Here is a 72,089-nt window from a genome sequence, read left to right as displayed (position 1 = left end):
AACCAGTGACAGCTCAGTGTAATAGATGTAGTGTTACAATCTAGGGACTGTAGAATGTCCCCCCATGAAAGGAACACCTGTTTTCCTCTCGCAGCAATTAATCTGCTTTGATTTTTGGAGTTTTGTAAAAACTTGGATTTAGTGTTTCAGCAGTGGTAAGGAATCAGTATTGTTAGGTATCTTTCCTGTGTATGTGTGTGCGTGTGTGTGTGTGTGGATTAGGTTAATATTACTTTGTGGGGGACATTCGAATGTAATAAAAACCTGTTATATTGACGTTGTCGGGACAATCTTTCAGTGAAGGCTATCAAAAAAGTCAAAATGCCATAAGTCTTGTATTTTGTTTGCTTACTTATGGTTAAGGTTATGGCTGGGTGGGGGTTAAGGTCGTCATGTTGTGATTAGAGTTCTCCCCAAAGAACTGAATGGAGAGTCCCCGCAAAGGTATCATTACAAATCTGTGTGTGTGTGTGTGTGTGTGTGTGTGTGTGTGTCTGTGTGTGTGTGTGTGCGCGAGCTGTTCTCTCCTGCCTGTCCACTGCTCCTCCATGTCAGTACCTCCTGCCTCCCCACCCCAGGCAGATATCACCTATAAATGGCACTGATGACGCAAGGCACCCTTGCCTCTCCCCCCCTGTTATGAAATCACAACGCTGTCAGAGGTGCAACATCGCCTTCTGCTGACTGCAGGACCCCTTGTTCTCAGTCAGCCCCCCTCCCCACATGACACATGCCAAAATCAGAACATCGATACAAACCAATCAGAGCTCTCCCTGTAAAATCCAGGAACCAGATGCAGAAGTTATTCTGCAATAAAGCTTGATACCAGGGAGCTGTATATTGATTGCAATTTTATTAAAAAATGTTTAAATATATTTAAACGCAAGTCAATAAGTCTGAAAAAGGTTCTGCCTCCGGTGATATATGCTGGTAATGGATTTTAACCGACCTCATGTATTTTCAATGCATTTTAAATAACAGCTCTTCTTGTGTTTATTAATCAAAGTTCTGCTCGCTTTTCTTCTTTCTTCTTCTACTGAATTTATCAGGTCCTTAGGTTGTATTAGTGCCAATTAATGCCTTTTTCCACACATGCACACATGCACTTTTTGGCATTTCGTACTCATCAACTTCTTTGTCTATCATATCACCTTCAGTTAATTGTATATTTCCACGATCCATTTAATGTACCAGTAAATGTTTGTATTTCGATGACATACACTGTCACTCTCTGTTGTGTTATGGGCTGACCCCAGACCGGGCCGTAACACTTACTTCAGTCAATTAGTTTTTGTTCCGCCAGATAAATTTTGGACCATTACTGTCAGCAGGAGACCATCTGAATTATAATGTATTTTCTGGACCATGGAGGCCCTACACAAAAAAAAAACTAAATGAGAGAAACAGACTTTATGTTGTTTTTCTCCTTTGTTGTGTTCAAAATGTACTTAGGGCAGAGGGATTGGCCTTGCCGCATTTAGGCAGCCTATTCTTTTGGGTGGAACACTGCGGCAATACGTGACAATGTGATTTGTCCATGTGCAGTATGTTCTATAAAGGAAATAGGTTTTGCGTTTTTGTTCTTTGAAACCTTTTTTTGAGGGAAGCTTACAAGACTTGGGAAAAGTAAGAGGGGAAAAAAAAGCATCTTGTTTGTTTGTTTTCTGCTTAATGTGTCAGGGGCGGTATTCTGTGGGGAAGAGGCAGCTTCTATACCGCATTCATCGCACTACAAAAGCACTTGGCATCGCAGAATGCTCTGTTTTTACAAAGTCCTGCCTTTGGCTGCTTTACTCACTCACTCTAAGTTTCCTTTTTTGCACTGTCATAAAAATGTCCATATTTTACAACTGACAAACACAAACATCATTAAATTAAAATGAATGCCATAGATCAGTCACATTTACACGGCTGACCACAGCAATGCGAAAAGACTGAATGATTTAAATAGACATTTACAGAGTAGCCATGGTTCAGTGTGTGTGTGTGTGTGTGTGTATGTGTGTGTGTGCGTGTCTGTGTGTGCGTGTGTGTGCATGTGTGTGTGTGCCTGTGTGCGTGTGCATGTGTGCGTGCATGTTTGTGTGTGCGTGTGTGTGCCTGTGTGCTTGTTTGTGTGTGTGTGCCTGTGTGTGTGTGTGTGTACCTGTGTGCTTGTCTTTGTTTGTGTGTGCTTGTGTGTGCGTGTGTGTGTGCGCGTGTGTGTGTCTGTGTGTGCATGTGTGTGTGTGTGCGTCATTGTGTGTGTGTTCATGTGTGTGTGTGTGTGCGTCTGTGTGTGTGTGTGCCTGTGTGTTTGTCTGTGTGTGTGCGTGTGCCTGTGTGTGTGTGCGTGTGTGTGCATGTATGTGTATGTGTGTTATTATGGGTACAACATGTTAATTTAGGCACAGGAAAGGTAATAAAATAGTAGTTTTCAAATTGTAATTTTCACGTCTGACATTTTACATTTGATACTGAGAGTCGGGAAACGCATTAGACATTATTCAGAATTTGTACCAGTCAGTGCTGACATTTTAACGGAAGATGTTTCACCTGTAAGACTGGTCTGCAAAGACCTCCAGACTCGGGGACTGATGAATGTGACCAGTGCGGCAGACAGAGGCCTTTGGATTGCAGCCCTATGGAGGCTCTGCTACAGACCACATTCATCAGGGGGCAATTAGGGTGAGAGAAAATGCTGGTTTACAGGAATGCAAAGTTTTGCCACTTTGTCCCCGCGACAAACACAAGGGGCTGTGCTCCACACCAGCCGCTAACGAGACAAATAGCTTCAGGGGACTGGCAGCAGCCGCCTTGACTGATGTGAAATGAATATGCTAATTCCCTATTGTTTAAGCTCATCTCCAGTGGTACAATACAGCAAATGCTGGGCGATCCGTAAGCTCGACTGTAACCTAATCAATTTGTCGTAACGAAAGCTCGCAGCGAGGGTGGGGTGACACATGAAATTGAGCTGAAATGGAATCTAAGTTAACAGAACAGAGAGTCACTGCCTTTTAATCCTTGTCCCACTGGTACAGGCATAAAGTCGGTGTTATTTTCGTTAGTTTACCATTGGCTTTGTAATACGCATCAGGGCCTACCCGAGACATTGCTTACATCTAGGCGTTAAATTCTCTAACGGTTTATACGGGCAAACCTTCAAATAAGCATTATTCGCTTATATCTGACATATTATACTTACGAGGATGCCATGTGTAGAGCCGTACGGGATGCGAACACTGACGCGTGCGCGTCTCCTGTGAGATCGATTTTCCAGAAGCAGCTGCAACATTGTTTCACCGCCGCCTCCGGAGCCACGCAAGGGCAGCGGGACAAGTTCATAGTCAGTGCTGCGATCGATATGTTTTCATCGATTTCGTTATTTTACAGATCCGCTCCAGCCGACCGGGCACTCGCGATGATCTTGGGGAGGGGGCAGAAGGGTTACCCCTCCCTGTATGATCCCTCTGCCCTAACACTGCCAGTAGGAGCTCAGCTCTTCCTGCCTTAAGCAATGCACGTGTGCAGGGAATTGTTTAAGCAAATACCAGCCTGTAGCCGTGGATGAAGTTCGGTATGTTCTGTATCTCTCTCCGACATTTATTCACTCAACAAATAAATATGGCGCATGGTGGCTTAGTGTGTTACACTGTAGCGTTGTGTCTTCAGCGGCGTAGGGTCGAGGTCCCGGCCCTGGATCTATGCATGTACCTGTATGTGGGTCAAATATTCCTACAATGAGATCAAAACCTGTTATTTTGATGTTGTGGGGCGCACCTTAATGGTCCCCATAAGGGAAAACTCAATTTTATAAAAATCCGTGAATGCAATCGAAAAACTAAAAGTGCCAAAAGTCTTGTATTGTGTTTGGTTGCTTATGGATAAGGTTAGGGCTGGGTGGGGGTTAAGGTTGTCATGTTGGGATTAGAGTTTTCCTATAGAAATGAATGGAGAGTCCCCACAAAGATACAAACCTGTATGTATGTGTGTGTGTGGGGGGGGGATTGCATATTCTGTCTATGCTGCACATGCATGAGTACTACAGCTCTGATTGTTATAGTGTTATATGATCAGCAGTGTCCTTATACATTAGTTCAGTGCTTGGCCCTTAAGGTACATATATGTTGAGTTTATAATCCTGTGAATTTCCATTCGCATACTTCCTTTGATCACCTTGGTGGACATATTTAGAGAGTCTTAACATTTTAAAAAATATAGAACAATGAAGTTAAGTCTATTCCATCCGTTTTCCAAACCGCTTATTCTTCTGGGTCACGGGGGGTCCGGAGCCTATCCCAGAAGCTATGGGCACAAGGCAGGGAACAACCCAGGATGGGGGGCCAGCCCATCGCAGGGCACACTCACACACCATGCACTCACACATGTACACCTACGGGCAATTTAGCAACTCCAATTAGCCTCAGCATGTTTTTGGACTGTGGAGGGAAACCGGAGTACCTGGAGGAAACCCCACAACGACATGGGGAGAACATGCAAACTCCACACACATGTGACTCAGGCGGAGCGAAGTTAAATCAAGATTAATCTGACATTATATTAAGGAAAGACATGGCACTGGAGGGGAATTACAGGGGGAGGCAGCGCAATGGGGAAAGATAGAGGAGGGATGGTAAGGACAAATTCTGACCGACCCCGAGGGTGTGCAGTGTGCCACAGGTAAAGCTCTTTGTCACAGACCCTGAGTCTTTTTAACACCCGCATCAGTGTATAAAACAGTGTTTCCCAATGTGGTCCTCAGGGACCTGCAGAGAGTCCATGTTTTTGTTACTAGTAGCTGGGAGGGAGCAAAATATGTGGACTGTCTGGCAGGGAGCCAGGAAAGAACAAAAACGTGGACCGTCTGTGGCTCCCAGAGGACTGGGTTGGGAAATGCTGGTATGAAATATCAATAAACTTTCTTAGTCCTAATATAGAGTATTGATCATCCTCGCCGGACTGAAAGAGAGAGAGATTCGGATTGGCTATCCCAGGCACTGGAAAATTACTGCAGCCAAAGAGTTCATCCAAGGGGCGGGACGGACAGGCCACCACCGTGAAGGAGCAGAAGACTGGAGCCCCCAGTTAGCCTAATTCAGGAAGCGTGACTGCGCTGGCTGCGGCCCTCTGCGATCTGTAAGCTGCGCAGCTCTTCTGCAGAATGCTCGGCCTGATGGGCTACGGCCATGGAAAGAGGAAGAGGAAAGAACCTGCTTAAATGTCAACACTTGGCACTATTTTAAAACACATGCTTACTTTTCAAACGCTAGCGTCCTGCTAATATTTCCAAAGACCTGGAAGATGGGCTGGCATCTCCAAACTGCCCATAGTGCGTTATCACTAGCACAGGTGTGTGTGCCCTCTGATGGACTGGTATCTTTGGGTTCATCTGTACCTTACGCTGTTTTGGATTGGCTCCAGTGGCCATGTGACCCTGACCGGGACAACTGGCTGAGAAACTAATAGAAGGTAAGCATCCAAAAGGCAGCATGGCCGCTCAGTCAGTGGCACTGCAGCCTCACCTCTCCTGGGCTGTGGGTTTGGCTCCTGCCCTGGCTATCTGTGTGTGGAGTTTGCATGCTATCTTCATAATACTATACTTTGATTCCACAGTTCAGTGACAAGTGATTTAGTACTGCTGTTCTAGATCCCTCATACTGCCATCCCATCAAAAGTGTCTCCACCATCATTCCCGGTGCTTCTCCAGATGGGCACCAGGATCACTGTGTTTCTGCATGGGACAAACAGTTATGGAAGGTGGTAAGATGGTGAAGGGTAGCCTCGCTGTTATTTTCAGGCCGATGTTATCAGGAAGTGCCCGTAACAGAATGTTGTCCTCCGCGATCTATTTGCAGAGTTGATGGCCATCTCCTGTTACCGCCTCCTCAAAGAAGAACTCATTTCAGTGTCCAAACCTGAGACCTCCATGACCTTGAAGTCTCCCTCCGGATGTATCCCATGCAAAAACGAAAGGCAAGGCCAGGTGGCCGTCCACATCTCCGACTGCATAAGTAGAAAACGTTGTGCCAGCCATGAGCAGAGTCTGTCTTCCCTCAGGCCTTGTCAACCCCCCCCCCCCTCCACTAACTCCGTCACGTGGATCCCTGTTAGCTTGGCTTGACGGATGGCTTCCAGCATTGGCAGCCTTAAGTAATAACAGTTTTCACATTACGGCGAGCTGCACCTCCAAGCCACAAATGTCACATTTTTAAAAGCTCAGTCAAGACATTCTGCACAGCTAATAGGCACCACACATGTCCTACTTCAGAAAAACATCATGTACACGTAGAATCATTCACCTGTCACATAATCTGAAATAAAAACTAAATGGAACTCACATCAAATGTCTTGAGTGGATTTGTGTGCATACATACGCGGTGTTTAGTGCTTTAATATCTGTACACCGCTCTGGGTCTGAACAGAGAGCAGCTTGTGTGCCATTAAACGGGCCAGTGCAATCAGCATGTCCCGTCACGCCGCTGAAACTTAAATAAGCACCTTCAGCAGTCGCCTGGCACCGTGAATGCTGGCTCCAGCACCCTGATAGGAATACCGCCACCTAGTGGTATCGGCTTCGCCCCGTGTGGGGGTGGATGGGGTGAACCCATGCCAGTTAAGTTCAATAGCTTAGTGAAGAAAGAAAATAATTTTTAGGGATTCATTTTAGTCACCTGAGACTGGTCACCTGATTGAGAGAGAGAGAGAGAGAGAGAGAGAGAACAGAAGTGAAATGGCTACAGTTGGACCAATAGCTAGTCACCTGCCTGGTCACCTGATTGAGAGAGAGATAGAGAGAGAGAGAGAGAGAGAGAGAGAGAGAGAGAGAGAGAGAAAACAGAAGTGAAATGGCTACAGTAGCCAATAGCTAGTCACCTGACTGGTCACCTGATTCTGCCTCAGGATGCCTATGCCTTCTGGTTTTCTTATCGATCTTATAGGTCTCACTATATGGTGTGGAAATTTGTTTGTCTAAAGTAACTCCACAGCTGCAGATCTGTAAAATATGTTTTCTTCCGGACAACAAACACATCGACATGATACAGTGATTGGGAGATGGACAGGGAGTTTAACAGCAGACGATACAGCCAGGAACCATAATAATTGGCAGCCCAGCTCCCTGACTACCGTGACACTCGCCACCAGAGAGGAATCAGCCACCTGTTGTTAAGGGTAAGTTATTCACTGGCAGGTAATTCTCCACCGTGGCAACTGCACTGATGCTACTTATTGGCTGGAGGAGTTCTGCAGCGAATGCAGCAGATGAAGGATGCAGATGGATCCAAAAAAACCAGCATCAAGAGTACTTATTAGTGGGAAAATGGGCAAGTTGGTGGTATATGTGTTGATGCAAGATAGCATCTCAGATAAGCAATGATTGTAGTCACATTTCTCCTTTCTAGTTATGTATGGGTGGCACTGTAGCCTTGGAGGTGACAGGCATTTTCACAGCACCTATCTCAGGTGGCTTCACTTCTGCGCTGCATGGATGCTTCTGATTCTTCATTAACTGAGCATATGACTGGGACCCAGTCATAAGGCGGCCCCATTGAGTTGATCACCCGAGTTATAATTTTCCATCTTTCTTCACCTCCCAGTTACTTGTATTGCCCGAATGCGGGTCGCCCTACTTGGACTGGACCCATTCTTTCTCGATCCAGACATGCTGTCCAAAATGCTGAATAAAAATGGGGAGCCAGTCAGATCGTCCCGACTGGAGGCCTGAAGTAAATACCCTGTGATTATTACCTGCCCAGAACCAAGCCTGGAACCAAAATGGCACACAGCTCCCTGCTTTTCTAAGGAAAATGTTGAAGTCTTCATCTTCCAAGCCAGCAACAGAAGCCATCTGAGCAGTGATGGGACCATTTTCCAGGCTCCCGTCTGGGGGGAGAGAGCACACACAGGCAGTGCTGCTGCTTCAGCAGGCCGCCACATTCCCCCCCCCCCCCCCCCCCACCACCATAATACACGGTCATTAGAGCGAATTACCCCAGCCCAGGTCCGTCTGCAGCCACGGGGACAGACAGTTCGGCCAGACTCTCTTCCTCATCCTTTGGGACAGTGACTGAACCAGCAAGGTTTTTCTCCTTCTTCATACGGGTGTGACATTTGGGCTAAGATTGTGTTATGAGCTGAGCAGTCTGGAGGAGCTCTGATGTCTAACTCGGGGGGTTTCTAATAAACTTTACCAAGATTATCATGTGACTGCCAGGTGTCTGTAAGCCCGTGTGCCGCCGAACCATAATCCTCATGCACATTCAACACGCTCATCTGTCGCTACTGTGTATCTGTTCTCCCAGAACCAAATTGGAAGGGGGTGTAAATCATGACTCTCAGGCTCGGGGCCGAATTTGAAACTGTCTCCTCAGACTGGTCAGCTTCTAAAAACTTCTTTATAGCAAATCTGCACATCAGCCCCCACCAAAGGTAGGATTCTGGGTTTTTTTTTTTTGCTGAAGGTGGCCCGGATTCTGTTTCCATCATCTGGTGGTTCCCTGGATCCGTGCGGCCCAGCGATGCCGATGTTAGAGCGACGGCCGCCGAGGAGCGAAGTTGATCCGCCCCTGACGAACCCCAGCTGCTCGCTGGAGCCGCTCTCACGGTCGTTACCGAGCGGCCGAGGAAGAGAAGTGCTGCTTCAGCAAGAGACGGCCATGTGTGGCAGATGGGACACAGGAAGCCCATCCGTTAGAGCCAGTTAAATGCGACCCGTTCTCAAGGGGTCACTGTGCGACTTTTGTTCTGTTTTGGTTCCATTAAGGAGCGGGAGCATGATAAATGGCTGTGTTAGCACTAGGCCGGAAAGCAGAAGGTGTTTATCAGCACGTGGCTCCCTGTGGACGGGCTGGGCACATTCTCGCTCTCTGAGGATCACCTCTCACGATGTTCCTAGCAGATGTCAGGGAGCCCCAGATGGGGTCCATTCTGCATACATCACTAAGCCACGTCAGTTACTTTACTTTCTGCATTATTTATCTGCTTAACAGATGCTTTTTTACAAATGTTTGAAATGGCTAATAGACAGTTCTCGCCTTTTATACAGATGGATATTTATACTGAAACAGCTCGTCGCGCATCTTGTTCCCAAGATTCGAACTGTTGACCATCTGGTGTCATGCACATTCAGGCCCAACTTGTCACTCAGCAACGGCAGAGAGGCAGCCACCTACGTCATTTTTTCACAGATGCCTGTCTTATGTTTGTGACAGATTCCATCTTAATCTGGCTTTTCCTGGTAATGGTTCTGGGACAGGAACGGGACCAAAAAATGCACTAACAATCCAAGCACAGCCAATCGGATGCACTGGTCTCCTTCACGTGACTGAGAACAACTGAGATCTTCGTTAATCCATCCCTTTTTCCTTAGCAACCTATACAGTACAGCGTTACCAATTAACCATTAACCAATTAACCTTTATATTGGATGGCAGTGGTCATACTGTTGCTTGATCTCCTTATCTTCTGAAGGTTCTCCAACAGAGACATTGCCCCTCAACATGGCTGTGTTTTCTCGTTTTTCAGGCTTAGGGCCGCACTCCATAACCTGGTCACGGTTTGTTGCATGCTTGCTTCTGCTGAGTCATGGCAAATCGTAACTTCGTGCAACATAATGTCCTCATTTGTTGTGCTTCAAATAATGTTGCACAGAAAAACCCTGGGGTTTGAACTGGGACGGGGGGGGGGGGGAGCACAGCTTACTGCAGACTCTGTGTCATTATTTATTGCAGTGTTTTCCCCATTGTTGTTAAATTGAATATAAAAATATAGATCACACTGAGGTGAAACGACATAAGAGCACTTCTTGTATTGTATTCAGCAGAATAGTTGCAAGTACTAAATATAATTGTACTAAAATGTAGGTTTCCAAACAACAACCCAGTTTTTAAAGATAAATGCTGCTTAGAGCAAAACTAGGGGGAATTAAGCGATTTAAGACTTAAAAAAAAAAAACGTGGCATTTATTTATCAAGCGATGTTGGGTCTGAATAGCTGCGAGTCAGCAAAAGGCAAACAGACTGAGGCTGATTCTATATTTCACCAGGATTGTGCTGACAGAAGCCTAGCTGGTCTTCATTAGACGGTTACACTGTCAGCCAAAAATAGGGTGAGCTGGGCGGATTTATGCAACATTCAGGAGTTATGGGAGTAACGCCCTGATTATATAGAGCTTTGGTGCGATTGAGTTATATCTTGGGTTTTGTATCATTTGGCTTTTAGACATCTTGTAGGTAGTTTCCATACCTGTCTGGTTTTTCAGCAATAAAAGCTTAATTTTCAGGAACCGAACCATCCCGTGCTGTTATTCCAACACTATGGCATGGCTCCAGGCCACCAACTGCCACAGATTCATTATCATACCTCTTGTGACTCTCATCTGCAGTTTTGATTTTAGAGACAGTGGCATTATGGGAAAATTCCGACATGATGTTTAAGGAGGTTGCTGGTTCAAGAACAGGGACCGGAATTGCACCCTTGAATGGGGCCACTTTAGCCACTTTTCTAAATAATGCCGCAAAAGTACATAGAGGACACCGCAGACATAATCGGCCATCTTCTAAATAATGTCGAACTTCCACAGGAGAGAGCTGGAGCATTTCCTGCGTTTAGCAGGCCTGGCATGTAACAGCCGCATAATTAAATCCTACTGCTACATCCTCCAAAAGCGAACGTGGCAGAGCATGGCGTTGAGAAGCACCTGCTGTACCCGCCGCCTATTGAGAGAGGCTGATCTGTAATGGAAAAAAAAACTGGCATTTGATTCAGTCCTTCCCTCATCAAAGTGGATGGCAAGCATGATAAAAGCTCCTTTAACTGTACTCAATATCTGGCCCAATCTGCATATAAACTTCAATTATTGGTATTTATATAACCTTCTATTGAAGTGGTTTGGTTTTTGGTAACAGACTTAGATATTACAAAATGTGATGATGCCAAGATCTGGTTATCTCTCAAGGTAGTAACCTCTGAGCATCTCCACATTCAGGACCTTGGGGAAAGGCTGGGATGTCCCAGTAAGTGATTATCAGAGACCAGGTCGTATTTAGAGACAACAGCTGGGAGTGCAAGGTAGTGCCTCAGTATAGGTTACATCATTTTTAAAAAAAGCCTCAAGTGTGGAATTTGACATAGAGGGAGTAGAAGGTGAAAATACGAGGAAGGTGGGGGACAGAGTGGAACAGGGGCCCATGAAGACAGGGGCTGCTGTGCTGGTGTGAGTGACAGGGTGGCTGAGGAGTGTGGTCTGCGTCTGACTGTGTTTGCGTCTGTTTATGTCTGTGTCTGCATGTGTCTGAGCCTGTGTGGGGGGGGCCTGGGTGTGTGTGGTCCGGACCTGGACCGGCACAAGCATCTTCTGTAAAAGTCACATATAGACACAAACAGAAAAATTGTTTCATTTCTCGTGGCGTGGGCAGCAATGTCTCTTATACACCTTCATCAAGCTCCTCCACCCCCTGCCGTCTGTTGTCCCGCCATCGGCTCCTGCATGGATCCAAGGCCTTCGCTGACTGAGACGTTCACGCTGGCAGGTGGCACCTCAAGTCACGTGCGTCACTAAGCCCAATTACGCCGGCTAAAAACCAAGACAGCCTCCAGCCACCCCAAAATCTAGCTCCTTTGAACCAAGCCAGAGGGAAGGCATCCATTTCGAGCTAAATGCTTGTGTTACTCATAATAAAATCCATTCTGGCGCTGATGATAACGACGCAGGCTGATTGCCATCATAAATCGCTGAATTCTGGCCGCCATTTTGCAGAGTGAGAGCTGATTGGGGCATTGTCATTGGCTGTGTAGTTAAAGGTCTCAGCTGACCTGCCCCTGCCTCCTTCTGACAGCACCGCTCTATGCACAGACCAAAAAGAGTGGTGACTAGTGCCTTTCATGTTCCCAGCGTGATCTGCCTCCAAAGGTCCGGTTTAGCATCTTTGCGCTTCCTACACAGTCTGAGTACTATCTTCCAGCCAACTGTGTGGGCAGCATCACCTCTCCCTCCCCCATATTCATACACCGCCCCCCCCGTCGAAGGCCCACCGCTGTCTTGGGGGACGCTTGAGGCACCATACACTGGTGTTGTCCGGCAACATGGCCGCCGAGGTGCAGGGAGGCTGGTCAGCGGGCAGCAAGGAAACCCAGGAGGCAGATGCTGAATGATGCAAGCTGGCCGTGGTGATCCGTGCCGGGAATGAGCAGAGAGAAACAGAGGATGACCGGAAGCACAACGTTTCGTTTACGGTGGCGATACTTGCTGTCTGAAATCCAAAACAAAAAAAACATCTGCGTCTTTCCTGGGGATTCTTTACCCAGGGCTCCTGCTGCCGGAACGAGGAAGAGTTCAGGAGACGGATATGAGCGCCGGTGAGCTCGTAATCCTATTTACACATGGATCTATTTGTAATCCAGCGCTGAGCTGCGGGTGATCTTCTCCAGCCTGAGGAGATAGAGTGAAATCAACTCAGCGCAGCAACAGAGCCGTGTCTCCATCCACACGCCCGGTCTGAATGTACCGCAAGCCGCTAAGCATTCTCATCAATTATTTTTTTCATTTCATAGCTAATTTCCCTCTGCCCATTCCCTTGGGGGGCTGGGTAGCATTTTTAAAGGAAATCAATCTTCGTATGTAATTTCTTTGAAAAGAAACTCTCCAAGCTCACATTTTCAGTGAGGAAATTTTTTCTTTTTTTTTTTTTTTTGCTGCGCGATCCGTGATCAGTAGCAATGACAGTGTAGGCTGTTCGAGGCTCAGTCTGACTTCTTTCTGGTTTAGGTGATATAATCTCAGAGGAAACAGGAACACCTAAAGGAAGCCCGTGCAGATGTGAGGAGGACAGGCAGGGAACTCCACACAGACACACAAACACACACACACACACACACAGCTGGAGTCAGGAGCCCAGAACTCATGGTGCCACCCAGCAGGCCAGCAATCATACACCAAAGAGTTTGCATCAAGTATCTTCCACTTATGGATGTTTGTTTGCCCTCATTTCGGGCCATAAGAGGGGTTCCTGCTCTTTCAAAGCACGTGCTTCCCTGTCCCGGCGCCTCACTTAGTCTACTTCCCATGAAGAACGGGCTAAAAAATCACTTATATATTTTCCACACATATTCAGAATGCGAAAGCTACCCTGTGTGAGGTCAATCATCACTCTGCCGCCCTCTTTGATTGCAGCCACTGTATCCTAAATGTGTTTCGCAGAAGGCGATTTAAAACCCCCTTTTCTCTTTTGGTGGCTTAAGCAACTGCTTATGATTAAGGCTGCTATTAGAGGTGCTCAGTTTGAGAGGTTACAACTAGGGCCACAAACGTGTGTACAGTCGACTTGTACACCACATCAATCATTACAAGAGCTTGTTTATGCCAGAAACTGTTACTCGGAAGCAGTTTCTGCGCGGCTGAAAGACGCGCATAATGTAATCTTTTCTGACCTTTACGCTAAATATTTGCGTCTCTAGAATTCTGCAAAACTTCGTCATCCCGGAGATCCAGACGGCACTTCAATTAAGCATTCACCATAAAGTCCTTGGCATTATCACGGCCAGGTCCCCCCTCCCCCCTTATCTCTGCATGCCAGTTTCCTCTATAAATATTTACTGTGGGTTTTAGGGAGGAAGCAGAATGCAAATGTTGAGCACGAGGGCCTTAGACATCAGGGAGGCGCTGCTAGCATGCGACCGAACATGGATTTATCAGGAGGAAATGAACTGCACTGCTGTTCTTATTCATTCTTATGTAATTCTGTAAATAAAGGATAAATATAAAATACATACAATTCTTAGTGGTAAATACCGTGAAAGAGCAGCAGATATTTTCTATCTCAGAAGAGAAACATTCCTACTCTTTCCCTCTCCACTTGAGGAGGAAGAGCCCAAATAAGAAGTGATGTTGGGTGCAGAATTGCATGGTTTTGTCAGGGATGGGATTTAAAGTCATAATTTGCCTCTGCCACATGCATGCGATGGGTGTAAATGGCTTCATTCTGAAAGACCTCATCGTTAAAAGAGTTGGACAAATGGTCTTAAAATGTACTTTAAATTGACAAAATAGGGTGGGGGGAGGCTTATACGCCTGTACTTTATAAAGACAGCTAGTATTAAAAGGCTTATCTTTTGTTTACTATACGATACAGACCGTGTGTGAATGTCCACTGAGTCATCAGCCTGCCAACTGCGATTGTTTAAATATACTTTGAGTAGTGTGATTGGGCATGATGTGAAAAATGATGTCATAGGAGGGACAAGTGCTTCCTGGGACGTGGATTCAGGCTTCATGCGGTCAGGGGCAGCTACACTGGAGCTGCATGCACCAAGATCATTCTGAGTAATGGGAATTATACAGGAACTTCAAGCTTACAAGGCCCAATGTTATGCTACTAATTGTCAACATTAAGAATATAGAAGTATTCAAAGCCTAACTGCTCATATTATTATGGATAAACTGCCATTGTCATTACATCATTTTTATTAGCTCTATTCATCAACATGTATAAATATCACTTTGTCTGGGAGGGAATTACTGTGTGAAAAGTATGCATTATGGAGCACGAACAGGACAAGGACGTGATGTTAATCCACATTTTCTTAAAGCAAATTAGCTTTTGACAGGTGGTGATGGTAATTAAATAATGTACAGGCATTTCTGTTATAATGAGACAGATTCTTTCCCATGAAATCTCACATTATGCAAAAGCTCGTAATAAAAGTAGCATGCTTTTGTATGGAAAGACAGGGTTAGTGAGAGACCTCTCAAAAACGCTCAAAACATTTTTTTATAACGAAAATCTTTCTTGAGTGTTAAAGCTTTACTTTTACGTTTCAGAACGGATATTTCACCTACACTTTGTAGATACTATCTTCTCTCTTTGTTCACTGATCTGAATGGCGATTTGTGAAAATAAGCACTAGTATTAGCTCAGCTGGCTGTTCATGAAATTCCGTCTGCTGGCCGGCGCGTTTTGGTGTTTTCACTTCACTTTTGGGAAGCTTCGGTTACCCAGCTGTCAGTTAGGGGTGCAAAACTTAATCTTGTCCATGAATTACATATAAGCTAATGTGACATGTCTTTTTAATTATATTATTCCCATGAAGAAGCAGCAGTTGTTCCCTTCCTCAGAAACACTTCTACCTTTTCCCTCTCCACTCACGGGAGGATTTGTTAGCCACCATATTTAAATTAAAGACATTTTTTTAAAAGCATAAGTTAAACTATAAATATCTGTAGTGTGACGTCACTATTAATGACCCGGTCAGGGTCATGGGGAAGCCTGGAGCCCATCCCAGGCAGCACCGGGCACCCAGCTGGCTACACCCAGAACACGACGGTGTCATGTGGTGTAAAATATATATGAGTATCCCTCTGATCTCAGTATGGGATGTTTGTACTGGGGGGAGAGGGGCTCCCCCACTGAGAGCACAGAGCCATGGTGGGCATCGAGCCCACAACCCTAAAGGTACAGCACTGTACGTTATGCAGACTCAACTCAATCAGCACATCTAAGAAACCAGCGCGACCAAGTCAGGCAACAGACGCGGCCAATCAGCCCCAGCTGCTTCTTTAAGGAAACGCCCAGCACGCCAACTACAATCAGGAGCCCCATGGCATCCGGCCCTGGGCTGGGTCCGAACGGGCCTCCGCTCTGGCCACCTTGTCTTAGCTGGACTCAAAATGAAAGATGGTAGCTGAAACAACAAGCATGAATTTGAAACCTGGTCTAGCTGCACTGCCTTACAGAGGTGAGTAGAGTGAACAGACTTTGCTTTGAGAGCAGACAGCCATAGTCATCCAGCACTTTGGGTACGTCACCAGCTGTGAATGACAGGTTTATTTTATTGTATTACTTCTACTCTCTGACTGAGTTTTGAGCTGAATAAAACATAAAACTAGCTCATTTTTTTATAGCACATTATCACATCAAAGAGACAACAAATGTTACAGAATTTTAAAGAAGAGGGCAATTCATTCAAACCCCTCCTACACTGATGCATGGAAGAGCTCTGAAGGTTTTTTATTACAAAGGTCATTATGTAATCCTTTTTAATTCATATTAGTGATTGTGACTGTAACATACTCTGCAGCGTTTTACTCCAACTAGAAGCCGCAATTAGGTTGCACTTCTCTTGATTGCCAAAGGATATGCTAAATGTTTATTTTTAAATGTTATATAATTCTCCCCCATTTTAAATATCTACACCCAATATCCTTTTGTCTATTTTCTTAGTGTCCTCTGCCTGTAAGCTGGGCTTCCACCAAGGTGATCAGGAAGGTCAGAGGGCAGCACTTTGCACCTCCGCCCATCTACACGCTTCCTTGAGTCTATATCTTGTTTAAAACCCACCCGACTCTGCCGCTGTTCTTCTCATGGCTTTTCAGAAAGTAATGTTTCCTATTCCAAGATTCCTTTGCCGATCTGACTCAGGTGCGAGAGAAAACCCACTTTAGCTTGACCGTTAAGACGATAAAACAACTAAAAACATCAGAAAATTCAAAACACGATGTGATCTAAGTAAATGGTAAATCAGAGTTGGTTTTCAGCACGTGCACAGTCCAGTGAAAAAGGCTAAATCATTTCACAGCAGCTCCTGCACTGGGCCCCCTCTGTCCCGGTTTCTGAGCGCCACTGTCTGACTGTCCCTCACTGCGCCACATCGCTTGTCAGGATGTGAGAGATCGCAACGCCATTCTGGGATTGGAAGAACAACTGAAAGGCCTGTGAGCTTCTCTAACTGTACTGCCACAGAAATCCCAGTCTAGCGGGTCTTTGCGGGGGCAGGGGGTTTTCACCACAGAGGCTCACTGGGGGGGGGGAAGGGGGCGTCATTTTACAGAGAGGTGCCTGTGTCAGTTACCAGGGGCCGGATCACCCATTTCACATCCCATGGGGCCCACGAGCTGAAACTGAGTGTGACTCGTAACTGTCCCCCCGGTGACACTTCCAGCAGGTATATAGTGGGCTGAAGCGTCAAAGCACTAATACTCCTGTTAAAAAGCACCATGCGTTTCGCCATCACATCCAGGATCTGCTGATACTACTTAACTACACTGTAAAAAGTGCTACACCCACAAAGTAGGTTTTATATATTTTAAATATTTGTAATCTAGTTTATTTTATTTGTTTTTTACTAAAAGGTCTCAATATACTTCCTCTTTACTTAAAATATATCAGTATTTTACATAACTATATATTGTAAATAAAACAATTGCAATTTATTCAGGTTAGTTATTTGTATGTGGTTGTTGTGTACAAGAAATGTTATAAAAGTGAGTTGACATACACATTTTATTAGAGCAGCTGCCGATGTGGCATTTGTGTTCATCAAACTTAAATATTTTAAAATTATTGTAAGTTGGCATTATCCTTTTTTCACTGGCGGGGACTTTCCCACGCAGGTGCAGCATTTTTCTCGGCTGTTGTTCGCTGCAGCGGATCTGGATTTCAGGGACTGGTTAACACGGTAAGTTGAGCAATTTAACCAAATGATTGGTGATGTAAAGTCACGCAAAATCGCTACTCCACTAAGGAGCTGAGGTTAAGTTTGCAAGTTGTACTGTATAGCTAGCTATCCTGCACACATCGCACGCTAAGTTGGCTGCACAGTGTAGAAGCAGTGTGGTCTTGTAGGCAAGGTGGTTGAGACCGTGTTGTTAATATGAAGTTAAATAAGTGCTGTAGTCATGTATACTATGTGTTTCAAGGCTACTTTGGTTTTAATTTTACCAATAATATCACTTTTAATCGTAAGTTAGCATTACTTTAAACTAGCGTAGAACTAATGTTAACCTGTTTTGTCTATGACGTTTGCCTTACAGTTTAATGTCAAATATTAGTTTAAGTTAACGTTAACTAAAGATTAAAAAATTAAATGAGCACATTCATACTACCCAGAGACTGATCATGAGACCCCCCCCACCTCTCATTCTTTAAAAGACAACTACATGTAAGGCATTGTTCTAAAGGTAGCATAGTTTAAGGGGATAGTTAGTCCCCACAGTGAGTTAACATGACCTTGCTATTATGATGATCTAGTGTGAAAATGTATGCCCAAACATTCAGTGAAGTTACACTTCCTCTGTGTACTCCACGACTGTTCTATTGGTTAATAGACATGTTGGCTGCATATGTATGTAATTGCATAAGTAATGCAATTCCCTTGTCACCATTTTCCAAGACTGTGCCTTGCTCCTAAGCAGTCTTTTTACACATGAAAGGTCCACTAAAACTTGTTTAAGAAAGCATTTGAGGTGAGAAATAGACAATGTACTAATAGAAGCTTGATTCATATTAATGAACACAGCCTACTTGGACAGTTAAATCTCAAATTTGTGAATTGTCCCCTTGACGTTTTTGAGTCACCAACATGCACATGCAATATGCTTTTTTGTTTTGTTTTTTTGAGATGCCGGTGCTAGTGTGAGATCTTGTAGTACAGAGCTATATGTATAGTAGGACCTTTAACAGCAATCTGACATCAGGCTGTGAATTTTGATCAGATTTTACTTTTTAACAGGACCCATCTGCCTCTGTGGAGAAAAGGAGAGAAGTGGTCCTGAGATGCCTGATTGAGTATGTGGGGGAGAGACAGGAAGACCTCATCAGTGTCCACCACGTATGTATCGTGCTTAGAGCTACTTGTCTATTTTTCTGTTTGTATGTATTCATATTGTGAGGTATACATATTTATCTCATTACTTGTTTGTCTGACCAAACTCTTGATTCTTTTTTGTCTCCACCAATAGAGTCATGATGAAACAGAGGTGCACGCTGAGCTTGGCAGTTGCCCACTGAAAATTTACATATGCCATCAGCCCGACATGATTGGGATCATCATAGAAGGACAGCCTGTGGTCAGAGGTGTGCCAAACCTGTCGAAAGCATGCTGCCTCCTGTTTGGACTTACCTATGCCCTCGACCTCAAGTATCCCTCAAAAATGGTGTATACCTTTGTATATATATATATATATATATGTATGTATATATATTATATCTCTTTGTGGGATTGGACCCCATGCGTCCTAAGCCATCATCCAAGTATGCAAATCTCCTTACCAAGTTGTCTTAGATTATTTCTCAGTGGCATCTGACATTTATTGGCTGTTTTGTAGTCCCTGTTAAAAGTGAAACTGGTTGACATTGAATAAATGTTATTGTTTTCAATCTATCTTCCCATCTTTTTCTTCTTCAATTTAATTTGTAACTGTTTTTGACAAAGCCTGTTTATGTACAGTTAATCACTTTAGTACTTAGACTATATAGCCATTTAGATTTTTTTCTGAGGTTATAGACAGGACTCAATTAAAATGTTTATTCACATTTGATTAGGTTAATTGTACTGAGAAAATAAAGTTAATAAAACCTAATTAAATGAGTACAGGTTACTTGTAGCAACCCATAAATAAGTTACCTGTACCAATAAAAGTAGGTTTATCTAACTGAGCAATACTAGTACTATTAGTTAACTCAACTTGATTTTGTTGTGTTTGTATTAAGTAATGTTACAGTGTTTATTACACTTAAAAAAGGCTGCAAGTTGACTCAACTTAAAACATCCAATGCAGCCACTTGCCTCACTTTTTATAAGTTAGATCTAGGTATTACTTTTTACAGTGTACTGGATAATACAGGTGGTACCAAAAGCCGATCAAGAACAGGTGCAGGGGGCTGTATAAGATTTAAATGATCTGAGTCAGACTGAGATGTTTGTTTTCAGGTTGAACAGTTTAATCTTCCTCACATGGGATTATTTGGATACACTTCAAAAATGTTCACGGATTTCCCTGAACAGCACTGTGTGTGCCTCACCCTCACCGGGCAGAACATATTACATGTCCGGGCTTACATTACATTGAATGACTTTTGTATGAAATGTTCTCGCATTTAATCAGTATCTTCCTATGGTTTGCATATAAGCTACAAAAACAAGATGATCCACCAGACCGTGAATCAACCTAGTTTGAGACATTTTCCTGAGCCTTCTTTGCTGATGAAATTCGCAGAATGCCGACACCTTGTACAGGTATGAAACGTCTTTCATTGTAGCTCCTTCCTGAAAATAAGGATAGTGTTAAAGAAGGGAGAAGCATAGAGAGGCGTCAGCACAGTCTGCAGAGCTTAACATGCTAGTTAATGCCCCACAAGGCCACTCAGGGGAAGAAGTCACAGGCTCAATTCATCAGCATCTCAATACGTCGCCTCAAGCAATGACACCCTCCGGCGGTCTCAGAGGAGATAATGACTCCAATAGCTACCGGCACCCCGCCTCTCCTCATCCTGCTCGATAAACCAGCACAATGGAGTCTGGGAATCAATCAGTGTTCTGGGGAACGGAACACGCTCTCGTCCAATCAGACGGGGCCTCCCAGCAACAGGTGATTATTCCCAGTCAGTGGATGTTTTAAACGTCCCCCGTCGAGTCTCCTGATCCATCCATCAACTGCCTTCGATTTATGGAGTTCGGGGAATCAAACCTCAGCTACTGCTTCTGTCCATTAGTTGCTTTTCCCGAGACACTTCCATTTAGATGTTGTCTAGATATTCCGCACTTTACGTGAATTGTTTTGGAAACACGCCGATGAGTTTATTTTCCTCTGCTCACCCCTTTTTCTGCCCATTTTTTCATAACTCTTTCCTGCTCAGCCAGTGATAACATCTGAAGCACGTTACAAGCCATCTGAGACTTTTAGAGAGCGAGCCAGACCATTTCAGAGCCCTTAATGAGAATTGCTTTCACTCCAATTATATATGTGAATGTCTTGCAGGATCGTTTGCTAGGAGCAATGATGGCCAACTGCATATCTCTAGGTGTGATAATTGCCTAATTTAAAGATGGGCACTTCACTAATTAAAATGCTGATTCGCCTCATAGCAAGAGCTAAAAACAGATCCCCTCTCTCCCCCGAACCACGCAACACGGCATGGACCGAGCTGCCTTAAGCAGTGGACACAAGCTGCACGGAAAGGAAGAGTGAAGCTTCTCATAGGCAGAAATCCATGCGTCATTTCAGACTCTTACTTCCTCAAGTTGGGACTTCACATTAAAGAACACTGAGAATAGAAGGGGTCCTTGCATAATAAAACAGAGTTAAACTTCATAAAAGGAGTTATTCCTATAGGTGATGAGGCTGAATCTATCCGCTCATCATCCGTAACTGCTTATGAAGTACAGGTTGGTGATGAGCCTGTCTGTTCCAGGCAGTTCAGACTAGGGGCGCCCTATTCTCTATGGCAGTCTATCACAGAGCACTATAAGAAATTCAGAGACTCTGATTCACATAGGATCTATAGGACTATGGGCTACAGGAGACAGCAATGGGAGCCAGAGAAAGTCTGCAGTGCCATAAGGAGAACAAGCGGCACATACACAGAGCAGGGGACAGGAACCAGACCCACAGCTGCACAGCTATGAGGCCGAACCTCCTATTCAGTGGAAGACGTGTCTTCTAGGGAAAAAAAAAGTCAGTGTAATGAAAAGCAGCAGAATAAATTCATATAAATCACCCATTCAGAGCCACTAAAGAGTGACTAAACTGAACTGAATAAGCAAAGGAGCAGAGCAGCAGATAAGCATCACAGATTCATCATTTTGATGAGATGTGCAGTTAATGAATTTAATGCTGCTGTTCAGCTCAAACTTTCCCTTTTTCAGACTAACAAAAGTGTGTTTTCTTGGATGTTTTTTTAACCAGTTGAAATGCAGGCAGAGAACAGGCAAATCAGTCTTTTTTAATGCACTTACAGGCCTCCCTCGGTGCTTAATCGAACAGAAAGTAAAAAAGAAAAATAGCAGCCATGGGAAGCTGAGTGAAGATCAGAAATATCGCTCAGGTGTGAAATGCGACACGGCGCAATTTTAAAGGATTGCAGGCCGGCAGGGCACTGGAAATGCACAGTGATGGCCAGTCCTTGGGGGGTGGAAACAGTACAGTGTCAACTGGTCTTGTGGGGTCGGTGGGTGGGTGATGCAGTGATGGCCAGTCGGGGGGTGGGGAGGTGGAGGATTGCACAGTGATAACCACTGGGTGTGGGAGGAGAGGGGGCAGGGCTGATGCAGTGACAGCCAGTCTGGGAGTGAAGGGCTGGGTGATGCAGTGAGGGCCAGTTGATATCTAGTCTGGGGGGTGGGGGAGGGGCTTCGTTTCTCCTGTCGGAGTTACGGTATGCAGAAGATGGCATGTGAGACAAAAAACATCCTGTTTGACAGCACTAGCAGGTCTCTGCTCTCCTAAAAATTCATCTGGGTGCCCACTGATGGGACTTAAGGCCAGCAAGGCCTCTTCACAGCTCACAGCATAGGGAATGCCTGCTTCAGTTTTTCTCTGCTTGTAAGAGGGAGGTGTACATGCTGAGGGATGTGTACCTGCTGAAGGAGGTGTGCCTGCTGAGGGATGTGTACATGCTGAAGGAGGTGTGTATGCTGAGGGAGGTGTACATGTTGAGGGAGGTGAGCATGCTGAGGGATGTGTACATACTGAGGGATGTGTACACGCTGAAGGAGGTGTGCATGAAGGGGAGGTGTGCCTGCTGAGGGAGGTGCGCATGCTGAAGGAGGTGTGCATGCTGAGGGATGTGTACATGCTGAAGGAGGTGTGCATGAAGAGGAGGTGTGCCTGCTGAGGGAGGTGTGCATGCTGAGGGATGTGTACGTACTGAAGGAGGTGTGCATGAAGGGGAGGTATGCCTGCTGAGGGATGTGTACATGCCAAATGAGGTGTGTATGCTGAGGGAGGTGTGCATGATGAGGGATGTGCACATGCTGGGTGTACATGCTGAGGGAGGTGTATGCTGAACCTTGTGAAAAAGTAAAAAAGTTAAATGTTTGTGCTATTCTCTACATTTTAGAATAATAATAAAGACATCAGAACTATAAAATAACATACAGTATACGGAATTATGCACTGACCCAAAAAAGTATTAAACTACTATCTGAGTTAAAGTTAAAATGAAAACGCAGCAGTGTGGACGTAACCTTAGGAAGTGTTGAACTGCATGTCAATCAATCAGGTACTAGAAGAGTTTTAATCAGAGTCTTCTCTCCACTTTGAAAATGAAGTAGTCATTTGTGTTATAGTGTCACCCGGTCTTGTGGGCTCGCTGGTATTATACCACAGCTGGAAAAAAAGCACGGAGGTAATGGAGAAATTCTAATTTGCTATTTACTATTTTTGTGTCAGAGTAGAAAGTGGCATGCTTATTAAAGACAAAGCTAAAGGAAACTTTACACTAATCACATCTCCTTAGCCTTACGGGCAAATAGCTGAGTAAGATGGTTGCAGCGATGGTCCTGCTTGTGTTTCTTCGATGTAACTAAATTTTGAGTGAGTTTGACTTGTTTATACACACACCTCAGCACAGCTAGAATGTGAGCATGACAGCTCTTTGTAACCTCAGAAAGAGAAGCTTGTGGTTGGTGAAGATGTACTTTTAGCATTAAAAGGTATGTGAGTTGCAGTTGCAGTGTTACTTCACTGTTAAAAGGTGCTTCGACAAAGTATACGTTTAAGGTTGTGTACATTTATGCAACCTGCTTATTGTACTTTTTTTTTTTTTTTTTTTTTCCCCTCTAATAGATTTGTTTGTTTTTCAATTGAATTGTACAGGTTATAGGTCACATTAAAGGTGGGAAAAGCTTTGAAATGATTGTTTGTGGTGTCATTTTTTACATCACAAAAGTCTGGCATTTTAATCAGGCTGTGTACACATTTCATATCCACTGTATTTGGACTGTGTTTGTTTTAATATAGTTGCCAAATGTGGTGAAAGCACAGAAAGATGTCTCACATCTCACTAGTTACTACAGTGACGTCCATCCTTCAGCTGTAGCATCAAAAGCAGCAGGAATGGTAACAACACACAAGTAGTTGAATTTAAGACATACATTTCCAGAGCACTAGATCAAACGGAAGTGACGCTGAGGCAGTCATAGATCACACCCGTATTCAGTCAGAATTTTATCGGTACTGTTTGGACAGGTTAGCCTTGCTGGAGAAATGAAAGTTCAAAAAAGAATGTTTGATTGTTTTAGCTGAAGAGTTGGATGTTTGGAAGAGAGACTTTGAAAAGGTCAATGCATGTTAAAGGAAAATACATGTTAAAAGAAAACTTTAGTACACACTTGAATTGTTTCCCATTGTCTAATAAATGTGCTTATCACGAGCTTGCTTATTTTTTTATTATTGATCAGTGAAATACTGCAGAAGTTATTGTCCATCCGAGTTAATTCATCCAGTTATTCATTATAAAAATTGTCAAGAAAATGGTTTGAAGTTATGGCTTAATTGCAATGTTCGGGTTTTCTTTTGTTAAGGAAATAAAGAGACACATGGCATGCTTAAATGATCGATCTATTTGTACTCTAGAAACCTTAAGATGCAGAAATACAGCAATATTACTCAGTAGTGGTTTTGAAAAAATAGATGCGAGCGATGGAAAACAACAATTAATTCTGAATTTATTTTTAATTTAGCTTGATATGTAATTTATGAGGGATAGTTTTTCTAAATTAATCAGTTCATAATAAAATCTTTTGGATTAGATCACTTGCTATAAAACTTTTACTGTAACTGACAGTTTTTATTTTTGAAAGTTATTGCTGATTGCTTCCGTACCAATTACCATTTCGTTTTGCAGACACAGTGGTAACACAATTTCCTGGTACATCTCCATCGGAAATCGGAACCATCTTAAGATGAAGATGCAACAATGAAGCCTACTATAAGAGACCAGAAGGAAGTGTATGAGAGAAGCCTGGTGCTGATACAGACACCTGATTGGCTGAGTGAGACAGTGAGTGACTGGACAAGAAAGGAGATCAGGCAGGGGTGACACACAGACATGGAATAAAAGATGAATAAGAAAACTGAGTCTAAGTGAAACAAGAATACAAACAGAAGCTTCTTGAAGGTCCGGAGAGGGAGTGTGTTAGTTAAATAGTTAGTTATATTAGTTCAGTGATCATTAATTCATGCTAATTCGTTATGCTCATTATACCCAGCAAAAATCTTACTGTTAAATTAACATCTACACTGTTTATTGGGCTGTTGGTTTGAAACTTGGTAGGTATTAATTAAACACTGGGGATTTTACTCTTATGTTTCATGCCAATTTTTTAAATTATTATTTTAATATTTTTTTTTACCTAAGATACTTCATTTACTGTTTGGGGCTGACAGATGGTTAACTTAAAAGTGCCCTTAAGTGACTGCTATATTGACACAGGTTTAAGATGCATTTAAACATATGTAAATATACTTGTTATTAATTGCCCCTTATGATGAGTAATAACATAGATCCACGTTTTCCCTCGCCTGGACACGGGTCACCGGGGCCCCTCCCTGGAACCAGGCCTGGGGGTGGGGCTCAATGGCCAGGCCTGCTTACCTCTCTGGTGGGGAAGGAGCCTGAGCTGGTGCACGAGTTTGTGAGGTTCCGACTAGACATAGTCAGGCTCACCTCGACGCACGCCTTGGGCTCTGGAACCAGTCTCCTTGAGAGGGGTTGGACCCTCTTCTACTCTGGAGTTGCTCATGGGGAGAGGTGCCGAGGGGGGCTGGGCATACTTATTCCCCCCTGGCTGGGCACCTGTACATTGGGGTTTACTGCGGTGGACAAGAGGGTAGCCTCCCTTCACCTTCAGGTGGGGGGACGGGTCCTAACTGTTGCTTGCGCGTATGCGCCAAGTGGCAGTTCAGAATACCCACCCTTTTTGGACTCCATGGAAGGGGTGTTGGAGAGCACTCCTCCTGGGGACTCTCTTGTTCTGCTGGGGGACTTCAATGCTCACGTGGGCAATGATAGTGAGACCTGGAGGGGCGCAATTGGGAGGAACGGCCCCCCCGATCTGAACCTGAGTGGTCTTTTGTTATTGGACTTCTGTACTTGTCATGGCTTGTCCATAATGAACACCATGTTCAAGCATAAGGGTGTCCATATGTGCACTTGGCACCAGGACACCCTAGGCCGGCAGTTCAATGATCGACTTTGTAGTCGTGTCATCGGACTTGTGGCCGCATGTATTGGACACTCGGGTGAGGAGAGGGGTGGACCTGTGAACTGATCACCACTTGGTGGTGGGTTGGCTCCGCTGGTGGGGGAGGAAGCCAGTCAGACCTGGCAGACCCAAGCGTATAGTGAGGGTCTGCTGGGAAAGTCTGGTGGAATCCCCTGTCAGAAGGAGCTTCAACTCCAACCTCCGGCAGAACTTCGCCCATGTCCCGGGGAGGCATTGGACATTGAGTCCAAATGAGCCATGTTCTGCAATCCCGGAACCCACTGGTGGACACTGGCGATGAGGGATGCCATCAAGGAGGGAGTTCTATTGGGCCTTTTTGGCCTGTGGGACTCCGGAGGCAGCTGACAAGTACTGGCGGGCCAAACGGAACATTGGCTTTGGCGGTTGCTGAGGCAAAAACTCGGGTATGGGAGGAGTTTGGCATGGCCATGGAGGTCATGTACATGCTGGTGGAGGTGTGCATGCTGAGGGAGGTGTGCATGCTGTGGAACATGTACATGCTGAAGCATTGCACATCTTTAAGCGTTTCGTCAGCTTAGCAGAGGGGGTGACTTTCAGGGGTGGGGATCATACTCACGTCGTGACCTTGCCCCTCTTTGGGCACCTTCCCATAATTAAGACAAATGACTTCGTGGGGGAGCGAAGCAGCACAAGGAAAATAGGGTGAGGGGGCCTGATCCATATACTGCGCATAGAACCCAAGCCCCCATCCTGGTCATGTAGGTCGTGTAACAAAAAATCCCACATTCACTGGGACTTAGCTCCCCACACACAGCCTGTATTACTGACTCGGGCTTCAGCTGGTACTCAGAGCCACTGATCCCAGCCAAAGCCCCACCAACAGTTGGCATTTAAATAGCAATGCACTGAAATTAGCCTGATTTCAGGACTGTGGGCAGACAAGCATGACTTACCTGAGGTGGCAGGACCAGCAGGCTCAATCTGTATGCAAACACATGAAAGCTGGACCAGCCATCTCCCTGAAAATCCACTGCCACTAATGGGACTCCATATTGGTATTGGCCATTTGCAGCTGAATGAAATATAGCAATGTTACTGTTATTGGATTTCTTAAAGGAGTGCTTTTGAGGAAAGTCTAGCGATCTTGTGCACAGCACTGCACTGAGGTCATGGTGGAATTGAATTGTTTCTGTTAAATTTAATTAATTCAGCGCAATCAGTGAGCGGCGAGACGTCACAGACGAATGAGCACTGTAATTGTACTAGAAAACAAAGGATTCCTAATCCTCCCTCTTTTTACCAAAGCAGCCCCTGCAAGCGGCAGACCAGTGAACGGCAAATGTGTTTCCGCCTGATTGGCCACCTTAAATATCACTGTGGCAGAAGGCAGCACAGTGGCTAACGATGTCGGCCAAAACTTTATCAGCCCTGCTTTCATAAAACTGAACAAGAGCCTTAAATCCATCACTTCAGAAAAGATCCTGCTGTATATTTAAATGAATCCATATCTGTTCATCCATCCATGTTCAACCACCTTTTATTCTAGGGCAGTTTCCCAATCCCATCCTGCAGGGTCAGTCTGTGACGCAGTTTGCATTTTTCCCTGCTCAAACACACCTACTAAACTTGGCAATTAGCTGCTAAGCTGAGTAAGGTGTGCTTGAGTGATCAATAAGGTGTTACAGACTGGCCCTCCAGGACCGGAACTGGGGAATCCTGTTCTAGGGTGACCATCCATCCTTTGTTGTCCTCTGTTTTGTTTCATGTGGACATCTGCTTTCTACAGTAAGAATACTTGCTGAATAAATGCATATTTTCACTGCTTTGACGCCTCTCTTTGCCTCCCCCCTGTAGTGTCTTTTTTGCAAAGCAAAACATGGCCACTGTATGTTATTCTGTACAGGCTGACAGTGAACATGGATACCATCCCTGTAACTACAGGACACCATGCACAGGATGCCAGGCAATGTCACACACTATGAACAACTCAAAGTTGGCAGATCGTCGGAGAGTCAGCTTTTGGACAGCAGGTGGAAACCTGGGAGTACCCGGGAGAACACGGCAGCTTCACACACACACACACACACACACACACACACACACACACACACACACACACACACAGACACACACACACGGAGGGTATACCTATCCTTATGGGGCCCACTCATTCACTTCTATGGGAAAAATGCTAATGCTAACTATGACAACTTTAGCCCCCACCCAGCCCTAACCATAACCATAAGTAACCAAACAAAATACAAGAGTTTTTTAGTTTTTTCATAGCAGTCACTGATTTTTATAAAATAGAGTTTTTTTCCCCATAAGGGAAAAAATGGATATTTATCACGTTATGGGGACATTGTGTCCCCATAAGGATAGGTATACCCGCTCGCACACACACACATGCACTCACACACATGCACACACACAGAGGTTTGTAATTATAACTTTGTGGGGACTCTCCGTTAATTTCTGTGGGGAAAACTCTAATCCCAACAATGTCAACCATAACCCCTACCCAGTTCTAACCTTAACCAAAAGTAACCAAACAAAATACAAGACATCCAGCTATTTTATTTTTTTGATTGCAGTCACAAATTTTTTTATAAATTTGAGTTTCCCCTTGTGGGCACAGAAGAAATGAACCAGCACACACAGTCAGGGGCAGGAATCAAACAGACAAACCTGAAGATGTGAGGCCATAGTATAACTCACTAAGCTTCCACACTCATCTAAGAGCAGCTGACAAACCAAAAGCTAATGTAAGACACGGTTACACTATCAGTGACACTAAACGGTCTGAATGTCACCTTGACCAATAGCAAAAAATCTGCCACTTACCAGTTTTGGATTCAGAATGCTAAGTTCAGAACAGCAAATGATACTTCAAGGCCAATTTACATTCCGTCTACAATCCACCTCAGATTCAGTTGCGGAAAGACAGATATGCTTCACTTTTATATTCTCAATTTTTTTTCCCCCTCGAATGTTTTGTTATCAGAAAATTAATACATCGTTGAACCAAAAGTCTTCAGCTGACTTGGACGCAGTTTGTCTCACTCTGAATTTCCATTAAGATTGAGAAATTCAATGAATTTGGAAGAACTGTGTCATCTTTAAGGGAAATTCAATCTATAGGCTATAACCAAAAGATAAGGCTTATAAAGGCAAGCTCCACAGTAATATTCCATATTATGATCAATCTTAATCTTACCATAAGTTTAATATGTAGCATAAAATGCATTGGGCTGCTTCAGTTTGTAATATCATAATTTTAATTTATTTGAACTTTTAATCAATGCAGAGAATATGCGGGTGTTTGGTGTCAGCAGTATTTGACATCTATCTAAACTTGTACAGTGCATGTATAAAAAACAGTGGTGTGTGTGTGTGTGTGCGTGAGAAAGAGAGAGAGAGAGAGAGGGATGACATCCACTCCAGTACATTTAACATGCGGTTCATGTTCAAACTTACAAGCTTGTTGTTTCGTGAATCTGATTTGTACCTTACGCACTTTTACGCACTTTCACTTCGTTCAGTCTGAAGGATTTTTTCCCCCCAATTCATTTTCATGCAAAAAACAGGAGCGACAGTGAATCACAGCTGCAAACCAGTTTTCCCATCCTAACTGGGTTTTACAATACTAAGCCAGTTTTACCATCCTAACCCAATTTAACCACCCTAACTGAGTAAAACTCTCCTAACCTAATTTTACTATCCTATCCAAGTTGTACCATCCTAAGCTAATTTTACCTTATTAACCCAGTTTTTCCCTCCTAAACGAGTTTTCTCTCCCTGTCAAGGGGCATGGGATGAGCATGGATACCCTATAATATGGTATTGCCCTGTAAAGCTGTACACCCCCAGGAAACATTATGCATCCACTCAGTAAATTCTACTACAGTGACTAGCGGCTTCTACGGTGGGGGACCCTCCCACCCCCCATTTGGAGGGCACAAGGGGACCTTTTGTCTGAGGCCTCAGACATTATAGCTAGGACCTTGACCAGATCTAACCCTAACCCTAACCCTAACCCCTTCTCGCCATTCTGTGCCACACGCTGCTGTCATGGGATCTGTGGTGGAAACCTCACAAATCACATTATGATAAAACAATTTTCTTCAAAGTATCCGTTTATGGAAAGAAGAAAATGTGTAGTAGAAAGAGCGACACATTATTGCTGTTGATGAAACAAAGGGAATATTATGGAGATAGATTTATGTCTGAAGCAATCACGTTTTAATGTCACAATGATATTGTCATTTCATGAAACGCAAATCCATATTCAGAGCTGCAAATGTATGTCTGTGCTTACTGCCTAAGTTTCATGAGTATAATCCTCATTTTACATTTAAAATCCTAATTTATTTAAGTTTATGATGTTCAGGTTGCAATTACGAATTTCAGTGTATGCATTTACAACCTCAGCATTAGATTTATGAATCTTTGAATTGTAAATACAAAATCACAGTAAGATTTTTTTTTGTTGGAAAAACCCATTGCCCATTGTCAACTAAACATTCCCCGCCTAACCAGTGATTTGTCAATGTAATACTGAAGTTGCAAATGCATCCACTGTGATTCATAACTGCAACTTGAACATAAACTCCTGAACTGTGATTTGTAATTGTAAAATGAGGATTGTACTGTAGGCAGCAGGCTCAGATACACATCTTGCAACCCTTAACATGGATCTGCGTTTCATAAAATTTCAGCTCCTGGCAGCTGGAAGGGAGCAAAAACATGAACTGCTGTGGGTCCCCGGGAACACTGAACTAACATAAATGAGGACGCCTGCATCATATATGTCAAGGCAAATAAGGAGCCCAAGGAGCCATTGTGAAGTGAACTTTTTATGCTTATTGCAGACCCAAATAGTATTATTCTAGTATAGTGCTGAAGAATGCATTTCCATTCTCCCTCAGATCTCATCACGAGTTCCCAGGCATCACAAACGACAGTATGGAAAACACGCCGCCATCATAATGGTCACCTTGGGTGTTTTTCATCAGCCCCCTTATCATCCTTATACTTGAAGAATGCTTGAGTTCACTTCTGTTTGTTTTTATATAACGCTCATCCCAACCATCTCATCGTAACAACGTTGAAAGTTAATTAAAAATGAAGACAATAGCTAATACTAAATGATACAAACAGGTAGGGGAGGAGCCAGGGACAGGTCCAGTTCCTTACATTCAGGGAGCTGGTCTGTAGCCTTACATTTCCTGGGTTGTGGGTTTGAATCCCATCTCCAGTTGTGTGTGGAGTGTATATGTCCTCCCTGTGTTTGATCAGAGGTCACTCTGATTATGTCCCACGGCCCAGGAATACATAGTTTATTTAGTGTTTCACATAATGTGTGAATATGTGCCCTGTGATGGACTGACATAGGGTGTCCCCTGCCTTGTGATGAACTGGCGTCCTGTCCAGGGTGTCCCCTGCCTTGTGCCCTGTGATGGACTGGCATCCCGTCCAGGGTGTCCCCTGCCTTGTGCCCTGTGATGGACTGGCATCCCGTCCAGGGTGTCCCCAACCTTGTGCCCTGTGATGGACTGGCATCCCGTCCAGGGTGTCCCCAGCCTCGTGCCCTGTGATGGACTGGTGTTCTGTCCAGGGCGTCCCCTGCCTTGTGCCCTGTGATGGACTAGCGTCCTGTCCAGAGTGTCCCCTGCCTTGTGCCCTGCGATGGACTGGCATCCCGTCCAGGGTGTCCCCTGCCTCGTGCCCTGTGATGGACTAGCGTCCCGTCCAGGGTGTCCCCAGCCTCGTGCCCTGTGATGGACTGGCATCCTGTCCAAAAACAATAATTGATAATTTTGTAGCACTGTTCAGAACCTAAAATTATTTTGGTTACTGGCTACAAGTAACCACCATCGATCATGTACTAATTACTGTCACGTCGAGATTTCCGAAAGGCCCATTACATTCACAGGGATGTACCGTAAAGCCATTAGTCAAATGTGTTTACGGCGCCAGAGCAAGTGAGTAATGTTAGCTTTGCCGCTGCAAGGCCTGATCTATGGCCCTGGTGTTTGGGCATCTGTAATTCAGCCATGAGGAGGCTGTGTGAAAACACGGCGGGCAGTGATGTAGCGGCCAGGCAGCCTGTATGTCTTAGCCCACGAAGATCTAGTAGGCATGCCTTCGCCAGCAGTTTGTCAGGGCGAGCCGGGGCATGGCAGCCAGCCTAGCACGCGTCAGCTAGGCAGTAGCATCGTTCTCAACTTATTGCCGTCAACTGAGTCGTGAGCAAGTTTAAATGGTTTGGTTTTCACAGGGTTGTTGCTGACATTCCTGAGTGCTTTTTCACTAAGCGTTAAGCTTCGTATGTCTCCCATTCACAGAGCGGGATTACGTCACATACCAAATTGGCCCCTTGTGGTGCGGGCTGAAAACGGGCTCTCCTTATTCACCCTCTCGCTGGCTATGGCATTGAGCTGTGCCACCTGCAAATACACAGGAGCCTGAAGAAAACGGCGAGTTCTGGAACCCACTAAGGCATAAGCATTGAAACAAAAGATTAAAATTTCAAGTGTTTATACTTGGTGCCAGCACTGTTTGGTAACCATAGAAACAAATTCACTTCTCGATTCACCAAACAACCCATAATTGCAAGGGTGCTGGTGGGCCGGTCTGGTTAGGGGACATGCGTTTTAGTCAGTGCTCAACTGTATGAGTCATACTATCAGAGGAAAAAATGGCGTGAAATTTCATTTTATCACAAAATTCCTCTGAAAGACGTGTGTGTGAAACAATGGATAATTTTTGGGGGAGTGACAGGACTGACAACAGAAAACAAACTTCTGTGGAAACCAAGGACTGAACGGGAGACCAATGGCTTGACAGTGACAGTCCTGTCACACAGGGGGAGGGACTCTGTAATGACATCAGGAGGGTTTCACACAGGTCATGTGACCTTTATCATAAGACAGCAAGTTCCAGTTCAACAAAGCAGAAATGCTTCTCTAAACTGGAAGCCATTTGCAGATTCCTGTGTCCGGAACACCCTGGGCCTGCTTCCCTTATTCTCCATGACATCTCTCCCTGCTTTGATCCGTCCATTTCCACTGTGACACATTTGTGCTACGGTATCCCTTGCTCCTAGAACCATAGACCTCAAAAGGCCTTTCTGAGATGCACCTGGAACCCCATACTGAATAAGCAGAATGGAACATAGATGGACAATCCATGCATCCATCTTGATTCTGTTTCTCCTGGTGAGGGCCACGGTCTCTGCACACCTAGCAAATCTAGGATCTGCAGAGCTATGTTGTGTGGAGCTTGAGCTTCTGGTAATGCCTTCCTTGGTAAACAGAGGTATGGGAATGAAACTACTATCAGACAAAGATACCCACAAAAGCCACTAATCAAAATCGGAGTATCCAGTATGGGCTCAGGCTGCCAGGAAAGACCTCTGGAGCTGGACCTAGGGTGGCACTGTTGGGTGAAGGCTTGGTGGTCAGGCCATCCAGATAACCAGCCAGGCTCAATCAGAATGGTCTTACGGGACCACCTTCTGATTAGGACAAACTGGGCTTTAGGTGCCAAAAACCAGTAAGCATAATAAGGAAGGACCCAGACTGAAGAGTATATTCCGTACACTCCTGAATTTCAGACCACGGCCATGCAGAGCATTTCTGCTCAAGTAAAGGTCAGTACAAGTGAATCCAGTAACTTCTTTACACATTAGCTGTTCATTTTAGTGCAATGGAACTAATCAGTTTCATATTTTGCACTTAATCGTGATCAATGACCTCTTGGCACAGGCTAAGCGATTCCCTGCTGTGTGAAAACTATTAGGTGGTGGACAGGTGATTCGATATGACTGAGGGTTTTTCTCAGATTTTTTGGTGGCAAGCAGTCCACACCATTCCACAGGAGGCAGTGTTCACAGCAGTCCCCAGGTCCCTCTTGTTACCTTCTACGGAGGACGGCTGTTAGGGGTGACTACAATCGCGGCATGTAAGGTTCCTCCATGAGTGAGCGAGGCATGTAACCTCTTTGCCGTGGCATTAAATAAATGTGGGGGGATCTCCAGGAGAGATGGGAAGCTCTATACACCCCCCCCCCTCCAGAAGCAGCATAAGCCCAGAGAAAGTGCTCAGTAACCTTCAGGACAAAATAGTATCATATCATTGGCTCACTCATGTGCTTTCGGGCTCTGATTGAACATCAGCTCTGCTACAGAGGCCACATCGTCCCCCACAGACCCCCCCCTGCTCTAGGCTCCTTGACTGGGGTCTCTTCTGAGCTGCTCCACACCAATGCATGTTGGTCCACCGTAAACCAGTGCAAACAGTCTCTAAGGTTTTTTTTTTTTTGCCATGTCATTGGATTTTGTTTGTGCATCTGAAGATATTTTTCCCCAATGCTTCCGTCTTTAAGCGTCAATAAAAAAAAAACAGACAAGAAAAATGCATTTTTAAGCGAAAATGAACAGTGTGAGTATTAAACCATGAAGTAAGCGACTGATGAATTTAAGAGCCAAACCGGCTTTGGGTTGTATGTCACACGTTGTGGGGAGCATTCAGGTAGGGGTGGTCATTTCACGCCAGACTGCCTGCCCTGGGCTATGTTGACCTCTACCCAAAGTTCCCCACAGTCCCTGTGATTTAAAAACCTGTTGGATTGTATCCTGTCCGCCACATGGAGTCCTCAAGATGTTCCTCCAGCCCTGCAGTGCATACGCATGAGGGCACACACACAAACAAACCCCAGGCTGCTTGGATCTCACCAGCACCACCTTGCCAGCTCAGGCGGGCCTGTAATCCTGATGGTAGAGCCCAATAAAAATGAAATTATCGGTCTCCACGGTGAGGCCTCCTTGCCCCGCCGCATGCCGAGGCAGATGACAGACCGTGTCCAGTACCCCACCGCCCTGTCTGCAGTTACATGCCAGGATTATGTTAGGCTTCCTTTGCTTTGCATATCGCCCAGAGGTGGGCACTTTTTACGGATCAGCTAAGATTGGGTTTCTGAACCCGGCCCCGGGGAGGCTGGGGGATGTGTAGTCAGGGGGGTTAGGGTCACTTTCAGGAGCTGCACTGATCACCGGATCCCATACAGGTAGCTGTCATAATCAGGCATTTGCGTTCCCTCCATCCATATCTACCCACTTGTTATTACCGGAAAGTTGCTTAATTACCTTTCTTCATGAGCCATAAGACGTCACCCTGCAGCCCGAGGTGGGTGGCCCATAAACACACACCCACAAGCACTCGGCGGACTGTTTCATCAAGAAGGTTGGGGGTGGTGTGCAAGGAGAAGATAACAGCCGCTGCTCCAGATAATTTACTGAATGATTCACCAATGGAAAAAGTAAAGTTTAGTTATAAATTAATTAACTGAGAAGCCACTGTGGAATTTGGTGGGGGGGGCAGCCTTCAGATGGCCTTTTGTGGCAAAAGTTACAGAAACAACTTTGAATGAGCAGAGGAGGTTCTGGGAGCCACATTTAAAGACATGCATCCATCATTAAGAAGCTCCATCCATCCAAATTAGCTTCTGCAGCAAAGGAACACTGTGGAATCCCAGAGCATGACATGGCGGAAACTCAGACATAGCATGATACAGAAAAAAACTGTTCACCTCACTTCTTGTCTAGATTGTAGGAGGAAAATCACAACATTGCATGGAAAATACACAAGATGCAGACACAGAAAGGCAGGACAGGAATCAAACCCACAACCAGAGGGGGGGGGGGGGGGGGAGGCCATTGCGCTGCCCACTGAGCCACAGCACCACCAAAATAACAAAGCAGCCATTTATACTAATTCTTTACAATACATATGGCAGAAATGCATTGTGGGTGCAATTATTGTGGGCTGTCCTCGGCCTGCTTTAACCCATTGGAAACAAAAGAAGTGACCGATTAAGCTGGTGATTAACAGTCAATGTATGATACTCCTTATCTCAGCTATTACTGCCTATGAACCTCTTCCTGGTAGCTGAATGGGGCGTTCAACAAACCCGCACAACAAGAGCGAACAGGACTCACAGCAGACAGATGTGCTTCCACTGGGCAGTGAGCGGCACTCGGAGAACAGCAGACCAGCATGCCATCATTCTCCTAAGGCAGCGGGTGTCGCCGCACAAGCTCGTGATTTACGGCACAGCATCCCTGCTGAGAGGCCCGGCTGGGAGAGAAGTCCACCAGCTGGTCGCTAAAGTGGGTCTAGCACTCTGTTGCCCAGAATTCCAAACATGAGCTGGTGTTGCACCGGGCCTGCTCAGTCACTACCGACATGGCTAAAATGTCCACGATGTGAAGGCCAAAGTGAAGAAGGGAGAGTGTGGTGGAAGAAAGAGTTTGGCGCACTGTGACGGGAGGCCTGGAGGACAGGCTGAGATCAGATCCCGGCAGCGTCGCCCCACCCGTAATCACACAATGTGACTGGGCATGCGCCCGGTGCGCTATAACCCCACTGCACTCGATACAAATCACGGTGCGACAGCTGAAATGGAGCATTTAAAAGTGGGGGAGGGGGGTGCTGCTGCAGGGACTGCAAGGGGAGGGTTCGAAAATTGATAGTGACACAAGCGGGAATAGATAGCAGGAGGACAGGAAGCGACTTGTGAGGTGATTATTCCTATCGTGGGTCTGTGATTTAAGACCCTCCGGCCATTTCATGTAATGCTAAGAAGTCATCAGAAGCAAGACTACAGTGGGAGCCAATTTATACTTTGATCCAAAATGATTTTCTTAGCGTGGGCTCCCGGAATGGAGACCATTCTGCAAAGTCGTTAATGGGGCCTCTCTGGAATGAGGGACTTTAAAAAAACAGACATAAAGTGTGTCTGAATTATAATTTACTGGGCCAGTGTGTGTTTGTAGGTCTGTGTGCACGTGTGAGTCATGAATATATTACATTCTATGGACCAAATGTTCCCACAATGTGATAAAAACTTGTTATTTTGACCTTGTTGGTACATTTTTTGGTCCCCACAAGGGAAGCAGGAGTTTTCCCCATAGAAATGAATGGAGAGTCCCCACAAAGTTTTAATTACAAACCTGCGTGTGTCTGTATGTGTGTCTCGGTGTGCTACCCTTCCAGGATGAAGCTGACGTACCCCCCCTCCCCCCAAAAAGAGCCAGCAAAAAGCGGCACACTTGTTACCAAGCAGATGTTTGGCGGCACTGCCTGTAAATCCTCCCATGTGTCTAATACACAGAGCGCCATAATTAACTGAAATGCTCCCCTATAAATTCACTTCACAGAAATTAAATCCTATCATATGACTGGTCATTGGTCAGAGGCTGTTTTAGCTCATGGATGCAGAATCATAGAATCATCTCACGATCACCAATGGTGGGGGGGGGGGGGGGGGGGGGGGGGCAACACTGCTCTGAAGTTTGTCTAGAGAACATCTGTCTGCCCATCCATTCTCCATAACTGCTGATCCAGGACAGGGTTAGGAAGCACAGGCTGGGGGGACATCATGGACGTGATGTCAGTGAGTTCACACTCACACATACCAGGCAAGGAGTACGGTCAGTTCGGAGTCACCAATTCACCACATGTACTGCGTAATGGGCAGCACTGCAGGCTAGCATTTATCCATTCTATCCCCATCTCACGGCTTTGTTTACCCTCCCCACCAAAGCAAGTATTACAGTCCAGTAATTCCCATCAGACAATACCTGCCTCACCATGTAACTGTCATCTATTTAGTAAACAAACCCATGAAATTCATTCTCTACGATCGAGGACCTGGGGACAGGCTCTGTTTCACAAGCTTTGCAAATTGATGCTAGTTTATCTCATATTTATTGAAGCCCTTTGGGTTAAGTGTGTAATTTACACGTATAGCAGAAGTGAACATGCAGGAGCACAAACAGCTTCCACATTCCGCATTGTGACACCGGAGCGCGATGCCTTGATGTCAGCTGCCCTTTGGCCTTTCATTTCCCACGGGATCATCTGGATCGCGCCGTCGTCAGGCCCGGCTCCTTTACAGGCTGCTTGACAGCTGCCGCTTTTATTTTGAGATCAATAAAAAGCAATTACCGGAGAAGTGCCGGCCACTCCGCCCTCACAGTGCTGGCTCGGCCACGCAGGCGAGACCTCTCATGTCCCACTTCCCATCTTACCGGCGCTCAACCGGCAACAGCAGAAAATAGATAGATATAATAGATGGTGCATGAGAAAAAAGATATTAATTATAGCTACTGAGTTGAGCAGTGGAAGGGCTAAAGCAGGGGTCTCCAACTCCGGTCCTGGAGGGCTACCGTCCAGTAGGTTTTCTATCCTACCTGGCTTCTGATGAGCCACACCTGTTCTCAGGTAAATACCAGGACCGGAGTTGGAGACCCCTGGGCTAAAGAATTTTAGGGGCGCAAGGTCACCAGCAGCACAGGCCAGGTCCTAGCCGGGATTCCAGCACGAAAATGGCCTCATTAGCATCACTAACCAAAAGGAACCTCCATCCTTTTTGAGAGCAACAGTGTCAGGTGGCCATGAACAGCCGTGAGGGGGAGGGGCTATCACTCATGACTCCGAACACCCTAAGACACCTAACAGGGGAGGTGCAATTGCCCATCATCACGATAACAAACAGCATCTCCGGCTCTGGAGTCCGGAGATTTTTGCTATTCTGCTTTTCTCAGTCACTGCTGTGAGCTTTCAAACCGAAGACTTCACATCAGGAAAGATATAGATGACCATCCAGAACAAAGAAAACATACGTTCCATCTCTTCCGCCCTGGAGCACAGCAAGCCCAGAATGCACTTGCTCTGCCAGTTTCCTGCACTTGCTTCTTTCTAGCCGGCAGTCATAGTACTTTGTGAAAGATCTGCCCATCTGCAGACGGTCTCCATGTGACTGAGGTGAGCATGAACACCCAGCCCAGGGCTGCATTAATAGTGATTGTCACTTCCAGGGAGCAAAATGAGAAGGAGGGAGCTTTTTATGATAGCAACAGGTTCTGTAAATGACCTCCTGCATACAGCACCCCCCCCCCCCCCCCCCCGTCCGCTGGATTCGAATTAGAACCAATTTAAATGCCCCCCTGTGCACTAGGACCCTGTGCCTATGAATCACTCGGAAAGGTGCACAATGAAGTAATCCTACCACCTCCCCCCAAAGCCTGTCCTGAAAAATATCATAAACCCACCATCATGTACTGAATAGAAAGCCTTCAAATCTCCAATAACAAGCCCATTCTTCAGGCAGCAGGGCTCCTGGCCTTCTTACATCCTGAAGCACTCGGAAAAAAACAGCACAGCCCGCTATCCGACTCACGGAGCACATCCAGATGGGCTGAAGGGAAAAAAAATAATAAGTGGCAATTCAATTTTCCATTTTGCTTCTCTGGCTACCATAGGCTCTCCTCTGCCTCCCATGTAATGCAATGGAGCCATTCGAGAAATTACAGATCAAAATAAATTAGCCAGATAAGAGAAAAACCCATCAGGGTTTTATAGCCTCCCTCCAACCCCCATAGCCCCCACCCTTTGCCAGTTCTGAGAGGGCCCCCACAACCCCACCCAGAGGGAAAAAGCAGGGAAGGAACAAAATGGCATCATGGGAAGGTAGGATGGAGCCGGTCAGGTAGTGACAGGAGAAATGAGGTTTTGGGCGCAGTGGTCGTCAGGATTGCTGCACACTGTCAATCAGGAGCATAAACCACTTCCAACTGGCTTCAGACCAGGCAGTGAGTGACAGTGTGACACAGTAATCCTGGCCACCGTAGGCTTCAACCCGTCATTTCTCTGACTCCTACTCCTCTGGAAGCTGACCTTGCATTCACAAAAGGACCGTGGGGTGGGGGGTGCTTGTCAGCTGGACAGACCCATTCGACCGCCCCCTACTCCATCCACAGAGGACTAGAGGGTCGTGTCCTTCTGTGATGTTGCTGAGACTTAAAGTATTTTCACCAGGGCAAAATTTTCATCTGGTATCTTTTAAAAAGCAATGAAGACTCCCAAGGAAATCCATTTAAAGGGAACGTTGTTTGGTGTTTATTTCTTAAAATAATCTCCGTTAAAGGGAAGGTCAGTCGCTAGCCCACTAAAAGGAGAAATCAATGCCCAGATGAAGGCATTTCATCAGGTCAATAACCTCTGTTCGTTATTCACGTTTTATTATTTTATTAATATTTGCATGGTATAAACATGTCACCTCATTTTGATGCCTTTTCCAGTCCTTCAAACCATTTCACTGCACAAATTTCCCTTATTATAACCAATAGACCTAATGCAAAATAATAATTATTTAATTCAGGTGTTTCAGTCAATACAAGCTTATAACCTCGTATGGTTTGTCCCATTTCTAGCCAATTAGTCTAGAAAGAGGGAAACTAACATATCAGGCCTATGCGAGGTTTGAAAGCTACAACCCTTAATTGTCAAATCATGTAAGAAAAAAACCTTTTAAAATCCCCGATGGTTGTTTGCTTTTACAAGGCTGACATCTAGTGGTTTCTTGTGTAACCTACATGCCTGGTATGTAAAGGCAGCTTAAATAAGTGAGTAAATCACTTAGTCATCTTTTTGTTAAATTAATTTACTGAATTTCATTTCCTCCGTTTTATCAATGCTTAGCGTTTAATTTCGTAGGGCAATACCAGCGTTGTGGCTTGGTGGAAGAAATGTCACTGCAGTTAATTCAACCTTTTACGATATATAGGGGTAAACATTCGCTACCTAGAATTGTAAGGTGGATGGATATTAATGCAAACATGCCAACGTTAATTCAGCGCAGGTCGAAGGCGATGTAGCGCTAGTAAACTCGATTAAAAGCTTGGGCTTTTTTCTTACCTTCAGTTCTGTATACGGTTATCATCTCGCTAAAACAGTTTTACTCTGTCGTAGAAAAAAACAACCTTAGCTGGCTTAGCAATTTTATTTATTGTTCCTTTTATCTAACATAGATTTAGATCTAATATATGTTTAAAAATCAGTAGAAACCTCCGCTGCTTTTGCATGAGCGCTGTATGTGTTCTCAGAGACAATCATAATCAATTTCGTCCTTGCTGTTTAAATCACTCCTAGACGAGTTTATGAGAAATGTATAAACTCATTTTTGCTTTATACCCGGCTAGCATTGGTTCGTTGGGCCGACGTCGGCTGTTGGTCGTTATGTCGATGGTCAAAAGCGGATCTGGCCAACATAATGGTCTACATAATGAAAATAAGATTTTTGGATATTATTTTTGTTAGATACACTAACTGCCTCTTAATAGGCTAATTTCCTTTCTTTCTGAATCTATGAAATACATTTGATGTCGTCCAAATTTTTCGTCGGCGTAACGTCTGGCAGACGTCTCATAGACCTTTACTCTATGTCCAAGATCGAATTTATACAGATTTCTTTTCAGATCAAGGTGAACTGTACAACCTATACCTCCACAGAAAAAGTTTAAAGGATTCCATAACAATCCCTTTTCTTCGTTGGCTTCATGTCCTGACAGCGTCGGGTATTGACCAACTCATCGTCAGTCCCGGACGTTGTCCAGACGTGCAGCCAACGTCCAGAATGTACAGTATACCACAACCATGACAGCTTCCCAGCTAACATTTAACGTTGGCCCAACGTTGGTAGAACGGTTGAGTTGACGTAACCCAGACATTGAAAGTAGGTTGGCACATGGTCCCCATAATGTCTGTGGGACGTTGGTTTTACGTTGGCCACAGGGAATTACACACATTTGTTTATCACTACTTGGTTTACTGCACGTTTGGACAACGTGCATTTGACGTTCGCCGCAGATGTTGAGTTGACGTAAACCCGATGTGCAGATGCACGTCCGGCCAACGTCTGCTAATGACGTTGGGCCGACGTTATGTCTGACGTTCTACCAACGTTGGGCCAACGTTAAATGTTAGCTGGGTAAATACCCCAGTACTTATTACAATAAACTCACATCGCATATAGTAAGCCTATTTTTTTATTATTATTTCTTATCATGCATCTTTTTGTTGTATCTGTTCTTCCAACCAGAATTATTTGTTTTACTTAGTTTATCATTGTTTTCTGAGTTCGTAGTTTTTTTTTTCAAGATTGCGTTTGTACTGTGTTTAAGAGGCAGGCTATTTGCATAACCAATCGACCATGGGCGCTTGTCCACTGCAACAGGTACGGTACTTTGGTATGGTACTTTTAGTACTTTTGCTTTTCCATTAACTTCCGGTCGTGGAGTACCAAAGGTTTCAAGCAAGTGGAAAAACCTCACCCTTATGTTGGCTTGGTCGGCGGTTTGCTAAAGCTGCACTTCATCAGTAGATGGCGCTCTAAGCGTTTCTCTTAATTACCTCAGTCATTAATAGTTTATGATAGGGTCAATCTCTCTGAGACAGACCCCGTCTCTTTTAACCTTGGTACTTGAAGAAGAACGCAGAAGAATTGTATTCGCTGACGTGAAGTTTTTTCGTTGCAATGAACAATACTGGATTTCGCCATATGGTGGCAGCATCCCAATTCCTACCAAAGCCAGCGAATTCGTTCCACGTTTCCTCAAGTTGCATTGTTTCTCCTTCCACACGATGGAGCCTGATTCCACACGGAGGAGCCTATCTAGCTGGGTGTAACTACCAACGAGATGTTCAGTGTTGGTCATATTAATATCAAAAGCTGTTTCGACATGTTACTATTGATAATTGTATTCTTTGCATATATGTGTTGCCATTTAAGACAATAAAATATATGTTGATTACATTTTAACATATTAAATGATGCTGAATTAAATGGATTTAATAGTTTAGAGGTTGCATTCTAAATAATTACTTTTAGGATCATCTGCGTTGTGTAGGATGTCGTTTCACATTCATTACCGTTGTCTATCTATCCATCCGTCTTCCAGCTCTTCATCCTGGCAAGGGTTAGGAGGAGGCTGGGAGCCTATTCCAGAAGCACTGGGTATACTCAGGTATACAATTTTTGTACTGAACGTTATATTGTTAGTATTCTTCAGATAAGCCATAAGTATTTACCTTAGAGCTAAAACACCAAAGGAACCAGGACAAATTAACTTCGTTCGTTTATTTGCTTAAATACCACATTACATCAACTTACAAACAAGTCAGGCTTTTCTTTGTTAGATTTCTTTTGTAGGCATCATTCGTACAAGTGCTTCTTCAGAACATACTCATCATATCTAGGGCCCAGCCTGATATGTCAGACCCTGCTGGTGCCAACACTGCCCTGGGGCACATGCAGTAGCCAACCATGAGAGAGTCATAACAGCCGGCTGGCTTGATTGGTCTGATTCCTCTCTAAGCAGCTTCAGTTCCCAATTTCCCTCCAGGAACCTCATCTTTCTGCTCTCGTCTCTCAGGGCTCTCGAGTCTCTCATGTGATCCCCTTGTTCCTGTGCTGACCAGATCCCCCTGCTGTGACCTATTACCTCCCCTATGCCACTTTCCTTTCCTTAATTCTGTAACTGATCCCGTTTCTATTTGATCTTTAGCACTAAGTTCATGTTTAGATTGCGACCTAATTTCCTCCCTCCATGCAAACTTCTATGTCTACTATCTCTCAATAGAACTGTCTGCTCTTACACCTAAATCCTAAATTTGTGCTGTGTTCATGCTTGTCAATGGGCTGTTACAGCAGTCACATCAGCAGCAAAATGGCACCCATGTTGGCATCCTCTAGCTTTGAAATTCCATAAATCCGCACCTTACAAATTTAAGGCCTTATTTCATATTCAGACAATATAAATATAACACCAATACTGAACATATTAATAAACTCAGTTGTACATGGTCAGAATATTAGAATTTGTGTGCATCACTAAAAATGAGAATTATTAGTCATAGCATTTATGAACATACAATATAAATACAAGACCATGGCAATTTGGATAAGTGCAAGAGGTTTACAAAACATTGGCTCTTGCCATTATTGGTTATCACGTTGAAATTTTTCACATGCGTTTTTTTCTGAGAAAAAGTATTTCCACCAAAAAAATCATTTCCTTCAGGTGAATCACTTCTGATGGAGCCACTATATTGCTCATGTCTGCCGTTCTCAGTGCATAATCCAGAAAAAACATAAGCATCTCCTAATTATTCTTGTCTCTCTGACATCATCTTCAGTAACAGCACATTATGACATCATCAAATGATCCTCCAAAACGCAGCCTAATTTTTCTGTGCCCACTGATGGGAGACTGCTATGTGGCACTGGGGTGAAATAAGAACTCTATTAATCAAAGGACCCTCTTGGAGAAAACCCTTGAGTCCTTGAATAGATACTCTATAGTAGTGATGGGCAAATGAAGCTTCATGAACCATATCTTGTATTTTTTTACTTCACTAGATGGTGCTCTTGGCTTGCTTTGAGGCATGCTTTGAGCCTTTTTTTGAAGAGAAAGCACCATCTAGTGGAGTCAGAAAATATAGCAAGTGGTTCATGAAGCTTCATTTGCCCATCACTACTCTATAGGTACATCAGACAGACTAATGCCAGAAGTAGAATAAACGGTCATGCGGTTCGGTCCCTGACAGCCCCTCAGTCTCACCCACACACAAATACAGGTGCATGACGTGGCTTCAAAGACATCATACTGAGTAAAGTGCTGAGTGGCACTTTAACCGAAAATATCCACCTTCCTGGACTATGCACAAAGGCATTGCCGAAGTGGAATGGCCAAGGGCACAACCCTTCAGACACAAAAGGAACCTTGTTCCAAAGGCAAACAGACACAATGGCAATCTAGGGCAGTTAAAGTCCATCTGGTACTAAAAAAAAGTGAACAAACTGTGCGCAGAATAATATCAGGCCAAGCTGGGGGCAGCTACAATCTCGTCATAAAAAAAAAATCATGTGGTTAGTTTTGTTATTCCTAATACACCTGGGAGACAATTTATATTGTATGTAATTTGGTTATAAGAGAATAATGTTTTAATGCTAAAGAATGTTTTGAAGACTGAAACACCACCAAGGGAACTGATTTTTATTTCAAAAGGATGTAACCTAGTGATACATTTAACGGTCTCCATAGTGATTCTGCAGCTCACACTCAGTTACTGGCAATTACTTCCCACCTCCCTGGCTGCAGTAATCGGGCTTCTAGGCTGTGGCATGTAAGTCTGTTATGGTAGCTCAGTTGAAACCTGACCTATTCTGCATTTTGAAGGTCAAAGGTCATGCTTACTACCAAATATCCATGAATGTGACGTATTTACAATCCAAATCAAGCGTCTCTAAATCTAGTCTTGGTAAGCAACAGTGTATATACACAACTGTAGAATGCTACCATCCTTAGTACTGACAAAGTAGACTAAATTAGTTAAATCAGGAACATAATTCAGACAAGCACTAGAACATAAACCAGTGCATACACTGTCCCATTGGGACCAGGACTGGTAATCCGTTCTTAAAATTATGGCATCTTTCAGACAGAAATTGTAGGTGTGAAAGCCTGCCGAATCTCTGTAAGCTGCAGAACCGCCTGTTCCTGATTAAGGTCCAGGGGGTCTAGCAGTCCTTGACGGTCTTTCTCAACAACAGTGAACAGAGAGATTAGGCAGTTCCGGGACAAGTCGCTTTCACATAACTTGACCTCCTTAGTCTCAGTTGTGTCCATCTCCAGAGAAAGCAGAGAGGACCATGCTTTCAGCTGGGCAAACATACACTGAGCTTTCTGCTAAGCCTATGACACGAGCCTCCCATAGCTCAGATTCTATTCAAAACCATTACTTCAGCTTTGTCCCCACCTACTGGCCAAATTCATTTTTTTTAATGGAAACCATTTTTAACAGTGAACTTGTTTAACTTGTTTAACAGAAAATACTGTACTTGACTTTGCTTATTTCAGGGATTGCCTACACACCAAAAGACAGCTGAGGGTCTGGGCAGTTATTGAGGGAACCCCATCTCTCGTAAAAGGCATTCATCACAATTCACAAGACTTGGTGAGAATTCAAAAGATATTCCTCCTTTCAGAGGTCTGGCTACTACAGAGTTTTGTCAGACCAGGTGAAAATTAAAATGAGGTCTTGGGCACAGCGTGGTTTTGTTGTTATCGATATAGAATAAAAACGTTCAATGTTTTTCCTCAGCTCTTGTTTTGTGTGTGTGTGTGTGTGTGTGTGTGTGTGTGTATGTGTGTGTGTGTCTGTGTGAGTGCCTGCTCCCCCGAACATGCCTACGCCTCTTTTTCCCTGAGGAGGGCGCGGACGCGTTTCCGCATGTAGAAGGCGGTGAGCGCGCTGCAGCATGCCGTGAAGACAAACAGGGCCACCGAGTCGTGCGCCAGGTCACCATGGAGGCGCTCGTACAACAGCCGCCGTGCGCCGTAGTCCAGCCGCACGGCCTCCAGCTGCGCCAGTGTGCACAGCACCAAAAGAACGTGGAAGATCTGGTGACCCTGGCCCACGAAGTCACAGCGGCCCGGGAACCAGCGCTCCGGGTGAGGCCAGGCGAAGAAGTAGGCGCCGGCCACGAAGAAGAGAACCTGGTAGCCGTGGTAGACCACAGCAGGGTCGGTGCAGCCCTGCTGCCAGCAACTATAGATGCGGTGGAGCACGGGGCTTATGTCCAGGCAGTACGCCAGACCTGACGGCACCACCTGGAAGAGCTTGTGGGAGGTGCGCGATAGCCGGCCACTGGCGTACTTGCCATAGCAGCAGCCAGTGCAGGAGAGCCAGGCCAGGAAGGCGGAGGCCGGCAGAAAGATGCCACGCACCCACATGTGCCACTCCTCCTCGATGGCGTAGTAGAAATGCGCCAGGGCACTGCCGAACTGGTAGATGGCCACGCCCACGTAGTCCAGGAAGTAGAAGGTGTAGTGAGACATCTCCGACTTGGCCGAGAGCAGGTGCGCCAAGGCGCTACAGGCCAGGTAGGTGAAGGCGGCCAAGAGCACGATAAAGAAGGGCTGGGCGTGGGGGTCGCGCAGGAAGTCCACCGTCTCTGCCACCTGCCGGAACTTGACCAGGATGACCAAGGCTGCCACCAGGTGAGTCCACACGTTCACGGCCTCATTATGCCGCTGGAAGAGCGTCAGGCAATAGTAGCGCCAGCTCTGGTCTGGCGGGCGGTAGCCGGCTAGGATGTGGGGCTCACGGAACACCCAGGGCACATCGGCAGCCTCCATAGTGCACGGCAGCTTGGGAAAAGCTGACTCCAGCAGTCGGGGCACCTGCCGGAGCTGCCGCAGCTGCTGGGCGTTGATGAATAGCCGGCCAATCTGCTCCATCACCACCGTGGCCATACTGAGGGAGGCTGGCAACTATGGGATCTACAGGAAAATGAAAGAAAGAAACTGCTGTGGTGGTAACAAAAAAAGAATTATAAGTATTTACATCATCCATAACTTATCCGGTGTGTGTGTGTGTGGGGGGGGTGGGGTGGCAGTGAGACTGTAATAGCTAACATGAGGAACGACAAGGGAGAATATCCTGTATGGACCATGCAGTAATATAGCAATAATTGCAACAAGATTAAAACTGCATGTGGATTACTACACGAATTGATTAAAAAGAAGTGTGATCACACTAGCGGACCGTTCGGCGAATGCTTGAGCGGGCCGACTGGTTGTGTGACTTGTATGAATTGTGTCGACCCGACGCCGCGCAACGACAGCGAGCGGAACTGCAGCCGGTGAAAATGTCTGGAAGCTGGTAGTTGCGTAACGCATGACTCCCCCGATCCGAGGCTGCACCGCTCCTGCTCTATCTCCAACATGCTGCCGCTGAAAAGCCAGTGAATGAACGGTCCGCCGCAGCGCCGGCAGGGCGGGTGTGCCAGCACAAATCGTGAATAATTCAGTGGCGGCATGCAAATGAGTGCCGTTTTTAGCCCGGAACGCTGATTTCTGTACTAAAATCAACCTGGATAGCCCAGTTTAACAGCTGTTTTGTACGTGACCGTGGTTCCACTATTCAATTCCTAAAAGAATAATATAACAACCAGAAATCACATAATAATGTAATAGATGTGAACACATTGTTCCTCCATTTGCGTACAGTATTGCACAATGTGGTTTATAGTGTACGTTTACAACATGCATTATTTTTACGTTTCCTCCGTTTAAAAGACCTACGACAGATACATGTAATGCACCCATATTTCAGTGATAATTAACCACATAGAGGGGAATCAAAATGAGAAATGTCCCCCTTTTCGCCACCCTAAACCGTAGTCCTGGAATGAACTGCAGATACGGAGACATGGGGGAATTCGTTCGCCTACCTGAGGCTGGCTGATCGTTGCGGGAGTCAATCCTTGTCTCACAAAGGCGCCCTGCTACGCCGATCGATATTGTCAATAGGCGGCATTTTGGGAACCGAGAAAGAGAATTATCCCTTTTACCAGTAAACTGTCGTCGATTTTGTTAAGGACGGCTTATTAAGAGATGGGTAGTGGTCTGTCTGGAAATTGCTGAAGGTTTAATGGACATTCTGCTTAGCCAATCACGTGCGGAGTTGGGGGCGCGGTCTCTGCAGTATCGTCGGTTCCACCCAATAGCGTGCCTGCGTTTCATACTCCACGATCACCGCTGGCACGCTATTGCCTCCACCGACCCTGTGTCAGTTTGTACGTTCAGTCAAAAACCGTCATAATCGGGATTTGGTTTGGCTACGCCGATCTGGAATCAGTTTCTAAAGGGCTGGGCATTAACCGGAACATGTACATCTCGGGAGGGATGTGGGAACGAGCAGGGTTTTAAACAAGGTTTTCAGCATAGCTTGTAACATCCCGTTCGCGATTGCGGCATACGAAAGCTATTCCGCTGCTTTATTTGTGCCTTTGTAAATATTTGTATGCCACTACGATCGCGGCGAAAGCCTGTACTTAGGTGAATACGGTGACAAGTTGTACACTTTCAAACAACTGGATAATATGTTTCTGATTTTCCACTACGTGGAGGGAAAGTATTATAAAGCACCTTGTGACAGTTTGATTGTTAAAACACACTGTACTAAATACTGCTAATACATAATGCTGAATGTATCCAGAGCTGGCATACTGATTCCTTAACTAGACAAACTGGTCTTTTTGAATTCCTTCAGTCATCCAACCTGTGCAGAGTAAACTATTTTAATTAATTCTTTCGGTGTTGCTCATGCCATGGCCTCGCCCTCCTGCTTTATGATTAACTTATATTTACTTATTTAGCAGACGCCTTTATCGAAAGGGCCTTGCTCAAGGGCCCAATGTTGAAATTACTCTTCCAACAGTATGATTTCAGCCAGCACTGATCACAGATACAGCAAACCATCTCCAGGTCCCTCACACACATATCTCAGCATAGGGCTGCTACATTATTCTCTCCTAATCCTTCCCTTCTTCGCCAGAGCGGCACACGTGCTTAGAGCTGATTGCTTTGGCTCAGATCAGAATCCTTTTATTTGCCATGTACAAAATGTACAAGGAATTAGTTCTGGTGCAGGTGGTGGCATAAGTGTACAATTTAAACACGCGATCAGAAAAAAAAATGCATAAAACAATAAACAGAATAATGATAAGAAGGAATAAATATACAAACATGCCGACATGTAATTAAGGATGAGATAACAAGATGTTTGGGATATGTGGAAATAAAATTCCAAATACAACCCTAGGGGGTGCTGTGTGGTCCAGAGGCTATGCAGTGACAAGTGTGAGCCTCAGCTTCAGCAGAATAGGATGTCATAGGATGCCACATTTGCTTGCAATAAGGCAGTTTGTGAAACTTCTTCCCTGTTAGATAGTGGATTATTGCAAGATGGAAGCATTTAGGAACAAGAGAAACAGCCAGGAAGTGGCAGACCATGTAAAGAAAGGGAATGGGGTCACCAAGTGCTGAGGTACATAGTGCGTAAAACTCACCAATGTTCTGTCAACTCAATAACAGCAGAGTTGAAAACTTCCTCTGGCATTAACCCACGCACAAACGATGTGCACCGAGACCTTAATGGAATGGGCTTTCATGGCCGAGCAGCTGTATGCGAATCTCACATCACCAAGAGCAACACCAAGCATCAGATGGAGTGGTGTAAAGCACGCCGCCACTGGGCTCTGGAGCAGTGGAAACGTGTTCTGTGGAGTGACGAATCACGCTTCTCTGTCTGCCAGTCTGATGGATGAGTCTGGGTTTGGCAGATGCCTGGAGAACGTTACCTGCCTGACTGCATTGTGCCAGCTCTGAAGTTTTATGGAGGAGGGATCATGGTATTGGGTTGTTTTTCAGAAGCTGGGCTTCGCCCTTTAGTTCCAATGAAGGGCTCTCTTAATGCTTCAGCGTAACAAGACAAGACAAGAATTTTGGACAAATCTGTGCTTCCAACTTTGCAGCAACAGTTTGGGGAAAACCCTCTTCTGTTCCAATATGGCCGTGCCCCAGTGCACAAAGCAAAGTCCATAAAGACATGGATGGATGAGTTTAGTGTGGGAGAACCTGACTGGCCCACACAGAGCCTTGACCTCAACCCCATTGAACACCTTTGGGATGAACTGAAACAGAGACTGTGAGCCAGGCCTTCTCATCCGCAATCAATGCCTGACCTCACAAAAGCTCTTCTGCATGATTAGACAGACATTCCTAAAATTACCTCCAAAATCTTGTGGAAAGCTTTCCCAGGAGAATGACAGCTGTTATGGCTTCAAAAGGGGCACCAACTCCATATTGATGCCTATGGATTTAGAATGGTATATCATAACATTTCCCGTAGGTATAATGGCCAAGTGTCCCAATACTTTTGTCCATATATTCTATATATATGCGTGTCTCAAAGGAGAGCATGATGAGCTATGATAAGCATTCCAGTACAACTCTACTGATGTAAAGCATCAATTCATTACAAATAAGCTTACAGTCAATAGGAGTATAAAGAACAGTGGGTAACTAAGTGTGGAAGGTCCCATAGGGGCAAGTGTGCTTCTTATAGGACCTTGATTGGGAGGGTAGTGGCCTGGGGGTAAGAAGCTGTTCAGGTGGTTGCTGGTCCCTGTGTTCAGGGCTCTTACTCTCAGCTTCTGCCGAGATGGGAGACACTGGAAGAGGGGGTGACCAGGGTACGAGGGGTCAGACATTTCTTAGCCCTGATCCTCATCTTTGATGAGTACAAGGCTTCAGACAGAGAGAGCTGGCAGCCAATGATCTTCTCTGCAATCACACTATTTGCTGTAGTCTCCACTTAGAATGTCAGGATGCAGAGTCAAACCAGACCGGAATGGAGGATGTAACAATGGATTCTGCTGCAGCTGAAACGAAACCGTCGATGTCTGACAGCTTGCGTCTCATCAGCTCACACAAGGCCCTGTTGGGTCTTCATGTTATAGCAGGTGGTGTTGGTGTCCCATTTGGCGGTGCCTAGAAATCTAAAGGGCTTGGTTCTGCTGACTGTAGTGGATCATGACTAGTGAGGGTGGTGATGGGTCCCAGAAGTCCACAGTTCTTTGTTACTCTTGCTACTCCCCCCCCCCCCCCCAAAGATTTAGACTAATATGGCCCTTCAGTGGTGAAATAAGCCATAGCCCTATTGAGACCTGGGATTTATGATGTCTTTGGGAGCAGAAATTATCTGTTGTTGCTGAGGAGCAAAAAGAAACGGATTAGTAAAGAGGGGGCTTTGTTTTCAATGTGTTAACACACATAATCGACGTTTCTTTAGAAATCATGGATACCAACATGAGCTCCCCAAACCATAAAACCAGGAATTATGGAAGACCTGTTAAATGAGGCACTGCAAAGCATCTCTGCAGCATTTCTTCAGCTGCCATTCATTAAGTCACTAGCTTCCTTGCAGCCCCCCCCACAGTCCTATGCTATGGTCAGACCTGCCTGCCTGTCTCCTACGCTGGTGCTGTCCATAATGTCCCTTTGTGAAACGGCTGCATGACCAGCATCGATGAAAGGCCACCATTGTGTGCAGAGACCCACCGAAGGCGCAGAGAAGTATTCGGTGGTCTCCCTGGCTCATTCGGGTCAGAATTTCCACATCGGGCACTGAGGCGATATGTCTCCCCGTAGACAGCCCTAGGCAGGAGGAGTGCCATGGAAGTATCCAACCTCATCCAGTGCTCCGCCAGTGTGCCACCATAAACTGCAAAGGTACTCACTCTCAAAGGCTGCTTTTGTCTTGGAGGTGACAGGTGGGGTTCCCACAGAGAGCTGCCATTTCCTTAAGGCGGATTTACGTTTGTATTTATGCAACTCATTCATGATCAGGATTTAATAAAAAATGCTGTAATGGGGCTGTGGAAACACAGTTGTGACAGATCCTGGTCTAGTCCAGCAGAGCGATATCACATAGTTCATTGGTCCTGTTGTACTAACAAATTTATAATCTGATCACAGTCCAATTGGATCTAGTGAGACAAAGGAGACCTTATGTCAGCCAGCAGCAAAGAATTCCAATGTCCAGCAGCAGCACAAGCATGTCTGTGTAGCAGAGTCGCAGTCAGTTCCTAGGTCTGTGGGTTTGGCTCATTCCAGGTTCAACCAAACTGGGAGTTCCACCTAGATTTAGGCAGGGAATTATTGCCCTACGTAAGGGTTTAGAGAGACTTGGAAAGCATATGAATCCTTGCAGAAGTTGACATATTTTGTTATTAGGGAAGGGCCTTAATTTAACTGACAATCCACTTGTGCCCCACCCAAAAGGCAGCTTTCCGTGGAAAACTGAACACATCTCTAACTTACCACTAGATGTCAGCAGACTCAAGGTAAATAAGCAAAATTGCTGCCACATAGAAAAGTTTAAAATGTTCAGTGTCAGGCAAAACACTCTGGACGCTAACTAAACTGAACCATTTTGATGTCCAAGGGCTACAAGGCATCATAATACTTCAAATTTCAAGACCTGAGAGCTTGCAAAACTATCAATATTGCCAGAAGTTACAATTCAACACACAATTCATACCACTTTACTTTTTTTTAATTTTATTTTTAAGCACAATTTCCTTAAAGCCAGCTAGGTTTCCAACACCACAAAATGTCGTAAGTGCATTCCAAGACAAATACCTTTACACCCAGAGTAGTAACCCCAAAACCTGGTGTTAAGATGCGTCGGCATAGATCAACTCCATGTCCTAAAGCCCCACTAACTAACCTGCCAATACCTAGACTGAGGGTAATGCAGCAAAGTCACTATGTGCTAAAGCGCTGAAATTCAGCACCAACCCACAGAAAGAACTACTACAATAACCAGGTCTGGGGCCTCTACTCTAGAACATTGAATGGTACAGTTAGGATACGCGTGACAGAATGTAGTTTATTTAAATGAACCCTTAAACCACTGCAGTGCCAGTAAGACAGTATTCAAAACCGTACAATTTTATGAACAAGACCAATAGTAAAATGTTACAAGATGGCAATTAACAAGCAAGCCATAAAATAAAATAAAAAAAACAAACATGACTCAAACTGCAACTTTATTAGGATTAGAACAGTGGATTTGAAATACGGATTAACTCGCACTATGCAACAGAAAATGTTAAGACATGCATCTTCATTAGGTAAAAAGACTAGTTTAGTTGTTCAACTGTTTAAACTGCAAGATAGAAAACAAAATATCCACATCAGGCATTACTGCAAGCACATGAAGGGGGGGGGGGGGGGGGGGGGAGAACCCTATACTGTCTTCAGTGTAAGAAGGTGGCAAGTGAACAAAACAAGTATATATATACTGGCCATGAAACAAAAAAATAAATCTTTGGATAAGTAATAATAAAAAAAAGAAAAATAACCTACACCATACCCCGAACTACAACACTCAATTCTCCCCCTCTTCTTTGGTCTCTTTATTCTTTCGAACCTCTTCAAGTTTCTTATCCTGAAACAGGACAAAAAGCAATTTTTATGAACCGGTCAGATTTAGAGTGGGCTAACCGTAACACTGCATGTTGTGAAAAAGGCTCACCTTCTCTTTGAACTTCTCATTCAAGGCCGCCATCCTTGCGCTGCGATTCTCTTTGTTGACCTCCATCTTCTGGTTCAGCTTCTCTTCTGCCATCTTACTGAAGTTGTTGTTCTCCTCCATTGCCTTCTGGAGAACCACCTTCTCGTGTTCGCGTTTTTCGGCCAGGTGCTTCAAGACTCCTGCTTCATGCAACTAAACACACCGTTTTAATCCATAAGAGTGCAGTGCACACGCTTAGAAAAAAAAAAAACAACACGCATACCTTGCGTCTCTCTTCTGCAGCATCCATTTTCTTCTGAATCTCCTCCAAAGATACATCTTTCTTCTTTGGGGGAGAGAGGGGGAACTCCCCTTTAGGATCTGGGGCAGATGGACTCAGGATGACCTCAAAGGCTTGACCAGATGCACGCTTGTCCAGCTCTTTGACCTGCATATCTGAAATTTGAAAAAGTGTTCTTCCTGAAATCCAGTCAAGGGAAACTGAAGCATTTCAAGTAATTATTTGATACCAACTTGAATCCCACACACAACATGGACCACATCAAGGCAGACTAATTATAAAATTTTCACTAGTCTGTGACTAACCCCCATCCCTAGAATTGAACTTACCACCAGAGGACGCCATTTGAACCAAACAAGATAGAGGAGGCACCTAGAAAGAAATTTAAATTGGTATGAATGCATGCAATTGTATTTATGCAACCAGATAAATCCCTAAAGCTCAAAAGTAGAGAACGATCCCTTCTACACATCAATAACGGCAGCCATCAAAATGATTTGAAACGGCCGGTATGAATTAGGGGGAAAAAATTGACAGTATAGTGGCGCCACCTTTCGTCGAAGCCGTGTAAAAAACAAAGCGATTACGCGCACATCTTCACCGAAACCGCGCACTGTTTATTACGTTTGACAAGTCTCTTCCAAAAATAACCGTTCGGCTAAAAAATTACAGCGTCACAAAAACAAGTAATGGTCTAACAAGGCAATCCGTAAGCATTCCGGGCAGACAAACCATCCATCAGACGTACCGAGGGCTAATAATCCGGTGTTGGCTATAAACCAACCAATATACAGCGATGGGTCTTAAACACGGCAGGATACGGGTGTTATGAAACGCCCAGGTGATAGGGCCATTCTAATATGCAATTAATTCAGCCTCAGGGATTTCAAAGTGCTACCGCGGAGTAAAGCAATCTGAAGCCACTAAACAGCAAAATAAGGCAAAGGAATCTTCATCTCCCAAACAGGTTAAGTGGAAATCAAGATATACCGCCCAAATTAAGACTATTGTTAAAATGAGGTCACAACGCGACTCAGCGCCAACACATTTACTGCTCATTTGGCGGACTTCTGTCCAAAGCGATTTACAGTATAAATATTAAAAACTACCGTGGCTCAACCCCAAGACCTTTTAGCCTGTCATCAAAACAAAGGGGCTGTTATACAGTTCAAGTTAGGAGGGGGAAAAGAAGCAGCTGCGAACAAAGCATGGACCCCCCGTGTCTAGCAACCCCCCCCGCTGCCGCCGCAAAAGAGCCTCAAGTTCAACCAAGCAACCTCCCCACAAAATTTGCGCACTTGCACTCCTTTTAATCTAAGGCGACAAAATTACTAAATCCGATCATATGTTTGGGGGGAAACGGTTCTCATCTCAGGCAAATGTTGAAGGTTTAATCCAAACGCATTCGAATGCAAGACTCACCCTACAAAACATAAGCAAAACCAGACAATAGACCATGCCCGCAATCACTGGCCGTCATTCCAGACGCTACCGACAATATAAGTTAATGACGTTTGATATATTATACACACACAATTCAAAGCATCAGATGAACTGATATCTCGCAAAGACTATGATTCTATTTTAGCACACATTTATTGGGTTAAATTTAACACCGAATACCATTCCAAACATTGATCACACCCAAAGTGCCACCAGCGCCAGTTAAGTGACAGTAACGCTCGCATGCGCCAGCAATGAACTCGATATATTCCGCTCATAAAGACCCACCAGAAAACCAATTTGGTACTAATTAGTAATTTGCAAGTAACCTGTTCAACTAAACAGGGCGCATTCGATTGCATGCTTACATGGCAAGCAACTAGTCACCAAATAACGGGTTCGACCCAATATACAAGGTTCCTGTGTTTTCTTCCTCGATAACCGCCCTTAAGAGAGTCGATCAAAGCTTTTTTCTAATAAAAGTAAGCCAACGTGTATGATGCTGACATACACAGTGCATATACAGTGAAACTGCTTTTAAAATACTTAAATGCCCTCGTTTAATCACAGTACAAAGTAGATAAACAATTCGACGTGCTGGTTACCTAATCACCTTCTGGGTTTAAGGTAGGTTACAAACTTAACCTACTAGTACCAATCTTGCACGATTTGTATTATTATGATCCACTGCGCATGCATTATTTATTCTGATCACCAAAAATCCGAGCATCCTCTTCCACGAAACGCACATCACGCATCACACCCACCTTCCCTACTGCGTGCTCTTGTTCTTCACACCGAACGCTTCCCGCGCCGAAACGTACTACTGCTCCAGGCTCTGCTGTTCGCGCAAAAAACAGAACCAAAGAAACAGCGTCACGTCTATGTCTGTAAGCCGATTGGGTAATTGCTAATAAAAATATGGCGGTTCTTGGCACCCGCACGGCACGCCGGGAGTTGCAGTTTTCAAACCCCGCGCTCAAAACAAACCGCGGGAAAAGTGAAGGTAGTGGGGTCTTTTGTTAAGCTAATCAGTCATGTTCTTCCCTTGTTGACTTGATTTCGCTTACATTAAAAAAACATTATTGACGTTTGTGCACATTGAGCAACTCATGTGTATCACAGAAATTATTTTCTCTTTAGCCTTTCTTCAACTTTCTGCTTCTTTACTTTTTACTAAGCTTAAGTAAGATGCATATTGCTTGTATTGTACATACAATTCGTTAAATACATTATACAAATTGTTGCTTCTGAAAGGAACACTTGCCATTGCTCAAATATTATTCTATGCTTAAAATAACAATACTTTAATCATCACCTGCAGCGACAACACTAAAACCTGATCTACCACGCTAGGAAACCATACCTGCCAAATTAAGGTTGTGAAAAATGGGGAGATTTTGCCGAGTGCGGGCAATATTTGGGGGAGGGGGCAATATAGGTTTCCGTAGCTACTATGTGGAAAAACGGGAGCAACCCTTGGAAATGTGGAGTGTAGGCTGGTATAGAAACCGCAGCACCTTCATGCACTGGAAGCGAATGTGGGGGTTTAAAATGATTTCATGGCGTTTTAGTAGTGCAGTCAATTGTGCGTGATTCGACGTGAAAATGCATTTCAACTGCATGTCAGAATTAGTTAGCGTGTAATGCGCCTTTGGCGGTTAAACTCTTGTTCAGACCTGTTCGCGTTTTTCTACAAAGCAACAAGTAGTAACTAAACGACGATATGCGACACAAAATAATACCAAACAGCGCAGATTTGGGCGGTTAAAATATTTATTAGCTTAAGCAACAAAGGTGATAGATTGCATTCATTTTCGTGCTTAAATAACAGCATCTTACTAGTTAAAACAACAGCATTTTATAAGACAATCATACATAACGTCAGTGCCTCCAAAGAATTCTGTATTATTGCATACTGTCAGAAAAAAGTACCAATCTGTACCTTTGTCACTGGGTCTGTATCCTCAATGGTCTGCCAATTGTACCCTAGCTGTAGATAAATGTACCGTTTAGTCTAATTGTACATGTACAGTTTGAGGAACATACCCAAGGTACAAACAACCCACAATGGTACAAAAAAGTTCCTCCTAAATTTCCATTTCTGTCTCTTAAAAGGTACAGTTACCCTTGAGGGTACATCCCCAGTGACAAGGAAAGGTACAAATTGGTACTTTACACTTCTGAGTGTGTATCTGTGTTCTTGAAGAATGTAAAATGATTGACTCAGGAATAAATTAATTTACTCTGAAACTACATATGACCTTAAAATATTATTTGAAAGCTTAGTCCCAAATAATACTTTAATTGACCACATGTTGTCCTTTTTTCTTGGAAGAAAATAATTAATGGAGAACTCATATGGCTGGCATAGACTGAATGAATGTCTGGGTATTTCTCAGACATAAGTGTATGTATTTTTGGCTTTAAGGTCAAAAAAGAGTTATATAACAGCACTACAGTTCAGTCATGGATGACTGTCCTGTAGCTGTTTGTGGGTAAACTGTAGTTCTTTAAGAATGGGATGGTGTAGCTGGTATATTAGTTTTATCATAATTAGGACATGAAGTTGTCCTTACTCCCTGAAGTCATTTAGACAGCATTTTCCAGGAATTTCCTTAAGGTCGTCAGCCTTCCCAAAGGTATGTTTGTCGCTGTGACGACTGAGTCTGTCCATCTTATTGCTGGTTGTCGTCTTTTGCAAGCATTACAGCTTTTTCCAGTGCACTGTTTCGTCTCATAATATACCCAAAATAGGATAGTTTTGTTCTGGTTTGCAGTTCACGCTATAACCATACCATATTCTGAACAATTCTGATCTTTGTTTTATGCCATTACCTCTGAAGATGGCCTCTTGGCAGTTTTGGCTTCCTCCTGCAGTCCAAAAACATGCACCTAAGTTAATTGGCGGCTCTGAGTTGTTGACTGTGTGCGCGCCCTGTAATGGGCTACGACCTGTCTAAGTCTTGTGTTCTGTACTGCGTAAGTTGGGCTCCAGGCTCTCCACCACCCTGTATTCGATAGGTGCTTGGAAGAAGAGCGAGTAAATGGTAGATTATAAGTGGAATAGTTGCGTTTATGCCTTGTCGCTATGAATACAATCTTGTGAAATCACTATTCTTTATGATTCGCACTGGGAAAATCTTGCCATTTTAAAGGATCTTATGCACACCTTCCACTGCTGACAAGGATGCATTATCCAATTTAATCAGATGTACTGCCCCATAAACATATTCTGTCTTTTTACATTGGTTTTTAATGGTTCTGTGAGAGTATTTCTGCATGTATGACATCTGATTAGTCCTTTTACATTTTAAACTGTTTTCTTGTGATCTCTACAGTTTCTTTGAAGAAAACAAAACCTACAGAGCAAAGACAAAGGTCTCTTTTAGGAAATCCTCAGTACAGCAGTTCGTCTCCATTAGTTATGTGCCTTATTCAGTAATTCGGCGTGTTAACAAGTAGGCAACAGGACATGGCGTACAGACATGATCTACTTCGTTGATGTCTCCAATCTCCACTCTCCTGTCTTCCTGCCATCTGGTGGCCCACGGCTAGGGGTCAGCAGGTCACGGCTCCTCCTCCTTCTGCTCCTCTATTCTGGTCTTTCACTCAGGTGCGTGGGGGTGGGGGTGGGTTCGTGGCAGCACAATGCCAACAGGCACCCCTCAGCTCAAATTTGGCAGGACACAGTTCAGATCGAACCCAAAAAGGGGCTTTTGAAAGGCATGAGTCACAGTAAACTGGTTATGCTGAGAGGATGTGTGTCCCCCATTTATAGCCCATTATAGTGAATGGTTTAGCTCGGACTCACTTCTAGTGATACGGCTGCCCAGCATGACATGGATGAAACCACTTTGACGGTTTTGTAGGTAACAGTTTTGGAACAAAGGGATTATAAAAGTCCCAAGCTAGGGCTGCCTATCCCGTCACTTCAGCTCAGCATCCAAGTCTAACTGTGCAAAATGCAGGAGTGACACTGGAGTGTCTCGGCAGGAGGCCGGATTATGTAACAGCGTCTTCTACACGGCTCGCTTTTCATCCATTATCAGTGCCAAGCCGCACGTTTTCACAGTCACAGAAGAGGCTTTTAGTCACATGAGTGCATGTGGAGTTAGCAACAGATTAGCAACATGCGAAGAGAAGAAAAGCCTCTTTAAACCTGCGATCAATACCGCAGCTGCATCAAACTCTGGGCTCAGTGACCCTTTGTCTTGGTTGCAAATTTACTCGGGATGTACAAACAGACGTTTACTTTCATAAGCTGACTTTTTAACACTCTGAAAAATATATTTTTGTTTTTAATTGTTACTTTTATTTATTTTGAAATATTTTATTTGCATATCGCCCAAATGTGGGACACTTGTTGCAGTCTCGGATGGATCTGAGCAGTGCTGGTTGAAGCACATGGAGATCTGTAGGTGCACCTTTTGCTGAGGGGACCTTGACTTGGCAAACTACAGTACCAACATCACAAATCCCCCCCCCCGGCCAGCTTCACTTTTATTCAGACATGCAGGGTGTTGAGGGCAGCGGCCCCGGTGGTTTGCACCCTCTCAGAAGCTGCCGGTTGCCTATGTTACCTTATTGACTGATCTCAGAAGTAGATGAGAGTGAATGGTTCATGCATCTTGGTTCTCCTACACTGCTGTACTAAGCAGCGAGGCCAGAGCAAAAACAGTATCTTCATTTCCATTCTGCATTTGTCTTAAAACATCAATGCAAAATGAAGTCTCTTAACTCAGGAGCCAGTTCTGTCAGCTGTCGGTTACCCTGCTTTAATGTACATCTGAGATTAGATCAATACCAGTCCAGTCAAGGGCTCCTGCTCGTGCCTAGCAGTAGACCTTAGCTGTATAGCTTTGTAAGGTCATTTGTTTGGCAATTCACTGTCATGATTAACAGAATGTAAATCGTTGTGAGTTTTTAGCTGAATATAGTTATTAAGAACCAAGGCACTGCTGTGCTATTTGCAAGAGCAGAGAGGGAGCATGGTGAATATTTTACACTGTATGCTTCGTATTGGCACGAGGCAGCCAATCAGAGACTGTCTCAGTGCAGATCAGGTTTCCTGTGCTCTTAACTAGATATGCAAGGTCTGCATTAAGCTGTTTTAGACATCTTAAAACACATGTAAACTTATTCACATCGATATTTTAATATTGTACTTCTAGTCATCTTGTGTTGTGCTAAGCAATTTAAGTTTTGGCTGTCAGATCCTCCTTACTGGGACACCGCTGTCTATCGTTATCAAACCTTAAGCATTCGCATACTGCTAGGTTCTCCAGCACGGTACATCGGGTGAGTGCCAATAAAATCGCCCCATTTCATCCTCTAGTCCCTGGATCCTGTGGCTCTGTTTGCCAACTGTAGTTTCTCACAGTCATAAATTCCTTGTTTCGTAAGTGGTTCCCAAGAGATTAAAAACATTAGACACCTTTGAGTCACCTAGTGCGGCCATAGGTTGATTTTGTCGACTGGACACAGAGATCATGATTACCGGCACAGGGGTCATGATTACTGACACAGGGGTTATTATTACTGACACAGGGCTCTTGATTACCGGCACAGGGGTCATGATTACTGACACAGGGGTTATTATTACCGACACAGGGCTCTTGATTACTAACACAGGGGTTATTATTACCGACACAGGGCTCTTGATTACCGGCACAGGGGTCTTGATTACAAACACAACAGCAGGTGATGCAGGATTCCCTGAATCTTGTGCCTATGGCCATATTGTATGGGATCTAATGAAAAATGGCTGCCTTTCAGCACTGAATGTCTAGGGATTGATTTTTATTATACTGAGAAGTTATATGATAGCATAACAGTGGTGGCACTTGCAGTATTTGACCATGTTACATGAGGGACCTGCTGCCTGCTCCCCCCCCCCCCCCCGCCAAAATTGTGCTGTACCCTCCTACACTGGCTAGCCTCCAGCCCTCCGCCTGGCCCCAGTCCCATTAATCTTGTTTGGGGAGGTGTGCAGCCGGTGCAGAGCCCTGGGGCAGAGGAGCAGATGGCTGAAGCGGGCAGCCTCCACGGCTGAGTCTCTCGCTCACTCATGGCACACTCAGGATGCTCCCTGAGACAAAGGAGCGTGAATGAATCGAGCTGGGGGGTGAGGTGTCTAACCTCACTGCAAACATCCGGTGCACGTGTGACCACACACCACCAACGGCCCCCCCTTTACGCTTCCCCTGTGTCGCCATCCCAAAAGCAACAGTATACGTCATTTATTTAGGTAAGGAACAAGAGGGCAGCAATAGTTTAAAGGCGGGTATTGGTGTCTCAGAGGTGGGCGCACAAGCAAAAATAGCCCTGCGTTACAAGCACTGCTCAATAATTGGCCAGCTTTTTCCTGCCAATGGACAAATCCTGCCCCCTCTACAGAGATGACATCATTTTAAGGGAACAAATCAAAATTCTCCTGGTTGCAAAAACAACACCGATACAGTGCTGTTGATTTACAACACTCAAAGCAAGTAGCATTAATTAAGAGCAAAAACACTTCATTCAGCATGTGCACTGCTAATCAGCGTCACTGCAGCTGAAAATAGTTGATGGCTTTAACTGTAATCAGTGCCCATGGGTGTACTAAGTAATTCTGAGCATGGGAATGTATATGTACCCTTGTGCAAATTAATTGAAACAAGTTGTCACACAGCCATGTGTGCAGTGGCCTGGGACCTGCTGGTTTGCACAGCCAGCAGGGCAGAGAGTACGCTGAGTGGATGGACAGAGGAGGCGCTGTGCCTGTAGATGGGCAGGCCTGCTTGGGTGGAGTTAGAGCTGCGTGGTATGACTGTGCTTCAGCCATCCATGTATGTTTCAGGTGAATCCTCTGGGGGTCAGACGCTTCCCCATTTCGTCGTGGGGTTTCCTCCAGGTTCTCTGGTTTCCCCCCACAATCCAAAAAAATGCTATACTTAATAGGAGTTGCCAAATTCCCCATAGGCATGAATGGTGTGGTACCTGGATTGGTACCTCATCCTGGGTTATTCCCATACACTTTTTATCAGTCCACAAGATCCTAAATCCAGACCAAAGGCTGTAATTATCAATTACAGTGACTGTGATATTCTATCTTAACTGTGGTCAGTCTGTCTGCTTATAGATGCAACAACTTGTTTCAGTTAATTTACACAAGGGTGTATGTGTGATATGAACAAGCTAAAACTATACTGCCTGCGAGGTACAGTATGACCATGCAATGAGCAGATGGTGGATATGTATATGGTCAGTGTTTCTCAACCTGGTCCTCAGGGACCCACGGATAGTCCGTGTTTTTGCTCCTTTCCAGCTCCATGCCAGACAGTCCGTGTTTTTGCTCCCTCCCAGCTCCATGCCAGACAGTCCATATTTTTGCAAAAACGTGGACAGTCTGTGGGTGACGAGGACCGGATTGGGAAACACTGTTATAAGGGACGATGAAATATCACATGATCTCAACTATCTACGTATAGATGCATGAATAAAGAGCAGTCTATTTACATAAGAAAAAAGTATACATACTTAGGAATATATACATGCACATTCTTTTATATGTATTACGGAGATTCTTCTCCGGATGTGGACAGTGGATGCTGACAAAAATGCTGTTTTGTTTTTCAGTTCCTGTTAAGTGCGTTTGAGTTGAATAGAATATGGAAATACTACTTATTGGCATAGATAGATTATTAATATTCACTGTATATTGGCCCCACCCCCTCCCTGTGGGATTGCCTGGGCTTCTTCACCCACCCGCCATCCAGGGTTTTCAGTCCCACGCTGACTATTGTTCCAGCCAAAGTGTCGGGTTGCCATCACACTCCTATCACCGTGGACCCCAGCAGCTGCCATGTCAAGGCAGCATCCCCCCGCACCCTGCAGGGATAGGGGAGAAAACAAGGGCAACCTGGCAACTAAGCGCCTGCCTGTGCGGAGAGCCGCCCTGGGCAAAGCGTGTCGCATGGCAGCACTGCCTCTCAGGTCGATATGGCACGGACATGCGTGTGCTCTGCTGCCGTGGAATGAGGCATGTCCCTGTTACAGCCGTGTTCCCATACAGTGCCCCCGTCACAGCTGTGTTCCCGTACAGTGTCCCCATCACAGCCGTGTCCCTGTACAGTGCTCCTGTCACAGCCGTATCCCCGTACAGTGCCCCGTTACAGCCGTGTTCCCGTACAGTGTTCTCATTACAGCCGTGTTCCCGTACAGTGTTCTCGTTACAGCCGTGTTCCCGTACAGTGCTCTTGTTACAGCCGTGTCCCCGTACAGTGCTCTCGTTACAGCCGTGTTCCCGTACAGTGTCCCCGTCACAGCTGTGTCCCCGTACGGTGTCCCTGTCACAGCCGTGTCCTCATGCAGTGCTCCTGTTACAATCTTGTCCCTGTACAGTGCCCCCGTCACAGCTATGTTCCCGTACAGTGCTCTCGTTTCAGTCGTGTCCATGAACAGTGCCCCCGTCACAGCCGTGTCCTCATGCAGTGCTCCCATTACAGTCATGTCCCTGTACAGTGTCCCCGTCACAGCTGTGTTCCCATACAGTGCTCCTGTTACAGCCGTTTTGCCGTACAGTGTCCCCGCCACTGCTGTGTCCCTATTCAGTGCCCACGTCATAGATATTCAGTATCCACATTTGGCTTCTCACTAACCATGTTGAAGTTTGGCCCGTGCAGTAGGTGCCGTAAGGACTGGGCAAATACAGACCTCTCTCACTGGGGCCGTGCCCGTGTTACGTAATGCCCCTGGCGGCGTGAACAGCACCTCCCTCTGAAACCACCCTGCCCCCCCCCCCCCCCCCGCAGTATGCTTGGTAATTTTGAGTGGTCTCAAGTGACAGGAGCTGCAAACAAATGCTTCTGGCCTACAATGACATTTCATATGTAAATGAGAGTGCGAGGAGACACACGACGTCTCTGTCAGGGAACGCTTTCATTTACAGATCCAAGGTGTTACTATAAACATCTGAAGCCTCTGAGAGATTGTTCTTCTTTGACCATATGCTTGAGATGAAGATTTTGTTACATTTCAGAATGAGTCTCATATTCCCATTTTATGGCATTGGTCAGTCGTTAACAAAGTGCACTAATCTTAAACATGCTCATGCTGTTTAGCAGTTAATTCAGCAGGCAGTTTGAAAACCATCAGCATTTCCTGCACCATGCATTAACCCATAATTGGTTAATGAATAATTGAAGCCTGAGAGTACACAGGCTATTGCCTCTGAATCAGAAATCTCTCTTATAATGAGTGCACCCATATATTCTCATGACTGTTCTTGGCCCTCAATATTATGTGCAGAATTCTTCTTATCAAACTTGTCCAGTTGGTTATAGCTGGATGCAGGAGCTCTGTGGTTAACCTTTGTTTTTTTGCTGTCTTTTTTCCGACACGATATTGTCACCTGATTTCTTAATATGAAGGTAAACATTAGGTCAGCGCACCAGTGTCTGCAGACCCTACTGGGCCTCAGACTTCCAGGACACGTTGTCTACCTGATTAGCTGCAGCAGGGCAACAGGCTACCTCAGATATGCTGGCTACTCGCTTATTGAACGTTTATACTTTGTGTATCGCTGACGGATCTCCCGGTATTCTGAAGGGATTTTACAGTTAGCCTTCAAGCCAGACAGTTCAGGACATGCAATTGGCACTCTTTAATGTATGTAACCATACTCTTTACACCTTATGAAAAGGTAAAGAAGATAAAAATTATATGGATTATATGAAAATAACCAACTATTAAAGCTTCAAACCCCAGTATGTATGTATATTATATGTATTGTCCATCTCAGGTACATTTAGGATGAGATAAATGTATGCATGAGATGCAGAATGACATTGTTCCATCCATCCATCCATTTTCTGTAACTGCTTGTCCTATTCAGGGCTGAGAGGAGTCTGGAGCATATCCCGGGGGCTACTGCCACAAGGCAGGGAACAACCCAGGACGGGGTGCCAACCCATCGCAGAGTATGACATTATTGTAGACCACAATAAGTCTGGTGTGCATATGAGAAAAACAACCTTTAGAATTTTTTTTCATTGTTTTTTTTTAAAAAAACAGAAACCTTTATTTTTCTAAGTACTGTCTCTTTAAGTGACCTTGCATTGTTCATTATTCAGCTCTGTACTTGCAGTAGATAAATGTTTTATTTGTGATACAGCTTTCAGATGTCTAGCTGTTTTGTTGTTTGCTGGATTTCAGGAGCAGTTGGAGGATCTATCTTTATGGATATTTCTTGGATAAATACAGTTGTCACTGGCTTGTTTTTTTCCCTGTAAATATTATTAAAATCAGCTAAATTTGTCTGTGTGCTGTATCTTGGGGAGGGGCGGCCACCGTCCTCGCAGGGAAGGGCCGATATCTCCTGCAAAAGGCTGCATTTCCTGCAGTGATATAAATGGGATTTGCACCCACCGTCTAGCACACGGGCACTAGGATCGGTGGCATTGTGGAAGTTAGCCGCCATTGTCTTTGTTTCCTTCTGTCGTCACCGTTTTTGCTGTTCTAGTGGAAAAGTACCAACAGTTCCCGGGAAGAATGCATGTGAAGGCCCCGACCGCTCCGACGCAGGACCCGTGCTGGCAGCCGCCCCGATCCGGGAACACAATGGGCCGGCAGATCTCAGCTGCCGCCTGATCCGGGCCCGAGCGCCTCAGTGGCGGCAGAACAAAAGGAGCAGTGATACGGGCGAAGAAAGGCCGAGAAGAGGAGCAACCGCCCTGCCTGTCACACGGGACACCCTGCATACAGCCATCCGCCGCCGCTCTGCCTGTCTGCTCGCCCCGAACGCGGAAACACACTCCCCTGTCTGTGCTGACCCAGGCACACAGGAGGCCACCAAGAAATCAGTCTCTGTATCGGTTAAGGCCCGTTTCTCCAGGGCGGTAGGGAACATCTTGAAGGTATCGTGTCTCAGTCCGGCTCCTTCGGTAAAGCCACCATACAGACTTCTGTAGATTGTAGCACCTGGGCCACCACCCCATGCATGATTTCACAATTTTGTCCAACTTTCAGAGCAGTCAGGGTGGGCTCTGCTTTTTCAGGGGCCCCAGGAAAAGATTTACTTGTAAGCCCCCCCCCCCCCCCCCCCCCACCAAAAAAAAACTGATGATCATTTTACTTCCTCCACAAAGCAGGTGATTCAGGGGCCCTTGGAACCTGAATACTCTACCTACAGTTACAGCCATATATTTAACACGTATATTTCTCCCCCATCCTGGGTTGTTCCCCGCCTCGTGCCCATAGCTTCCGGGATAGGCTCTGGACCCCCCCCCAACCCAGAAGATTAAACGGTTTGGTAAAATGGATGGATGGATATTTCTTCATGACTTTGTCTGCACCCCCCCTTGTACTGACAGGGCCCTAAACAGCTGCCTAGATTGGGCCCTGGGAGTGGTCTGGATTAATGGCAAACAATTTTCCTTTTTGGAGAGGACAAGCTAAGGCGTGCTGCTAAATCCTGCTTTTGAGGAGCACTCGTCTCATTGACTGCAGGGGTAGAGAACTGTCCCCGGGGACACGAGGGTGGGGAGGGGCTACATGTCAGATGCTGAGTAAGAACTTGTTACAGTCGTTGTTTGAGGGGATGTCAGGGCAGGACAGTAATGTCGGGGTGTGTCTGTTGGGGGGTGAGAGGGCAAGGCACATAAAAGGATCAGATGAAAGATGATAATCACCGGGGCTGAGGAGGGGTGAGGGGCTATAAGGAGAATTGTATACTTATGAAATACTAAAATGAAGTTCAGAGGGGACAGTCTTTTCTGGACAGTTTATTAGTCCCTAGTCCTGACTAATCAGAGTTAAAGGCGGTATTACTTTGCCAGTCACAGGATTTAAGCAAGGGTGCCCCAATTCCAGTTTAGGAGGGGCAGTCTGTGGCACAGTTTATGGATTTTCCTGCTCATGTACATGTATTGAACCAGGCAATTGGCTTGTCAGCTGAATGAGGTTTGTTTGAGCATGTTAATCGGCAAACTGTGTGGTAGACTGGCCTTCTTGGATTGAAATTGGGGAACCCTAATTTAAGCTCATATCTTCTGAACATGGACAGTGGTGCCCAACTAGGCTAGACACCTCACAGTTATTTGGGGAACTGACTTGATTTGGGTTTTGAAGACTTCAGTGAAATCCTGAGTTAAAGGTACAGCTATTGAACTTTTCTTAAGAATTTACGCTTCCAGAACAAAGTGGTAGCTGGTCAGCTGAATAATTAACTTGCTGTTGGTCGTCTAAACCTCCCAGCAGGTTTTGGCCCCAGAATCCTTCTGTGGTCTGTTTCTCTCCCAAGGTGATGCCTTCAGGTAGTAATATTCCAGTGAGTCTTCATGAATAACTTTCTTTCTGCATCTGGCTGTCATATATCTTCGACTGACTGGAACCAGTCTAATGAAAGACTTCCTGCGGCCTGATGAGGGTAATTGATTGTCTCCCGGCTGGGCTTATTGTCTGATCACTGGAGCACTGCTGTTTGCTTGCTCGCCACACTGCGCCAGTCCCAGGGAAACCGGATGAAGCTTATAAAACATCAAAGAACAAAACGTTATGTGGTTTATTCAAGTTGCCATAAAATGTCTAATTGATTCATATGACTGTTTGATTAGGCAGCCAATCACATAAAAATACCGCTCAGGGTATATGAAACGCTTAATTTCCATTGGATGTGTTGGCTAATCAGAATATCTTCATTCCTGTAATGTCATTATTTTACCTGCCTGAAAAACATAATAGAAAAATCTTCAAAAGGATAAGGAGCTCGGAGATCAAAGAAGCGGGAAATTGAGTGAATTGCATTCTGATATATATATTTTTTTCATTTTGGGAACAATTCTGTGGTGAGAGGCATGACTCCAGGTATGACTCATATTGGAACTGGAAACTAAGAGCAAAGGAGACGTTTGTGGATGCATGACTGGGGATTTTTAGTGACATCAGCAGTTCTGACAAGAATGTGAAGGTGCTGACATCATCCTGTCAGTGTCTCCTAGAAGAGAACCAGGTTATCATGAGGCTGCACATCTACTGACATCACCAGTGCACTCACTCCAAGTACCATATGCTAATGTATGAGTGTTTCTATTCAAAAAATCCCCACCAGTAATCTGGTAGACGGTTTATTAGGTACACCTGCTAAATGCATACTGCCTTCTCCAGACAGAGGATGATGTGGCTGTAATTGAGTCCCACCCAAAGTTCAGAAGGCAGAGGAGCAGATAAGATGCGGTGTGATTGTTGGCGCCACATAGTTCCTGCACCTCAGAAATAGCCATTTCACACACCACAGTGTCCAGAATGTATGGAGAATGAACATAAGAACATAAGAACTATACAAATGAGAGGAGGCCATTCGGCCCATCAAGCTCGCTTGGGGAGAACTTAACTAATAGCTCAGAGTTGTTAAAATCTTATCTAGCTCTGATTTAAAGGAACCCAAGGATTCAGCTTGCACTACTAGGAAGACTATTCCATACTCTGACTACACGCTGTGTAAAGAAGTGCTTCCTTAAATCCAGCTTGAAATGTTCTCCCGCTAATTTCCACCTATGGCCACGAGTTTGTGTATTTGAACTAATGCTGAAGTAACCATTTGGTTGAACAGCATCCAAACCTGTTAGAATCTTATATACCTGGATCATGTCCCCCCTCAGTCTCCTTTGCTTGAGACCGAACAGAATGGTGTGATGATCAAAAAAATCAAGTTGATGGCATTTCTGTGGCCAGAATATTGTCAGTGACAGAGGACAGAGGAGAATGGGCAGACATGTTAAAGCTCAGTATGGCAGTGATGTGCTGAAAGGCTTCTCAGAATACAACACTTATTTACCTTCAGTGAGGTTCTGGATCCTGCCAGGAAGCAGCAAACTAAAGAAGTGACCCAGAGTGCGTATTAGTTTGTAGTGCAGCTGCACCTTCTCCCTGAATAGACATGGCTGTCAGCTCTCCTTCCACACACACTGATCAGACTGCAATCGCAGGCCGGCTGCAAAGCCCATCTCCCTTGGATCACCACTCTTTGCCATCAACCAGCCCCTGGGTGTGGACCGGTTTGTCCATCTGCCTGACCCAGTCAGGGCTCCTGATTCTTTTTATGTCTATTTCTCATTTCTCTCTTTCTCTTCCCCTCCCTCCCTCTCTCTCTCTCTCTCTCTCTCTCCTTCTTCCTCCCACTCTAGGCCGCTATGGTCACCCACATGTCTGCGTACATTTCAGGCTCCAGCTCCCATGATGCATATGTTACCCTCCTCCCAAGTCCGTTCCCCTCCCGTTTTCCACGATGATTGCTCGGTGCCCAGTGATCCTCTCTGTGGCTCCGTCCCCGTCACCGTGGTTGCACAGCTGATTTGCAGTGTTCCGGAATGTGGCCGCTCTCCGCCCCCTTGGTGATTAGAATAACTACAGCTCTTTGGCTTGGGGAAGGTCAGCTTTTTGTCAGACCCTCCTGTCAGCGGCAGTGCAGTTTATAATGCACAGCAGCTACTGATGTGACACAGAAATTAAGCAGGTTATTTTTAGGACTTGATGTTAGCTTGGTTTAAGCACCAAACTGCCCCCGACTCACAGTTTCATGCAATTATTGCCCTCTTCTGCTCCGTAATTATGTACAAGAGTACTGAGCTGCTACTTCCCAAGGATTTCCATGGGTGGTCTGTATTTTTATACAACACAGAAATTGTGTTTCCGGGGACACTACTGGTAGATTAAAGCTTTCATCAATGACGAGTTACCTGAGAGACTAGTTATTTGTGATTTGGATGGATTTACCATCACTTATAGTTTGGGTGTGAGGGGCGGGAGGCTTAGGCTGGGGTGGGGTATCGCCGCTCCCTTCCATATCTGGGTGAGAATGATGAGCTAGATTCTGCGGTCTCCATAGCGACGATGACGGAGGCAGACACAAAGTCGAGCTGATGCTTTGTCGGGGAAAACACCCAGATCCCAGCTGGGGTGCTGGCTGAAATTGTTAAGCCCCTCCCACTCCTCATCAGTTATCTTCATCCCAGGTATTTTTGCACATGCACCCTTATATGGTGAGATGACAATAAGGAATCTCGGATCTTTCGCTCTGGCAGGTGACTGGGAGGACTGGGGGACATGCTGGCTCATCGGCCCTGGCTGGTCCCTCCCTAACTGCCAAGCTGTAACACCAGCAGGTGAGCGTCCTTCAGTCAGTTTTTAAAATCTGTGCACACAAACAGTGCCTCAGAAGTTTTCATTAACAGGACGACTTTGGTTTCAGCTGTAACTAGAGCTGTTCTTTAGATGACTTGTATCCATCACTGTACAATATGTGGACTTCATTCAGTTAAAAAGAGGAGCTCAAGGTGGGAGTTGTAATAAAATATGGGATTAAAAAAATTCAAATAAGCTGGGTAATCGGAGATGTGTAGTGTGTAGATGTTTAGCGTGTAGATGTGTAGTGTGTAGATGTGTAGTATGTAGATTTGTAGTGTGTAGATGTGTAGTATGTAGATGTTTAGTGTGTAGATGTGTAGTGTGTAGATGTGTAGTATGTAGATGTGTAGTATGTAGATGTGTAGTGTGTAGATGTGTAGCATTGTTTGAGAAGCCCCAGCACAGAATTGTTGCAAATCAAGAAGCAACCATGGCGCAAACTGCAGCATCACTGCTGTTCCCTGAAAAGGAGAGTGGAGCAGGGATGGTGGCCGGAAGCGGAGGAAGCTGCGGATTATCGGTCCTCCGCACGGCAGGAGCGTGGCAGATGGGCAGACGTCCTGGCATATTGAAACAGCCTCTCGCTGCATCTCCACTCAATCAAACAGATGGGCTCACTCAGCCTGCCTGTAAGCACTACACCACCGAGGACACTTCAGCTGGGGCTTAAGAGTCAGGCCGTGTTCCCCAGTCAGGCATCAAAGCACCAGCTCTCCAGTGACCCCCCCCCCCCTTTTTAATTAGTCCCAGCTTGCCATTGGTGAGTGACCTGAAATGGCACCGGGGTTTGCCTGTTTTTCATTTGCTAACTTGATTTTTCATTAGTGGAATGGTAAAACCCGCTATTCAAACTACGTATAAATGGTTAATGTCGAAAAGCGATTCATATTCGAAATGAGGGCTTGACTGTAGGTCAAAGTATCATCTATTACTATAGTGTTTCAAGTTATATTTAAATGAAGAAATGAATATGTGTCATTTTTGACATGGCTGTCCATCCATTTTCCATTCCTGCTTGTTCTGAAGAGATTCGCAGGGATCTGCAGCCTATTCCAGAAGCTATGGGCGTAAGGCAGTGAATGACCCAGGACAGGGCGCCAGCCCATCGCAGGGTTGGCGTAACTACTGAAGGAAAATTTGGATTTTGGAGTAGATTAGTGGTTCTACAGGAGCCAGGTTCCAGAACCCCGAGTCATTGTGTAGTTTTTGTGGCATTCCATCCGGTGCATTCCTTAATCAGGTATTCACAAGCCTTATAATCAGCTGACAGGTAAATTCAGACTGTGTACCTGATGGGACAGAACAAAAATGTGGACGGCTAATGATGTAAGAATTGGGTTAACATCCATAGTAGGGTTTTGCCAAATCCCGTGATGACCAGGCGAAAACTTCAGCAAAATCGACCCCAATGCAAGATATTCCTCGCACTTGTGTGGGACACCAAATGATCATCCTCTTGACCC

At 45.0% G+C, this 72,089-nt stretch overlaps 2 protein-coding genes and 1 long non-coding RNA gene across 4 annotated transcripts; 1 reads left to right on the top strand and 2 right to left on the bottom strand.

The window, feature by feature from the left end:
* The first annotated feature begins 17,013 nt into the window (after positions 1 to 17,013).
* LOC125748742 (uncharacterized) lies at positions 17,014 to 19,130 on the top strand. Its single transcript, XR_007399663.1, has 4 exons — positions 17,014 to 17,042; positions 17,366 to 17,430; positions 18,484 to 18,582; positions 18,713 to 19,130. It is a non-coding gene; the product is annotated as an uncharacterized LOC125748742 (long non-coding RNA).
* Positions 19,131 to 42,909: 23,779 nt separating this feature from the next.
* On the bottom strand, positions 42,910 to 48,452 carry paqr7b (progestin and adipoQ receptor family member VII, b). Its single transcript, XM_049025260.1, has 2 exons — positions 48,085 to 48,452; positions 42,910 to 47,131 (listed from the first exon to the last, which is right to left on the bottom strand). The coding sequence occupies exon 2, from the start codon at positions 47,102 to 47,104 to the stop codon at positions 46,037 to 46,039; it is 1,068 nt and encodes a 355-aa protein (XP_048881217.1). The 5' UTR covers positions 47,105 to 47,131; positions 48,085 to 48,452; the 3' UTR covers positions 42,910 to 46,036.
* A 4,290-nt stretch (positions 48,453 to 52,742) lies between these two features.
* stmn1b (stathmin 1b) lies at positions 52,743 to 56,321 on the bottom strand. Of its 2 annotated transcripts, none has more exons than XM_049025263.1 (5): positions 56,229 to 56,321; positions 54,348 to 54,390; positions 54,001 to 54,173; positions 53,739 to 53,930; positions 52,743 to 53,651 (listed from the first exon to the last, which is right to left on the bottom strand). In XM_049025263.1, exons 2-5 carry the CDS (start codon positions 54,361 to 54,363, stop codon positions 53,592 to 53,594), a joined length of 441 nt encoding a protein of 146 aa, XP_048881220.1. In that variant the 5' UTR covers positions 54,364 to 54,390; positions 56,229 to 56,321; the 3' UTR covers positions 52,743 to 53,591. The 2 variants fall into 2 exon arrangements, with proteins under 2 accessions (XP_048881220.1, XP_048881221.1); XM_049025264.1 differs by lacking the exon at positions 56,229 to 56,321 and adding an exon at positions 56,067 to 56,201.
* Between the last annotated feature and the right edge of the window lie 15,768 nt (positions 56,322 to 72,089).

The sequence above is a fragment of the Brienomyrus brachyistius genome, chromosome 9, assembly GCF_023856365.1.
Source record: "Brienomyrus brachyistius isolate T26 chromosome 9, BBRACH_0.4, whole genome shotgun sequence".
Taxonomy (NCBI): Eukaryota; Metazoa; Chordata; class Actinopteri; order Osteoglossiformes; family Mormyridae; genus Brienomyrus; species Brienomyrus brachyistius.
The sequence above is the reverse complement of the archived record's forward strand: the minus strand, read 5'-3'. Positions and strand labels throughout refer to the sequence as shown.

What these genes read in the sequence shown, in the direction of transcription:
- paqr7b (XM_049025260.1), bottom strand. Translation starts at nt 47,104, where the DNA reads ATGGCCACGGTGGTGATGGAGCAGATTGGCCGGCTATTCATCAACGCC.
- stmn1b (XM_049025263.1), bottom strand. An exon ending in CTGCAGAAGAGAGACGCAAG is followed by an intron (nt 53,931 to 54,000) that starts GTATGCGTGTTG and finishes CGGTGTGTTTAG; the next exon opens with TTGCATGAAGCAGGAGTCTT. An exon ending in ATGAGAAGTTCAAAGAGAAG is followed by an intron (nt 53,652 to 53,738) that starts GTGAGCCTTTTT and finishes GTCCTGTTTCAG; the next exon opens with GATAAGAAACTTGAAGAGGT.